The sequence below is a fragment of the Balaenoptera musculus genome, chromosome 13 (genome assembly GCF_009873245.2).
Source record: "Balaenoptera musculus isolate JJ_BM4_2016_0621 chromosome 13, mBalMus1.pri.v3, whole genome shotgun sequence".
NCBI classification, from domain to species: Eukaryota; Metazoa; Chordata; class Mammalia; order Artiodactyla; family Balaenopteridae; genus Balaenoptera; species Balaenoptera musculus.
In genome coordinates this window covers 2,864,670-2,936,758 of record NC_045797.1, presented here as the reverse complement: position 1 = coordinate 2,936,758, position 72,089 = coordinate 2,864,670, and the positions used below count along the sequence as shown (strand labels likewise).

At 45.5% G+C, this 72,089-nt stretch overlaps 2 long non-coding RNA genes across 5 annotated transcripts; both read right to left on the bottom strand.

The window, feature by feature from the left end:
* Positions 1-23,399: 23,399 nt before the first annotated feature.
* On the bottom strand, positions 23,400-55,322 carry LOC118905674. Of its 4 annotated transcripts, none has more exons than XR_005022313.1 (6): positions 55,146-55,322; positions 52,991-53,170; positions 50,073-50,183; positions 48,896-49,035; positions 48,234-48,406; positions 23,400-25,168 (listed from the first exon to the last, which is right to left on the bottom strand). It is a non-coding gene; the product is annotated as an uncharacterized LOC118905674 (long non-coding RNA). The 4 variants fall into 4 exon arrangements; XR_005022315.1 differs by lacking the exon at positions 23,400-25,168 and adding an exon at positions 41,369-41,559; XR_005022314.1 differs by lacking the exon at positions 23,400-25,168 and adding an exon at positions 47,423-47,745.
* A 6,245-nt stretch (positions 55,323-61,567) lies between these two features.
* On the bottom strand, positions 61,568-65,850 carry LOC118905688. Its single transcript, XR_005022321.1, has 3 exons — positions 65,804-65,850; positions 63,567-65,470; positions 61,568-62,042 (listed from the first exon to the last, which is right to left on the bottom strand). It is a non-coding gene; the product is annotated as an uncharacterized LOC118905688 (long non-coding RNA).
* Between the last annotated feature and the right edge of the window lie 6,239 nt (positions 65,851-72,089).

Below are 72,089 nucleotides of genomic sequence, written 5' to 3'. Positions count from 1 at the left end.
CGAAAGTGTGGATTTAGAAGAGAGAGAAGAAGAAGTGATAAAGACAGATTTAGACATTTTGGATTTGAGGGAGCATGAGACATTCAAATGGAGACCTTAATAAATAAAGGAATCTGAAGATGCATCTGAATTTTACCAGAAAGCTCTACACTGAAAGGAGCAGATCTGGAATATAAGTGAAACAAAAACCACAGGAAGGGATGAGATTTCCTAGGACAGGAGTCTAGTGAAATAATTGTGATGGCCCAAAAGATATCATGAGGAAATCCCACATTTCAGAGACTAAGAGACTCAGAAGAGGCAGCCTGAAATGTAGGAGAAAACCTGAGAGGTGTATCCTTCAAATACGATCACCTGGCATCTTGATCTGCATCAGAAGGGCGTATAACTTGGGTGGTCTTAACCAGAATGATAACAGAGGTGTTATCGCTGATGTCACCTTTCTCTCTCCCTCTCTCCCGTTCTTCCTTGCAGCCAAATGACATGTACGTAGATGGTTGGTCAAGTTTTGGATACAGTTGGTGGCCACAGAGCCACAGAAACAAATTGCTCCATGGATGACAAATCTACAAAGCTTACCTTAGTCCTATCAAATGAATAAATCCATCTCAGGCTAGACTGTTCATACTTACAGATTTGCAAATTCATATACTCATTTCTGTACTCAGATAATTCAGTTCAACTTTTATTGAATAATCTGAATACTAATATACATTACTCAGGTGATAGGTAAAGAGTGGGAATTTGGCTTCTATGAATAATTGCTTCAGCTATTTATTTTTGTATACAAACACAACCATGTCACACATATAGTCATGAAAACAACAAGACACAGAAGTAAAAATACCTGCCTACAACCAACACCCTGGGCCCTGCTGCCATCCATTCATTTTGCTTGAGTTTTTAATATAGTCTGATCACTGTAGTAAGTCAATCATGTACTTTTCCACCTTGATCATTTAACTACCAAAATCAATTATTGAGCCCACTATGTTCTGAGGATGTTCATTTCAACTACTGCCAAATCTTCTTGATCAGCTGATTTCCTAAAACCACACCTGACATCATTCAGGCCAGATGTGTGATCCCCAAATTTTCATATAGACTAGAGACTGTGATTGAAAACCACACCTAAGGCAGCTCTAAGACAGATACAAGTCCAGTCATGATAATTTCTCTTCAAAATCAAAGGACATGGACTAGAAACTAGAAATTTCGTCACAGCCGTCATTGTCTTGACCATCAGAGTTTACATGATTTATTGTTTCTAACTACTTCCCAGGCTTTGCATAAAGTCCTCCACTGCTCCATTTTATTAAACTCCACAATGCGAAAAAAAGACATCTGGAATCTGTCTATAAAACACCCAAAGAGTGTTTTTTTTTCAATATTCAATACCATATGGATATCATACAGGCACTACTGACAGTCCCACTGAACAATGCATTTGTTTATTCAAATGTTTCCTTGGACTACATCGTGTCAATCAAATACGATGCACAGAGTCAAATAAAAATCCTGAAATAATAACGTGAAAAATGCCAAAATAGATAGCATACTTTTTTCTTTTATGCTTAAAGACAACTGAACTTTCTGAGATCTTTCAGAGCTTTAGCACATCTTGGTTCTTCCCAATCTTGGATAAATCAGAGGGATAACCTCAAAGTCCAGTTGCATCTCCTTCATTCTCGGAGTCATGATCTTGACTCTGCTTCCACAGCCCTCACCAGGGAACCTCGATCCCCAGAGGGAACCTATGAGAAGGTGCCATCAACCCCAGAACGTAGTCCTGTTTCTGGAGCAAGTGCTGTGTCAGATGACACACGGATACTATTTCACATGAGCCGTCAAGCACAAAAATGAATGAGGTGGGTATCACCATTGCCATTTTACAGTTTAGGGAACTGAGGCTGGGACAGGTGAAAGCACAGACCCAGGCCCCCTGAGATTTCCCCTTCCAGAGCCCAGGGGCTGCCCCCCAGTGCCTGCCTGTCCCCCCCAGAGAGGCGTCCAGCGAGAGCAGCTCCTGACCATCTTCTCCCAGGAAAATCTGACGCGCTTCGCTTTCCATTTGTACCTATTCACACTTTCACTAAAAAGACGCTTTTAAACAACTATGACCTCCATCATTAATCTCATTTTTTACTTTCATCGAGTAAAGTTTTAAACGACCACCAACAAGGAGAAGAAAAAAGACTTCCTATTTTGAATAAACATTCCTTCTGACTCTAATACAGTGAAGCCAAATAACCAGAGTGGCCATTTCTTCCTGAATGAATCAATATATTTGATTTCCTGTTGCATCCGTGTCAGCCCACGAGTCTCTCTTGGTTCTACGCAGAGAAGGATTTCTTTTCCTTTCATTATGATGAACAAGCCCTGACACCTACACATTATTTTTGGGTAAAAACTTAATTTTAAGGACAAAGAAGCTTTTTTTCAGAGATATATATATATATATATATTTTTTTTTTTTTTTTTTTTTTTTTTTTGGCTGCGTTGGGTCTTAGTTGCAGCATGTGGGATCTTCATTGTGGCATGTGGGATTTTTCTTTTTTCTTTTTTGCATTTGTCATGTCTCTTTAGGATGCTTTTTTTTTTTTACATCTTTATTGGAGTATAATTGCTTTACAATGTTATTTTAGCTGTACAACAAAGTGAATCAGCTATATGCACACATATGTCCCCATATCAGCTCCCTCTTGCGTCTCCCTCCCACCCTCCCTATCCCACCCCTCTAGGTGGTCACAAAGCACCGAGCTGATCTCCCTGTGCTATGCAGCTGCTTCCCACTAGCCATCCATTTAACATTTGATAGTGTCTATATGTCAATGCTGCTCTCTCACTTCGTCCCAGCATGTGGGATCTTCGTTGCAGCATGCAGGATTTTTCGTTCTCTGCCTAGATGCGGCGCGCGGGCTTCTCTCTAGTTGAGGCGCGCGGGCTCAGTAGTTGTGGCACGTGGGCTTAGTTGCCCCATGGCATGTGGGATCTTATTTCCCCAGCCAGGAACCAAACCCATGTCCCCGTGCATTGGAAGATGGATTCTTTACCACTGGACCACTGGGGAAGTCCCAGGTATATTTTTTTTACCTGAAGTATAGTTGATTTACAATATTGGGCCAATCTCTGCTGTACAGCAAAGTGACTCGGTTATACACACATATACATTTCTTTGTTTTAATATTCTTTTCCCAATCCAGCAGTCTGGGGTGATCTGGCAGGCGTCTCTGCTCCTTGCAGATATTAGGGGACTTCGGTTCCTTCCCCATCCCCTGGGACATTGCCATCACCTGCGCATTCAGAGCGGGTTGTAAGCTATTCTGTGTTTTAGTATTAACCAAAGAGAAAGGCTATGTGTTAGGACACCGACCTAGAAATGTCTCCTGTCACTTCTGCTCACATTTCATTGTCAAGAACTTAAACACAGGCCTGAGGCTTGAAATACAGCCCTGCGCCAAGAGACCACACAAGCGCCTACAACTAGATTATCACCATGAAAGAATGGGAAAATAGATTTAGTGGGCGGCCAACCACCGGGGAACACCCACAATTCTTGGGTATAAGAATGTGAAACAGAAGTCCACCCTACACAAAAGCAAAAAGAAATCAAGGAAAGAAGACCTCATGAATTCAAATAAACAATAAACAACATGCTATTTTACCCAAGTGTAAGATTGTGAGCCTGACTTTTCCACCTATGTACCGCAAATCTTTGTTTCACTAAGAACAACTTTTCAAGAACGAAAGATCACGCCATTCTAAACATATGGAAATGGAATTCATCTCAGAAGAAGAATATTGGATAATAAAAATATTGCTGCATGACACAGAGGGTCGAGGATGTACCCAAGATGCCTCCAAATCTGCAAATGACGCTGAGTTGGAAATCCAAACAAAATCTAAGGCTCTCCAAGCCCAAACATACGGGCCTTAGACACACATATGGTTTCCATCTCCAGCTGAAGGAGCTGGATCTAAATGGAGTTTCAAAGCACATATGCAGTTTCATAAATAGAATTAGGTAGATCAGGATACCTTCCAACCCAATGTCCTTTGCACAACTAAAGTTTGCTGTTCTAAAATCTAGTCTTTGTTAAAGTTTCCTGGCTGGTCTTGGATCCTCATAAAATTTGTTTTTCACATGTGCTGGGGAAGCTATAAAGGCTTGCTCTGTGAGCAGGATAATGAGAATGCCAGAATTTTCATTTGGGGATAACGTATATAAACTAAGCCATCCATAATTTGAACATATGAAAAATACCTCAATAACACAAATTTGGGGGATTGACCTTTCAATAAAATGTGTATTCCATCAAAAGAGGTTGACCAATGAAACACTGATCAAAGGCAAAACTAAGACACGTGTCTGGTCAAGAAAAATTTATAGAATCTAGAATTGTAGTTCTTTCAGATTCCTCTGTCAAAAGGCAGTACTCAGCCTCCCCTAAGGACCATAAACATGAAAATCTAAAAGAAAAATCTAAAATTGTGACTCTAGACTGAGTAAAGGAGTTATGAGAATGTACCCTTGGGACCTAATTGTCCCTATTAGTTCTAAATTCAGCAAGCTGCTGGTCAACTCTCAGTTTTATCAAGGTAATGGAGACATACATAGAAAAAAGTCCTTGCTGAGGGATTTTGTACATGGAAATTTTATATCCTGTCTATTTTATTTCATAAATGTGCTGTATTAACAGATTACGTTCCAGTAAGCCTCTGTTTGATTTGGGGACGGTTTTAATGGTTTGATTCTCAACTACTTTTGGGCTGAGATTGGCTGATTTTATAGGCCCAGTGTCATGATATGATTCCTCTAATTGCTATGGGTCTAGCAAGAAAAAAAAAAAAAAAAGCCTAGAATGATGCTTATCCTTCCCATTGGTAAATTGACAAACGCTTTATAATTTTAATAGATTTCTACCCGACCAGCACTATCTAAATATAATAGTTACTGAAATCCTTAATGAAAATATTCCACTGAGGTCTCTCAAATTAACCATATCTGTTGTACAAAAACCGGATTTCGCAGAGAATTTCCAACCTTGCTCCTTTGCTTTGTGATACGGAGGCTTGACAGTAATTTTCTGGATTAATTCATCTACTTTGTTAGGAGAAGGCTGGAAGCCAGCCAGTGTGAAGGTCTCACAGTTAAGTTATTGAAGCTGTGTCTTCATAGGAAATGAAGGAAGTGCAATTACTGGGTGAATTCAGAACTCTCTTAAAGTAGTCTACAAAAGCATGGCGGAAGAGTGGACAAATGCACGTTTTTCTCTTCTGGAACACCGTCTCTTAGGACTTACCGGACCCAGCTGTTGGAAGCATCTTCTCTGTGGTTGCTGAGAATGAGGTTCGCAGAGGTGAAGGGCTCGCCCCAGCCTACGACATCTTTGCACTCCCACTCCAGGGCTCCTTCCTCACCGCAGAGCACGCTGCCAATCTCCTCCCAATATACATCTGGAGGAAAACACGCTGTGCGACTCCTGAGACCACACAGCCAATGCCAGAATAACTTTAGTTTCTAGTCAACCATTTCAAAAGCTGATACGAAGTCACACAGCGGCAAATATGGCCATCGCAAGATATGACAGAGGAAGGGGAAATTCTCAAGGGTCACAGACTCACGCACAGGCTGCTGGCCTTCAGAGTCAAGCTACTGGGGATCTTCCCGGGAAGGAAAAACGGGAACGACTTTATTTGCTCTCTCCTTTCTCAATAAGACAAGTAAATGTCTTATCTCCAGCCCACCCCCCCTGGAAAACTGGTGTCCTAGCCCCAAGGTCCCGTGAGCGTTCTTCTGCTAAAGACGAGGTCACCAAACCCATGGACAGAGCCCGAAGCCCCTGGTCGAGGGGTCAAGGCAAGCCTTTCCCTCTCTGAGAAGTGTCAGCTCTGGACGGTCCTCTCCTTCTTTGAAGATGAAATTCCAAAAGTCAGCTTAGAAAGGTGGCATTTAGCTAGACAGAACCCCCGGCTCTATGTCCGGCAGTTAGAAAGTGGTTTCCTTGTTAATGAAGTACATCCTCTTCTATCCCGCCGTTCCTTTGGTGCCTCAGTCTCTACCCAAGGGGTTTTCTAGAAGCAGCACAGGTGGTACACGTGAGTAGGATGCCCAGGTGTTTTTCACCGGCAGTTTAGATTCATCACTGGAGTGAAGGCCCTTCAGATGCAGCCAGTGCTTCTCTGTGGCTAGAAAGTCTCTGTCCACAGGAATAGCATCAGAGAATACAGGATAGAGAATCAAATGTGGGTCACCCTGGGGAGTCCCACGCCAGGTATGTAGGCTGAGCCGTCCCAGACCTTGGTGTTCTTGGTGCCAGGGGGTGAGGTGTGCTGAGAAGACGGTGTTGCACATGCTTTTTCTCCGTAGCCAGCAGGAGCTTCTAAAGAACAATCTCCACTACCAACCGGCATGTCCATTCTTAACTCATAGTCACCGTTTAATCAATAAATATTCACTTAGCGCTTTATCAGGCACTGTATTAGGCACTCTTTAAGCTCCCAAGAGCAAATACGTGAATTCTCTGCTACCCTGACATCCTTGGGGCTGCCTTGCCTTCTCCTGCCCCTGCAACCAGCAGTCCTGCTTTGCCAACATTCAGAGCAGATCGCAGACCTGACCAGAATGGACACAGGGTGAGCAGGGGGTCTCCTTGTTGCTGCAGTATGTGTTTAATTGGCTTGTTTGGCGATTCCTGCTGGAAGCAGAGCCTGGACTCTTGGCTGCTGAGAAAGGTGGGTGGTAGCACATGGATTCAGCATCAGACTCTCCTTTCCACTAACCTCTGGGACACCTGTGTCAGGTGGACAGAACTGTTCCAGAGCAGCGTATCAATTAGGCAAGCAGAGTCTCGGCGGGAGACTGGGGTTTGGAAACCATCCTTCCAAACTCTTCTCTCCAATTCTGTCTGTTTGTGTTTCTATTCGGTACTGTCACCCGATCACCTAGTCTCTTTGAAATGATGACCACTTAAGAAAAAAAAAAACAAAACAGAAATACATAAAGGATACAGAAAAGCTTTTCTTTCTTCTAATTCCTGACTATCAAACTTTTGGAATCTATTTGACACCCAGGAGCATCTCAGTGGCAGAGCTGAGCAAAATCTCTATAAATTCCATATTATTTGTGTTTGTTGGGACATACTATGTTCTGCTACTGTAACAAATAAAGGCCAAAGTAGCAGGGGCTATTCTGTCTGTTGGTGTTTCTATTCTATTCAGTACCTGTCACCTAACAGGAGTTTGTATCTCGTGTCTGCAAAGTCCGATGCAGATCAGCAGGGTCCTCACCCACCTGGTGTCCCCGGGATCCAGGCTCCTCCCATCGTTCGATGCTATGATGTCAAGACATGGCTCCCAGGGAAGAGAGAGCACGGAAAGTTCTTAAGTGCCTCCGACCAAAAATGTCCCGTCTCTTCGCACACAGCCCACTGGGCAGTGCCAGTCACATGGCCGCCAACTACTTTCAGGGCTGCTTGAGTCTTGCCCTGTGCTCAGGAAGGAGGGAAAACCAGATGTGGAAAGCACTGAGCATCTCTCCAGCTTCCACCTACGGTGGACGTGTGCACCAGACGTGTACAGTGTGGAGAGGTGTTTTCATTACAACCATCTTCAAAATTGTTAGCAATAGCCACAGCTGAAGATGTGTGTCCCACTGCTTTGGGGACAGTGAACTCACCAAGACCCCGAGGCCCGCGGTGGGGGTGGGAGGCAGGGCTTTCTCATCACCAGCCTCCCGGGGCATCACACCCTCTCTCTCACCTGAAGGTACAGATTCACTTCTCTGTAGCCATCCAGAGAGATGCGGGCCGGGGGCTGGGAGGGGGGAAGGACCCAGCCTGCACATTCACGTGCTGCTCCGCCCCAGACACCGCGTCTGGGAGATAGGACAGCTGACACAAATGATGCTGCCACCCGGGCTGGCAAAGGAGAATGGGGGGGAGGGCAGGGAACAGCTGCAGCCAGGGGCACTCAGCACACAGCGGGTCCAGAGGCCGCTATCCTCCGTGACTGACGGGAGGTCACCGGACAGGGGTCAGCCCCCTACCCCCGTGACTACCGCTGCCCGGCACCCAGAGTGTGGCCCAGGGATTCCAACTCATCTATTATTTAGTTGGCAGGAATTTTTTAACACTTATACCTTTATGCTGTTTTCTTCTTTTACCAGTCTTAACAAGTACTATTGCATTTTACTCTTCATAACGCCTTGTAGAAAGTAGCCATGGAAGATATTGTTCTTGGTGTTTCAAATGAAGGAAAGCTGCCAACCACACTTCTATAAGGGAATCACCCGACGTGTGTACGGAGATTGGGGCTGCACCTGAGACCCGGCCCAGGGGCAGCCGTACAGATGGGCCTGGGGAGCTGCAATGCACCCCCGGGGGGAAGAGATCTGCAGGGGTTTCCCAGGGCGCCCCCTCCACTCTACCTGCCTCCTGCCTCAAGCCTGCTGACCTCAGGGTGGAGGCCAAGCTCCCACAGGAAGAGCTAACCCCACCCAAGACAGACCCCTGGCCGACACATCACCTTCCTGCCCCTCTGTGGACCCAGAAATTCCTTGAAATTCGAATTAGATCTGTCTTACTTTGGTAATTTGATGACTTGTTCATTAAAGATGGAAAATAGATGCAATTCCTTCTTCTGTTCTTTTTCTACGGTCCAAGTGGTAGATGCTACAAATGGCCAAAAAGTATGGGAGTCTGCCTCTTCCAGAATAAGGGGACATTTGCACTGAAATAGGAAGTGTATTGTTTAGAACTAAAGAGAAAAGGGGGACCAAGAAAGCCAGGACTGGAAAAATAAGTCAAGATTTTACTGTTTTCAAACACAAGCCTCTCCATCAAGGAATACAGTGTGCTGTCCAGGTAACGGGCTCGATGGATGGGTGGCTCTCGGACTGATGCAGGATTGTATGAACACTGCAGAGGGAAGTGCTCTGGTGTCCAGGACATCTGGCTGTTCTTTCCACGTGGGCATAAACAAGCAGCGTGCACCAAGCCGCGGGCTTGCCTCTGCTGTGATTTCAGCGCTGAAGAGCCAGGGGACAGATCGTGATAAAATGAACAGGGCAGGGGACCCATGTTGGGGTTAACCTGCCAGGGCAGAGGCTGCCATAAATCAGCATCCCGGCCGCACATGGCAGCAGAAGGAGAACGTGCGAGGCGCCTTTCAGTCAGCCAGGTTAAGCGGCACGACCGCATCTAGGCAGTGTTTTCTCTTCTAGAACCTAGAAAGGTCTTTAGAGACAGATGGACTTCCGGTTTTCAAAAACTGTAAAACAGGGAGACAAGATGCAATATGCACAGAAAATTGATGTCAGTTGTGTTTATGCCTTTTTTCTTGCCAAAAAAACAGTCAGTTCAGTCTTATGGGATGAAGGCTATGCCCTGTTTTCTTTAAAGTCTAATAATACTTTGGGTAACAAAATAGAAAAATCTGAATCTTCCTTGTTTTTTTTTTTTTAGAGAGAATTGATCAGAGCTTATTTATGAACAGACATTCATATCATGATGTTAAGAAAGCAGAATTGTTTGTTGGGTGCCCACTATGTGCCAGGAGTTTACTACGTTAGCATTTAATTTTTTTTGCTAAACTCCCCCTGAGGTAGGTTTAATTGGGACCGTTTTGCAGATGAGGAAACTGAGGCTCGGAAAAATGAAATAATTTTTCTAAAATCACACAACTCATAAGCGTTAGATCTGGAATCCAAAAGTTGGAAGGACAAAGCCGAGCTCAGCATCTCCGAGAGCTGGGGCTTCTTTTAGTCCTCCTATGGCCCATGTCAGTATTGGGAAGAATCTTATGCAGGGTAAAGGTAACAGCATAAAAAACCTTCTAACTCTTCTTGAGGGTTGATTCGGTGCCAGCTGCCTTATTTGCACGGAGGGTCCAGACTAAATCCTTGGTGCACCGGGGACCTCACCGTCCACACTCAGATCGTGTCAGTGGAGGTCTTCCTCATGCATCCCCCCAACATCCTGCCGCCCGTCCACATTCATACCCATTGTAGAGATGAGGAAAGTCGAGCTCACAGAGTCCATAACTCATGCAGTGTCTCACACAAATCAGCAAATAAGTGCCGGAGCCAGGGGAGGTGCCCCAAATTCTCTTAAATTCCAAAGCCCGTGTCCTTCTACTATGTCTCATGATTCCATCCATAAAGAGAGGAAAGACCCTGCAGGCTTCCAAACCCCTTTATTTACTTATTTAAAAGTGGAGCTGCCACAGGGGTGCCGGCCAAGGTCAGAGGCAGGTGGCTTCCACTCCTGGGAATGGGTCGTCCAGGCAGGCATGCTCTGCAAACGAGGAAGTGATGCAGCGCTTCCAGGGGCTCAAAAGGAATTCACAGCATTTCATTTCGAAAACTACACAAGGACTCGGGGAGAGAAGATTCGGATTAAAAAGGATTGGACTTTTTACGTGAGATGGGAGCAAGTGACCAGCATTCCTGAATAATGAATCCACAGGAGGCAGGCGTCAGTTTGAAATGTAAATGGTGGAAGAAGATGCAACGCTGTCTCATCCAGGAGCAGGTGATGTGACCGCAAAGATGATTCTGCCTCACCTGCCCCCAGAAAAGGCTCAGACACAGGGGCGGAGTGAGGCCACCAGACAAAGGACCCAGAACCCTATTCCTGCCTCTGACCTGCGATTCACGTTCATGGCCTTCTCCCCAAGAGATTCTAAAAAATGAGGAGGCACCAGCGAGGCACGAGGGAACAAAGCATCCAAGGAAACATTACTTACCTGACGGGGCTGCAGGGGACACACTTGGGAAGACCTTTATTTTCCTTCTGTTTTCCTGCTTCTTGGGGGAAAAAAAAAAATGTATCTTTCATATCTCCTCTCTCCTTTCTTCCCAAATTTTCTGGAGCTCTTCCTGCAGGTGGATCTGCGTGACTCAAAGACAGGCAAGAGCCACGTGCAAAGGAGCAAAAACAACGGACAACACTGGTGGGGAGACAGGTAAGGGGACCCCCCCTTTACCTTATCACACCAGAAATGCCGCAGCCGAAAACACAAATAAATACAGTCTGCGGGAGACAGGATGCTTCTCCTCCAACTAAACACTGATCAAAAATGTCTGTTCATAAAAAAATAATTAAAAAATAAAATAAAATAAAAAAATTTTAAATGTCTGTTCTAGAAAATATGATAGCTTGGCATTCACATCACAGCATCTTAGATCTGGAACACGAACCTGTGCCTGGTGCAGCCTGGTATACAGTAGGTGCCAAATGTGTGTGCTTCTTTTTTTTTTTTCTCTCTTTCCTTATCTAATACACTTTTCCACATGGGCAAGATGTCCCTTCAGTCCTCTCTGGAAAGTGGAAGCAATCCCGGAGTCCACCTCCAAGGGTCGAAGGCATGCCCGTGCCTGGCGCTCCTGTGAGACCTGTAGCCTTGTCTGTCTTACTCCAGATTGAAGAAGCAGCATGTGCAACTCCATGAGAAAGCTTGATTTGTTCAGGGAGATCACAGATGCTCCTGGGTGGCAAGAACACTGGGTTCAAGGTCAGCGTGGCAGGAGAGGTAGCTGGGAGGCGGCCAGGGGCACCTGTTGTGTGTTTCAGGGGGTCGGGCTCTTCTGGGGCCCAGGGGTCCCAGGGCTGCGTTGAGATGGAGCCAGATGGGGGAGGGCTGAGGAGGTCCGGATCTAGTCCATCAGGGTGGGAACAGAGGGAGAAAATGGAAACGTGAAGGACCCCGATGAGTGCAGTGTCCTGTGTGACACTACGAACGCCACCCTCAGGGCCGGGGGAGAGCAGGGGGGGAGGGCAGCTGGCCTAGGGGCTGAGTCCACCCAGCAGGGTTTTAGCCGCCCTGGGGCTTCTCCGCCCAGAGATGTCACTGTTATTTTCCGCCGCTTTTCCCAGAAACTGAGACCTGCGGCCCGGCCTCTCTCTCCCCTTCCTCTGCCCCGTCCCTTTCTCTCTGCTCCTCCCCGCCTCTCCTCTGCTCTCCACCCCTCCTCTCTCCTTCTCTTTCTCATTCTCACCTTCTCTCCTCCGTAGCAAAATCAGAAACGATTTCCTGCCCCCAGAAACCTGTGCCCTCCTTAGAGGCCCCTCCGAGGTCTTCCCGCCCACCTCACGCTCCTGCGTTTTGCTGGTAGTCGTGACGGCCAAGGTCAGCGCCCAGAGCGGAAGGGAGCCGGGGCGGCCGGGAGGATGAGGGATGTTTTGCTTCATCCCCAGTGATGCCCCTGCCTTGCTACCCCTCCTCAGCCCCACCCACGCCAGACCCATTGCTTCGGGTGTCGTCCTGCTGGAAAGCAACTGTTTACTTGCAGAATCCTGGCTTCTTTCCGAATAGACTCTCATAAAAATGCACAAAAGTAAAAAAAAAAAAAAAAAAATGCACAAAAGTAATCCACGATGGAAATAAAAATAGAACAAACATGGAAGCCTATTCTCTTAGGTGGAAGAAACTGCAATGTGACCTACATTTTCCCAAACTTAAAAACCTAGGTCTTGATGCCTTAAGATTCAGGGAGACAGTATCACACAACTCTTAAGTTCATGGATGCTTTCTTTCCAAAAACGTATTATCGATGGCATGCATTCCTATAGGAAGGTGTTCTAGTTCCTAATCTCAAAAGTTTGTTGGCTAGACTCTGAAACTCCATAATTTAAGGACCCACTATGTCACTGTAAAATATACATATGGAAATTGTATCTATCAGCTAGGAAATATTATTTCTGAGAAACTGAAGGTTAATTTTTTACATTCTTTGGAATGTTTTCCAAAGGAAAAAAAAAAATAATCCTAAAGACAGAACTCTGAGCTTTTAACTGCTGCAGTGAAGGCATGGAGAGGAATTGTATTGTGTGGGGTGTGTGTGTGTGTGTGTGTGTGTGTGTTTTCATCTCTCAAAGAGCTGAGGATTTACACACAGAATATTGCAACCAGCTGTTCTTCACCACCATCTAGCAGGGAGTGAGAAGCCGGTGGCTTAAACTTGAGTGAGAAGGATTTAAGTTCAATAGGAAGAAAGGCGGCCCAACAATGACAATCGTTAGGACATTGGTGGAGGTCGCCAAAGCGGGCAGATTGTCCTTCCCGGGAGGGTGTCACCATTCCTGCAGATCGTCGGCTCTCTGGGGGGGGCTGACGCTTGCCATTCTCTCCCAGGAGTCCACTTAAGAGGAAAGCAAGGAGACAATTCCTCCAGTCCCTGCATCCCACATCTTCCCAGGAGGAAGACGCCCTCAAGGGAGGGCCCTCAAGGGCCCACGGTCAGCTCAGCCTCTTGCCAGTTGTGAAATCTTGGGAGTCACTTAATTGCCCTCTGTCTCAATTTTTCAGCCTCACAATAAACATGATAATAGCGTACATCCTGACTAGGCTTACGGTGAAGGGAAAAATAGGTGTAAAATGCCCGTGAGCGTGGGCCTCCTGTAGGTGTTGGTCCTTATCGGATGCTGTGTGAAACACCCAGATTGGAGGTCACAATCCCTGACCCCAGGGGATTAAAAACCTTCAGAGGAGCTCATAATAAGGTGTCCAGGTCTTTAGGTCTAAATTGCAGGTTTTTTCCACATATGAGAAAAGCATTAACTGGTCCAAATAGGCAATTCCAAGGCTAAAGCAGCACACGCCCATCTTGAATGACCAAGGCTCTAAGAATGACCACAGTGTCCTAGAGCCGTGGTCCCAGGTAGCCGTGGACTCAGTGTCTACCCGCCCCACTGAGGGCCAAGACCCCCGCGTGCCCTTCACTCTAACCGCATCAGTGACGTCCCCCCACCGGCCCCCTGGGTCGAGTACCTGGGGACCCTCTCTTCAGAGAGGCCCTGCAGAGCCTCGAGGGGCTGGGGCAGAGTGAGCCCCGTGGCTTCCCTGGCAAACTCTGATGCGACCCCCCCCCCCAACCCACAGCAGAGACCAGCCCTCCAGAGACCACCACCAACTTCCCTTCGAACGCTTTCTGCATTTCTTCCCAACGGCCCCTTTGATCACCGGCTGAAAGCCACACAGGGGATGAAAAACATGTCTGGCTGTCTCGTCTTCTGTGACTTTCCTTTGAGCTTGACGTCATAACATCGGGCTCGGATAATGCACCTGAGGTTGCCAGAAATGGGAGAAGGTGGCGAGAGGTGGTTCCATCGGAATATTTTTCAAGATCTGACCTCAGAGCTAAGATTGCATCTGGAGGAGAGCTCACTGAAGGCAGACGCGGGAGGGAGAAGAACCCAGCCGCGGCCCCCTTGAGGACGGATCCAAGGAGGAAGCTGTCTCAGGTCCCCTGTCAACTACAAACTGGCACTTGCCATCTGCCTCTGCAAGGATTGAATCATGAGCCGCTGCAGCTGTTGACCTTCGACACCCCTGAAAGGAGTTCAGGGTGGAGATCAGGAATGAGGTGCCCCGTGCTCTGGGGAAAACTGGCAGAACAGGTCTTCAGATAGTTAGATATTTTCAGGAGAAGATTTTATGAGCCCAATTCTTGTATCTCCTCGTAACTAGAAAAGCACTAAAATCCTTCACGGTGACGTCTGCTCCTCGTGGCTAGCGGTAACCTTCACGAGACTAGCAGCAACCTTCTACAAAAAATATGTGCTTGATTGCATGCACTCCCCCTTCACCAAAATCACACATACCCTGACCTTCCCCCCTACCTCTCTGGAGCAGTTCCTCATAGTTATCTGAAAGGCTGTCCCCCGGGCTATAGACCTCATTTTGCCCCAAATAAAACTTAACTCACAGGTCTCACGCTGTGCATCTTTTTTAAGTCGGCACCTCTGTTGACCATCACTGTCACAATCAGTGGTGTCTTCCAGCCACGTGAGGCCCAGGACCCTGAGATGACAAAGAACCTTCTCCCATTGGAGGAGGCATGGGACACAGCCCCAGTGCAGTGGGGAGCGAAGGCCTTCCCACTACCTCTTAATCCACAGACACAGGCCAGCCGTTGTGTCTGGGATCCAAGTACAACTGGCCAGAGCTGGAGGCCGTGCGAAGTGACCTTTCTTCACCAGTAGCTCATCTTACTCTTGTCATTAAGAACTTAAGGTATAATGTACTTTTGCCTGAAATACACGTCAGGAAAAATAAAAATGTTTGTGGTCTGCATATTTTATGAGTTACATATATCATACACCTAGAGACAGCATTTTTCAGAATCTACAAATATTCTCAAGCCTCCATCCCTCTTTTACTATCACCCCATTCATGAAGGACTCGTTGGCTGCTTTTGTGGAGGAGAAGGGAAATTTGGCGAAAAGTAGCATGAAAAACAGAATCTGAAAAATTCCATGTTTTGAACACATTTCTGTGCGCTAAGAGCTAGTGAGGAAGGAGGATTGACAGAAGGATTTTAGAGAGGAATGGCCTCTCACTCAATAAATAGTAAAGAAGAAACCAATTAGAGATAAATAAGCACCAGAGCCCAACTCCAGAGCAGGGACATGAAAGACAGATCCACGGCTGGTTCCTAGCTTCTGGGGAAGTGGAACAGACAGAGGGGCCCCATCATTTGGGTGGGGTTTTAGGAGCATCCCAAGGAGTGTGACAGCACAGGGACAGAAGGGTCACAAAATGCTCTCTAGATGGGGTTTCCTTCTTCATCAACTACTTGTAAAATAGTGAAAAGGGAACATCTTCCTTGAGGAAGTGTATAGAAGGGAGAAAGGTCTATGTCTCTTTGACTCCTTACCCCAAACTAGGGCACACACTGCCTGCACCTGGCCTTGGTGTGGTGACATCTCTGGGTTGGCCCCCGTCCAGAGCTCCCCCGGGGCTGGTGGTGGATTCCCATGCCCCATGCTGCTGGGGTCAGCACCACTGGAAGACCAGCTACTGCTCCAAAGTGAAAGAGCGAGTGTGCGTTCCTGGGGTTCAACAACCTGAGCTAAGTTTTTGTTCCTGAAATTACTAGATGGAGAGTATCTTGCTGTGGCTCAAGGGCTGCATGACGCTCGTCATTATTTAGAAGAAAGAGGCCCAGGTGCACGGAGAATGCTCCTTGACGGTGAGAAGAGGGCTCACCTGATTTACAAAGAGCCCGTGAATTTAGCACTAGCCGCCCTCCACCTCGCACTTCTTCACTGAGCTTCTCCCAAACCCCTATTCCTTTGCCCAAGTGCCCAGCAAGAGTGGAAAAGAAAATCATTGCAAATCAAGAAAGCTGGAAGAGGCAACAGGCCATCATATAACGAGTTGTGTTCTCAGAATCCAAAGATCAGGGTTCAAAAAGCCCTGCCCAAAGTGCTCGGTAGATGCTGCTTGCAAAGGACAGAAGGGGCACGTGCTGAGGTCACACTGCGGACGCCGGAGGTCACTGGCTTCCACTCCTACAGGGTCTGCAGCAGCGTGTGCAGGAGACGGCAGATGCTCCTCTCTTCTTTGCGGCCACACTCAGGAACGCGTGGAGCTGAGAGGGAGGCAGGGCTGGGGAGCAAACGGGAGCCGTCTGGGCAGTGGCTGCCAGCCTGGGGCAAAGGGCGGGGGCCCCTCTTCACGCCCTTCCCACCCCGTCTGTTTCTCGCTTTATTCTTCATCTCAGTCTGAGTCATCACCGTCAACCTCATCTTGGAAATTCCCCCACCTCCCCTACTCTGTCTCTGTCTCTCTGTCTCTCTCTCCCTCTCTTCTTGTTTCTCTGTGTGTCTCTCTCTCTCTTTTCTCATCCCTGCCCGTTTTACTTCCCAAATGCGTTTCCAATCCCTCTCTTCCCTGCCCCCTCCCTGGCACAGGTCGGCTTCATGAGCACGTGTGCAGTGGCCTCAGCACCCCTTCCTGCTCTTGCAGCGGGCGGTTTACATCTTCCACGCTTCCCTCTCCTAATCCAGATCCCAAAATGCCTCCCAAGTGTCCCTTCCAAAACACAGATCTCAGAGGGTCTTCCCGATGCTGAAGAACCATCCGGGACCCCAAAGCCCCGGGGGGCTCCCTTTCCCCTAGTAACACCAATTACCACCGTCAGCATCCACCATCACCCAGGGCCCCGCTCAGCTCTGCGCAAAATTCCCCAGTGAAACCCTGCAACATACTGGGAGGAAGCACTGCCATCTTGGGTTTACGAGCGAGGAAGTCGAGACTGGAAGGGGCCCCTCATCTGTAGGCAGCTAGGAAGCAGCCCAACCAGGAGGCTGGGCAAGATGCGCTCTGTCCCAACGACACTGCCCTCTCCATTTCCACTCAGTGCCACTTAGGAGGTTTAAGTCCTCCCCACCTTCCTAGGGTCAACTGCAAAATGTCCCTCACTCCCTCTGAGGAGTCCCCACCACTAGAGCATGTGTCACCCGGTGGCCTTGGTGTGTCTGTCCTCCCCACAAGACTGATTCCTTAAAGACAAAGGTCAATTTTGCGTCCCCAAGGCCGAGCACAGAACCGGCACGCAGGGAGGTTTCAATGAACCAAGTGGTGGTCAGATAAGTGCTTGCGCGGACGGACGACCACCCTGATCTTGAGTGGTCACACGCCTCTGCCTCGTCCATAACAAAACTCGAAGTGTTTGCTTGGCCACGTTAGACACTTTGGAAGTGAGTTCATACGGGTTAGAGAATATTATCAGAACAAGATTAAATTTCCATCCTCTAAGGTTGGAAGCACCCTCACGGTAAAAGCGTTTTTGCGCTTTTGCATTGTTTTTGCCGTTCTTGTTTACTAGGGCCTGTCGCTGTGCTTGAATGTTAAGCAGATGGGTTTGGGCTCCATTCATAATTTCCCTGATTTGGGAAAAGTCATCATCACAGACGGGGACAGCGGCACCTCCGCGCTGCCAGTGCCCACAGCAGCCTGGTTTTGGCACACGTGGATGCAATTTGACTTCGCTGGTGATCTCTCTGCAAGCTGCCTCTGCTGTGGGTCCTGACGACAACGGGGCGAAGGACAAAGCCTGGGCTCACCCTCCTGGGGGGGACATTGAGATTCCTGGGCATGGTACCAACTCAGCCATATGTCAGCACAGAAAGTAACTGCTTTTTCCATATATGATCATAACTAATGTTGCAAAGCCTGTTTTGCCTGGATCCTTTTACAGGACCTGTGCAAAATATGCTGTGAGCTTTCACTCCAGATTTCTTTCTTAGGATGAATGGCTCTGCGCACACGGGAACAAGCTCTTACTCTCTTCATCGGGGGTGATAATTATTCCACAGGCTAATTCCCCAGGCGTTGAGTTCTACAGGGTGACAGTCTGGCTTGTGCACCGGAGCTGATGGCAACGGGAATCCTAATGGCCAAATACATCCTAATGTTCTCCTTACAATTCTTTCATTTTTTTTCTTTTTTTTTTTTTTCCTGTCTTTACCTTTTAGAAAATGTTAATGTATTCCTGATGAATTCAGTGTGAAAAAAAAATATGTTTATCAGCTTGGGTTTAAAATTTTTATTCATAATAAGAATATGGTCTCATTGCCAACACTTTCCAAAGTCAGTCCCGGAAGCTGGGCCAGCTCTTCGGGGCATCACAAACAAGATGACCACACAGGAGGGTGGCAGGTAAGGAGTTCAGACGCCCAGATGATAGGCTAGCATCTGTGCATCGGGTCCTGGTGCTTGGTTCTTGCCAGGCGTGGGGTTCGAGAAAGCGTGCGCTGAGAGCAGATAACCCTGCAAGTTGTCATTTGGTGACTACATAAGTTGTGCCTTTCGCCAGGGCCAAAAGGATGATAAGTTTGTCACTGCTAACAGGTGCTCGTTCTTTAGAGCAAACCGTGCTTTCTCCTGCGAAATCAAGCTACTGAATTTCTTGCCTGCATGTCCCCATCCATAAGATGGGACTGAGGGAAGGTGGGCTCTGGGGGCCCTGCCCCACGCAGCCTCCTATCCTGAGGGCTCGGATTTCCAGCAAGCCCTCTCCCCACTCCCTTTCCTCAGAAGCCCACTGGTACCCACGCGCGTGCAGCACTGCACTGGACGCGGGGAGCCCACCTGGGCGGCTGACCTGCCCCCAGAGACAACGGCGCACACTGCGGGCCGCGTCCAGCACCCCAGCTGGGTTCTTTAGTTTGTGTGAAAAGAATTCCAGCGTGACACAGCTCTACTCAGTACAAAGAAGTGCTGAAGCACTAGGGGGGAAAAAAGAATGCCTCTGAAAGCAAAGCAGCGGAGAGAAAGGCAGGGGTGGACCAGCCTCCTTCCCCCCAGGGCTCGGCCTGCTCCTCTCCTCGAGTCCCAGCCACCGGGCGCGTGCAACGCCCCCCCGGGCGTCTGGAGCAAACAGTGCCGGCCGCTCTGTGGTCAGATGGGGACAGCCAGTCCTCCCGTTGTTTGATTTCTAAACTTGCATCCAACTCCCTGAGGCCTCTGAGAGCTCAGGGTTTGCAAATCAACACAACATTTAATTAACTGCACGTTAAAGTTTCCATCTTTCAAAAGGGAATTAGGGACAGTGCACTTTCTGAAGCATTCATTAATGAAAAAATAAATACGAAGGCTTCCCAAGTCCGGGGTGGTCTTCCCCATGCTAGGTGGTGGCCCACCCTAATCCTCGGGGTCGGGCCGGGTCCTTCCCAGGAGCGGCTCGGGTCCTCTTCCAGGCCAACGTCGTTAACCCTCAGAGACCCAGTCTTGGTTTCAGCAAACCCCAAAGCCCTCTGAATTATCCTCAACAGTTTTCAGGAATACTCAGAAATGGTCCCAATTACACTGAATCGTGAATACTTTTTTATTAAAATGAAAGGTATATGCACAGCCCTGTTAAGAGAGGCATGAATAGTATAATTAAATACTGTCTGTGTCGCCTCTGGCATGGGTGTGAGCTACTGTCACCCCCTGGGGATGACAAGCACATGGGCCCCCATCACAGAGGACACAGCACAGTCAGCTTGACTTCAGGGAGCAAACAAGAGGAGACAGAGCAGAAGATACCCAGGGCAACTCACCGCATACAGGCTGGCACCTGCCCACGACACCAAAGTTCCCTGCTGCTCCAGGCTGAGGCCACACACACACACACACACACCCTGACCGCGGGTCAGAACACCACGAGTGGAAAGAGCGTCTTTCAGGCGTCGGGAGAGGAAGGTCCTGTTTCCACCATGAACGCGCTCTGCTTCTCTGCTCGCCCTTCCCATCCGAGGAAGAGTGGTCCCTCCCCACACGCCTGCCCACGACGGCGGCAGCCCTTTCCACTAGCGCCCCTGTGGCGTCACTACCATAGGAACTGTTCTGCCGTGTCCTGATACTTAACTGTATATAGAGCTCCTCTCAATAGTCTCAAGTCTTGGAGAAAAGGAGTGGATCTTCTTCAGTTTTACACGCTGCGTTGTGCATATTTACTTGGTCGTGCCCATGTGTCGTTTCCATTATGTGACAGACTCTGTTCTACCTTCAGAGTATCGCCCTGTCCTCCTGGAAGAGGCAAACAAATAATGAAACAGGGAAGGGAGCTGATTACAAACTATAATTTGTGTTAGCAGGGAACATAACAAGAGCCTAAGATATGAATTGATAGAGAGGAAGAGACCAACTTCAAACTGGATCTCCAAGGACAGCTCCTGAGGAGGGGGCGTTCCGGGGTTGGGGGAAGAGGCACAGAAGGAAGAAGGGCTGTAGCAAGCGGGGAGGAAGGCAATTCCGGTGGAGGTCTCCTACACGCAGGAGACACAACCAACGCCTCTCCAAGAGTTGATAAAGTAGATCTAATCAATTCAAATCTAATAGATTCTACTAAATTCTAGCCAAAATATTCTTGTGTATAAACAAAAGCATCCAGTAGGTGGATTCCTCACTTTCCAGGAGGATGGTCCTCCCAGGCTTACCTGAGACAGGGGACCACACCCCAGGCTCTGCGCTCCCACTCTCCTCCTGTACATCTGCTTTCCGATCTCTGCTCAGTGCCCAGCATGACAACCAAAACACCAGAGAATTCTAGGTTCTCACCCACAATTCCTTGACGTTCTTCCTTTCTGTCCAGGTTTTGGGTTTTCTCACCAGCATGGCATCACGGTGAAGCCAGCCTCTCAATTTCTTACATTTGCTTCCTTGAGGTCCTCCGTGGGATCATCCCAAAGCACAAGAATGCAGAGCGAGGCGGACGCAGCCATTAGACCCACAGCTCGTGCTGTGGGTCACTTGAACGTGTGTCCATCTTGTGTCCCCCTGGCTCTCATGGTCACCAGGCCAGTGTCCCTGCCCTTCTCTCTCTGTTCTAGGGCCGAGGGGCTGGGACTCAGCCAGGCACATCCATCCTCCCACTCCCTTTAGAATCTGATCCAAAGGGGATCTTATGTGGAGCCTGAGAGGTAGGAAATGTGTAAGGAGGTGGGTTTTCTTACCTGGACCCTGACTGCGACCCTCCCCAGGAGATAAGTGCTCCTCGGTTATTTGATGATTCCTGCCATGTGCCCAGGAACCTGTGATGTGTGCCTTGAGGTGGAGGAGGGGGAGGTGGGGGGGGCGGGGGGGAGGGGTCTAAACATCTGTATCTGTGTCCCCTGATGCAGATGTGTGGCCACCCCTAGGAACCCCCTTCCTCCTTCCTTCCTCCCCTCTGCCCTTCACCATTTTTTGGACTCAGCCCTGCATTCCACCATCAGGGCTACACATGTGATGATAAACCCTATCATTCCTCCCAAAATCCCAGTCTAGTGGGGACGCCAGGTGGACACAAGGTGGACACACCTGAGAACAGTCATCGCAACTGTGGTCATAATCGGGGTGGACGAGGGATCACAGCCGGTGACCCCCTTACCCAGCCCAGGTTTATTTTTTTGCTCCGAAATATTTTATTAATAAACGTTTCATATAAAAAACAGAAGATAGATATGTGTCACACTGTATAATGCACTGAAGGCATGTGGATGGTTGTAGTTTTTCATTTCTCTACAAAATGAACCAGCCATGATAGAGTTAAGAGTCAGTGTAAATATATTCATATTTTGGGGACTACTTCAACATACAAAGAGCCGTGTTCATTTTTTTTTGTTGTTTTTATACAGCAGGTTCTTATTAGTTACCTATTTTATACATATTAGTGTATATATGTCAATCCCAATCTCCCAAAGGATCGTGTTAATTTTTAACCATGAAGAAAGCGTATAGTAAAATAGACTTTCAAAATTGCAGATAAAAATCTGTACCTCAAGGATACGTTTCAGGCCTTTCTGTGTGCACAGCATGATGTAGAGAGAGAAGAACTGCCTAGAGAGGACCCATCGCATCAGGTGTTAGAGGTCTGGCCCGTTTCAGCTTGCAAGACCTCTCTCTTCCTCTTTTCTCAAGGGGAAAGGCTTCTCAGAGGAGCAAAAGCCAGGATCAACTTTTGAGTTGGTCAAAAGTTAAGAGTGACACTTAGCAAACAGCAAGAATTAAGGGGTACTAGCTACATCAGTAAGCACATTATTGAAAATATAGTCCTTTATGCTGGTTCCCATGGAGGTCCGTGGGTTGGAGAAAGGGCTTCTGATGACCATGCCAAGATCCTGGAAGGCCCTCACCTCTACCCAGCGAGTCCAGTCCAGTTGGTGTGTGTTATGGCCCCAGAATCCATTCGTTTGTTTTACTTCTCTAATGAGGTATACGATAGGTGTGCGATCATTCTCATAGCGTTTATGTGAGAGTCAAGGAGCTACTCTGCTCCACTGAACCATTATCAGAGATCAGCCAGGCCAATGGGTATGGAGGCTGTAGGTCATTCAGCCCCAGGAATAGCACAGTCAAACCCCAACTGGTTGGCCAAATGGTTTCTGCTGCAAATTTCTGATGAACAATATTTCTTTCGCCTGGGCCAAGATTTAATTTGTGCTGCAAGGGGACACTTTCAATTGTCAACAACAAAAGGCGATCTTTCCTATATTCCTTGAGAATAAGCTTCAAAGGTTTCAGCTCCTTTTTAAAAAGCTTTTCAGCTTTATTTTGACGTGGAAGAAAAGTTTTGCATGCATCCTCGCATCCTGTGTTGTGACAGCTGCATTTAATGAGTGCAAAATGATCAGAAAAACATCCTCTGCCATGGGGGTTGCCAACTGGTGACAGGGAAGAGGGGTGCTGTCATCAGAGCAGGAGAGTCATGCACGCATCTGCAGAGGTGGGATTCCTGCCCCGCTGGTCTGTACCCGGCAGCTCCATGCACGGCCCCCGAAGCCAAGTAAGACCTGCAGACCTACATCCCACGGACCCCTCCTTCCAACAGCAGGATGAAGACTCCACCGTGTCACCCCAGGCCATTGTTGCTGGAGGTTAATCCATGTTTCCTTCTAAATTTTCTGTCTTATTGAAAGAAGGTCTTTCTAGCTAATCTAACACATTTATAATGAACAAACTCATGAGAGGGAAAAAAAGAAAAAGAAAAAAGAGCAGACTTTAAACAATTCATGTGTAAAGGCCCCAGTCGGAAAATGAAGGTCTTCTTTTACATATAGGTAGTCATGGTAGATTAAATTATTGTTTAGCAAACATTCACTCCACACCCCAAACACATACAACACTGACTTCCATGGGACGAATTTGCTTTCTTATCCCAAGGATGTTGAGCTTGACGACGGGACTTCCCTTAGCCAATAAAACGTGGGCAGACACGCCACGTGCCAATTTGGAGTCCAGGCCTAAGGTGTGCGTGTTCACACTCACTCCTCTGAGAGCACCCACCTCCACCTTGGAAAGATCACGGGCCAGATAGCTCTAAGCCCTCCAACGATCCTTGCAGAATGAGAGGCAGATGAAACAGACCTGAGCTCCACCTGCAGCCTGACGCAGGGTTGTCCCAACTGGCCCGCACACCTGTGGAATGTACCTGGAGGAGAGCTACCCAACAGAACCCAGCCCGGTTCAGCTGAGCCACAGCTGACCCAAAGCCCTGGAGTGCAAGCAAAAGTAGGGGTTGATTTAAGTCACTGGGATTTGGAGCTGTTTGTTACTTAGCATCATTGTGCTGTTTCATAGCTTTTGAGAGAGGCCACCAACAATGTATGCCTAATTATGCAACAGAAAGAAACGTTCCAGCTGTAGTAGAAGCCCCTAGCTCCATGGACATGGTGTGGTGTATGGGAAAGCAGATAGAGCAAATACTCCAATCATTCAATCCTATTTATGTCAGCAAGATGAACAACAGCTCCAAGCTAACTGCATCTTTCATCTTTTAGTTCCACGTTGGAGTCATGAAGTCACACTTAATAGGTAATATTTCCAAAGCAGCTCCTGGTCCCAACATGCTTGGTTTATTTGTTTTTACCTACCCACACCTTACAGGGGAAACCACAAGTACCCACCTGCGTCTATCTCTTTCTCTGGAGTCTGTTTCATTTCCATGGGCTCCATTTCAATTTCCTGTCGTTCCTCCATCACAGAAAGACAGCAAAAGTAAACCGTCACACTGAACCGTTATGACAATTTACTCTTGAGGAGAGAATCCTGTGGGTGCCTAAAAGCTCACTCTAAGTTTTATTTGCCTAATTTATGCTTCTACTGACAAATAATTAGGGCAGCAACTAATTTCAAAATGCAAATGTGTAATGAGTCTCACTTGTTTTGTTTTGTTTCCAATATCCTTTGGCCCCAGTTCTACTTGTGTTAGAGTCTTAATGGATTTAGTTTAGCAAAGGAATGAAATTATTTTTTCTAATGCTTTGTTTACTTGACGGAATCGGACTTTTTATCAAATATTGACTACAAATGTTTGTTCAAGATCACATGCCATAGAAGTTAATAGGAATGAAAACCTGTAGTACAGAACCATCATTTTTTACGTGTCTGGGGGGTAATCTACTTGAACGGTGACTTAACGGCAGACAGAAGATGTTTATAGGGATGTGTCTGCCTGTATGAACCAACAGTGATCTTCTAGTCAGAGGGAAGATTCCTTTTTATCTCTGAAAATACCACAGAGATCTTCTTCAAGAAGAGAAAACTTTCCAGCTGTAACAAGTAACATTAGCTCTTATTTCTTTTACATCCTCCAGTGCTGGGAAGACTGGGAAGATAGTTAGAGGTCCAACGAATGCTCCTTTCAACTGTTCATTCATTCACCACCTAACACCACGTGAATACTCTGTGCTGGATCCCACAGGACCTGCTCTCGGGGTTCACAGTGTGCTGGGAAAGTCAGACAGGAGAACCTCTGCATATTTTCGTCATCACACTACCTGGCGTCATTTTATATGCGTGTTTATTATCTTTCTTCTCCACTAGAATGTGAGCACCACGAGGGCAGGGACTGTGTTTTCTCACCATCCAAGCAGAGCCAATGGCAGGAGAGGCCCTCAGTGAATATCTGTGGCCACTGAAAGGAGAAATGTGGTATTTTAGAGACGTGAAGAGGAGAAAATGAGAGGTCAAAGGAGAGATGCCCTTCTCAGCAGAGGATGGGATGGAAGGTGGATTGGTCAGAAAGGTACCAAAGAGGAGGCTGCCCAAAGAGCAGAGTCAGGGATTTCCCTGGTGGTCCAGTGGTTAAGAATCCACCTTTCAATGCAGGGGACGCGGGTTAGATCCCTGGTCGGGGAACTAAGATCCCACATGCCGCGGAGCAACTAAGCCCGCGTGCCATAAACTACAGAACCCAGGCGCCACAACTAGAGAGAAGCCCGCACACGGCAACGGAGAGCCCGAATGCCGCAACTAAGACCTGATGCAGCCAAATAAATGAATGAATCTATCAATTAATCAATAAATAAACAAACAAAGAGCAGAGCAGATGTAAAGCCACAGAGAAGGAGGTGATCTGGATGGCTTTGGGAACACCAGGGAAGTTTCCCTGGAGCAAGAGATCCCTTGGGGAATGGCAGGTGCTGGGACTAGACAGGTAGGGAGACCCAAAGCAGGAGTCACCTTATACCCCGATGGGGAGCCTTCATCTTTCTCCGTAATCGGTGCATCTTTCTCCGTAATCCATACACCAATCAGAGTATGACTGATGGAAACAGGTAAATGCCAAATTACTCACTAGTGTGTACACTGAAGGAAAACATTTGTCCACTTTTGGCAGACACTTGAAGCCCTCCTTTATAACAAATATGTAATATTTTTCCACTGATAGGCGACTTGGCTTAAGGGTAAGGCCATGGCCTTATCCACCAACTCAAAAGAGTACTCAAGCAACACACGTCAGATGTAGCTAGATTTTTCTTCCATTCTCTACATATTTAAAGGAAAATCAGCATTTTGGTCTGAATTATCTGAAGAATCCCACAATCCTTCCTTTGCTTTTTGTAGACACTCAAGGGAGATAAGAAATAAGTATCTTTTCTCTCTCTCTCTCTCTTCTTTTTTTTTTTTTTTTTTTGCAGGATCTTTAGTTGCGGCATGCAAACGCTTAGTTGCGGCCTGTGGGATCTAGTTCCCTGACCAGAGATCGAACCCGGGCCCCCTGCAGTGGGAGCACAGAGTCTTAACCACTGGACCACCAGGGAAGTCCCAAGAAATAAGTATCCTTAAGACTAAACATGACTCATATAAAAAGTCTACTTTAAAATAGCAAAGTTATTTGCCCCTTTTTTCACCCATGTGAGAAAATATTTCACACACCGAGAACTAGTGAGAGACCATCAAACAGGCAAGTTTTTTGGATTGCTTTCTTTTGTTTCACGGACTTTTCTGTTTTATTAGGAAAAAACCACTCAGTGGAGCAAGTAGGCAGAGACCATCACTTGTCTTCTTCCTGCCGCAAGCCGAGGTCATCAGTAAGTGGGAGCAGGCCACCTCTGATTAATTATGAATTCCTCTCATGGCCACGGACTTCAGCCCAAGGATGACAAGGATTTTTGAACTTCAAAAAAAAAAAAAAAGAGGAGGCATCACAATAAATATTTCACCGTCTCGTCAGCCCGGTTTGCTAAGCCTGAGGGTCTCGCCCAGCCTCTGGAGGCTGCCACGAGAAGCCTCCCCAGATGCTCCCTTCCAGCAGGGAGGTGGCCCAGCGTCTGTATTTGGGCAGCCCTGCTGTCAGGGAAGAGGTGAAGGAGGGGTCACTCACACCTGCTGAGGGAGCGGCCTGGACATCCCTCGCCACCCCTGCCAGCCCTGTCAGGATACTTAACCAATTCCTGAATTGGGTGAGTTGACCAGTGATGGACCAAGCCTTCATCTGCTAGGTTTATACTCTGTTCCAGACAGCGATGGTCAGGGAATGTGCGGATGGAGAGTTCCAGAGCAGCAGGAAGCTGACCACCCTCACTTCCCCATGCAGACAGAAATCCTCAAAGAATGGTGTTGATTGAACAGATATTGGGCAAGAGCATGACAAGGGCCTCAGGGGTCCTTCATGTGGCCCCGCCGTGCCCCTCCTTCTGAGCAACGTGGCCCCATGGTCATCAGTAACGAGGGAGCCCGTACGCTTGTGTTACTAGCTGTTGGTGTAACTTTTTAAATTCATGTTACTCTTATAATTCTTCATATACTGGCATGTTCTTCCCCCTCTGGATCACACCTATATATTTTAGTTTGTCCTTCCACTAGTCTTAAACCCCATCTCTTCCTTTAAGGAGATCACAGTGGCTATGATCACACCATCTGTTGCCAGAAAAGAGCTTGAACCTAAAGTGAAATAAGACAGAACCTCTCACCCTTACGAGAGATTATCCTGCCACAAATAACCCTTGGAAGTCAGACCAGCCAAGCTAAGACTCTTGCAACAGCTATTTCAGAAGAATTCCTGTTTGGGTTTTTTAAAACCACAAAGCCAAGATGTCAGAGGTAGATTTGATACTCCTATAGCTTGGCTGCATAAAATACGCAGGGTAAGCTGCTGACAGAGAATGTCCTGCTCGCAGCTCCTCCAAGGTCTGAGAAGGCCACGACCAGGGTCTGAAAGCACAAGCCCTGAGTTCACGCAGGAGATTAGAATGGGTTCAATGTGACTCCGCAGAGGATTCAGGCAATTCCGATTTGCTTAGCAATATCAGAAAAGACAAAAACTGGGGCCTGCCGTGCATTTTTCATTTTTAAGAAGTGAGGAGTTTCCAGTGCTGTAGGTAATGATAAATCATTTATTACAAAATGACCAAGGCTTCATGGTAGCTTGTATCTACTAACAATCAAGTTTTACTAAAAATAGAATTAAAACATGAATGAAAGATAAATCATTTTGTAAGATCCTGGATTTCTGTGTGCGTTTCTCATAAGAAATTCTATGTCAGCCCCATAACTTTGAATTATTAAATCCAGAATTTTATAATACTGGTACAAAGATGGAACCATTTTACCCATAAAATAATAGTTTTAGGCAGACACTTTTATTACTTTAACGTTAATAAGGAGGAAATCTTTTGATCTGAAAAAAAAAACTCTCAAGATAAAAAGATAAGTAAGATTCCATTGCCAATTACCTAATTAGAAAATGTCCAAACTGAAGTTTTGATTTATTTTTTTTTTCAGCTAGCTTTCATGGGCCTCCAACAGAAAGCTTTATGTAAATTTTCCCTTTTGATTTGTCATTTTCATTAACATCACTGTGATATATAACTAATAACAGTTAAGTGTAATTATGGTAGTATTTAGAAAAATAACTGTGGTAAGACAGCATTTCGTGATTGATTCTGTGTTGTTCCCCTTGTGTTTTATCTTCATCTCTGCCGGTTCATGGCTTCTCCAAAAAAGAACAGAGCTTGGGTATCACAAATTTCAGAAAGGACAAGACATTGCTCATGCTTCACATCCTTACAGTTTTGTTCCACATTGTTTCTCCTTCATTTATGATCTAATTCTTTAGGCATTTATCTCTGAACGGAATTGATTACATCTATAATAAAGCATTGATAAAATGGCCTTAGGTTTCAAAGTATGGTTGACTCTAAAAATAAAACTCCTATTCTGGGCTTCCCTGGTGGCACGGTGGTTGGGAATCTGCCTGCCAATGCAGGGGACACGGGTTCGAGCCCTGGTCTAGGAGGATCCCACATGCCGCGGAGTAACTAGGCCCGTGAGCCACAACTACTGAGCCTGCGCAACTGGAGTCTGTGCTCCGCAACAAGAGAGGCCGCGATAGTGAGAGGCCCGCGCACCGCGATGAAGAGTGGCCCCCACTTGCCTCAACTGGAGAAAGCCCTCGCACAGAAACAAAGCCCCAACACAGCCAAAAATAAATAAATAAATAAATAAATTTTTTTTTTAAAAAACTCCTATTCTACCAATTGCCTGCTAAGTGTAGGTATCATTCTGTTTTGTTTATTGGGTTGTTTTTTTTGGGGGGGGGTTGTTGTTGTTGTTGTTTTTGTTTTGTTTTTGCACCAGTAACCAGAAATATGCTTAAGATGTACATCCAAGTTGTATTTTCTAAGACTCAGAAAATACGCAGGATCAGGGGGTGGTATTGGCAACCAGGGGAACGTGGAGTTCCAGCTACTATTGTTTTAGTATCGTCTCACTGCTGAGTCACCAGACAGAGCCATTTCACAGAAAAGAATAAGAATGAATTTTGGGGGGACACATAGGAGGTTACTTAGGGATTTGAAAAGAGATTGAAAAAGGGAAGAGTCCAAAGAAAACTTGGAGAGAAGTTTTACAATAGAGGGCTGCGTGATTATAAAAGAATGGAGTCGTGTTCTCCTAAACAAAGCACAGAATGGTGCACGCTTGAAGAATCAAATGTGCTATAAAATTAAGAAATCACAACATATAACATATGGACAAAAATCCCAACCCACACTTTTACTGAAAACTGAGGTTATTGTCAGAGAGCTGAAAGTTGGGAAGAAATATTTAACAGGACCCAGGAACCAAACAAAGAAGGACAGAAATATATCACATTAACAAAATGAAGGACAAAAATTATATGATTTTCTCAGCTGACACAGAAGAAGCATGTGAAAAGAGTTAACGTCCTTTCACGATTTAAAAAACAAAAAATCAACAAACTAGGAATATAAGGAAACTACCTCAACATAATAAAGACCACATATGAAAAGCCCACGGCAAACATCATACTCAATGGTTAAAGACTGAAAGTGTTTTCTCTAATATCAGGAACAAAAGAAGGATGCCTGGTTTCACCACTTGTATTCAACATAGTACTAAGAAAAAGAAGTTAAAAGCATAGAAATTAGAAAGGAAGAAGCAAAATTATCTCTGTTCAAAGATAACATGATCTTATATGTAGAAAACCCTAAAGACTCCACACACGTCCCCCCCCAAAAAAGCTGTTAGAACTAATAAATGAGTTCCCCAAAGTGGCAGGATACAAAATCAACATACAGAAATGATTTGTGTTTTTATACACTAACAATGAACAATCCAAAAAGGGAATTAAGAAGACAAAATCCATTTGCAATAGCATCCCAAAGAATAGAATACTTAGGAATAAACCTGACCAAGAAGGTAAAGACTTGTACACTGAATGCCACAAAACATTACTGAAAGAAATGAAAGAAGACACAAATAAATAGAAAGACATCCCATGCTCATGAATTGGAAGACAATACTGGTAAGAGATCAATACTATCCAAAGTGATCTACAGATCCAACCAAATTCCTACCAATCCCAAAGGCATTATTTACAGAAATAGAAAAAAAAATCATCCTAAAATTCATATGGAATCTCAACAGACCCAAAACAGCCAAAGATATTTTGAAAAAGTACAAAGTTGGAGGACTCATACTTCCTGATTTAAAAACATATCACAAAGGTACAGTAATCAAAACAAAACAGTGTGACACTGGCATAAAGACAGACATATAGACCAATGGAATAGAGTATAGAGCCAAGAAATAAACTCTCTTGTATATGGTCAAATGAGCTTCAACAAGGGTGCCAAGACCAGTCAATGGAGAAAGGACAGTTTCTGCCACAAATGGTGAAGAGAAAGTTGGATATCCACATGCAAAAGAATGCAGTTGGACCCTAATTTTACAACATACACAAAAATTAACTCAAGATAGATTAAAGACCTCCATGTAAGACCCAAAACTATAAAACTCCTAGAAGAGAACATAGGGAGAAAGCTTCATGACGTTGGACTTGGCAATGCTTTCTTGGATAAGACACCAAAAACACAGATAACAAATGCAAAAATAAACAAATGGAACTACATCAAACTATAAAACTTCTGTACTTCAAAGGAAGCATTCAACGGAGTGAAAAGGCAAACTATGGAGTGGGAAAAAATGTTTGTAAATCACATATCTGATAAGGGGTTAATATCCAGAATCCATAAAGAACTCCTATAATTCAAGGGAAAAAAAAAAACAGCCCCTTAGGATGGCTACTATTGAAAAAAAAGAAAGAAAAAGCAAGTGTTGGTGAGGATGTGGAGAAATTGGAACACTTATGCACTGTTGGCGCAAACACTATGGAAAACAGTAGGTAAGTTCCTCAAAAAGTTAAAAACCAGCAATCCCATTTGTAGGTATCTATTCAAAAGAATCTAAAGCAGTGTCTCAAAGAAGTATATGCAAACCCATGTTCATAGCAGCATTATTCACAATAGCCAAGAGGTGGAAGAAACCCAAATGTCCATCAAAATATGAATGGATAAAGAAAATATGGTGTGTACATACAATGATATATTATCCAACCCTAAAAAGGAAGTAAATTCTATAACATACTATACAACATAAATGAACCTTGAAGACATTACACTAAGTGAAATATGCCAGTCACAAAAAGACAAATGTTGTATGATTGCACTTATGTGAGGTATCTAGAATATCCAAACTCGTAGAGACAGAAAGTAGAATGACGGCTACCAGACGTTTGGGGGAGGGAGAAAAGTGGAGTTGTCATTTAATGGTTATAAAGTTTCAGATTTCTAAGTTCTGAAGCTCTTTTTCACGACAATGTGAATATACTTAATGCTGCTGATTAATGCTGTATGATAAAAAATGGTTAAGATGGTAAATTTTTGGTTATGTTTTTTACCACGATAAAAAAATCGTTAAACAGCAAGGCCCTACTGTATAGCACAAAGAACTGTATTCAGTATCCTATGATAAACCATAATGGAAGAGAATATTAAAGAAAAGAATGTGTATATATATATGTGTGTGTGTGTGTGTGTGTGTGTGTGTATAACTGAATCACTTTGCTGCACAGCAGTAATTAACACAACATTGTAAATCAACTATACTTCCATTTTTAAATAATTAATTAATTAAAGGAATCATACAATTTTAAAAATTGTTTAATTTGTAATTTCTTTTACAAAGCAGGGATGGTTGCACTGGGAAAAAAAAGCCCAGAACGAGTGAAAGTTCATTTGTGGGATGAGGCGCTCCAAGGGCAGCAGTGAGGCCTGCACGCCAGGGAGGGGCGTCAAGGAAACCTCAAGAGGAGAAACAGCTAAGGTCACTTGCGGCAGCAACTTCCATTCTGTGATTCCCAGGAGCCCAGTGGGCAGCTGGGGTGGCAGATGATCTGTGGAAGGAAGACCTGTCTTCAGGAGGGGCAAGGAATTCGTAGTGCCCCTGGGGCCCCTAAAGTTAGACTGGAAAAGCCTTTTCCACCTCTGGTCTATGGGTCACCAAAGGGACCCCATGGGTTGTGAGGAGAAAATATTAGAACTTCTACATCTCCGAAAAATTCTCATTATTTTGAATTTTCACCTTTATGTATATTTTATAATGTATATCGTCTAGTAGCAATAGTAGCGGTGCACAATAAATAAGAAATAATAGATTAGCAAGCATATATTGGGAATTTATGCTCAAAATATTTTAGTGGTCACGGTGAGCAATCTAAAAAAGCCTGGCGATACGTCCTCTAATAAACTCCTGTATTTGTAAGTAGGACCAAGAACCCCATGCCTTTGGGGATACCCATTGCCTTCGGTAGCAAACCAGCAGGATGGCAGGAGGGGAGAAATAAGATGGAGAGGGAGCTGGGTAGGTAGGGCCAGGGTTACTGGGTGGAATAAACTGCAAAGGAAGAGAAGAAGCAGACAAGAGCTAGAAGGACAGGGAAAGGAAGGCAAGAATTTCCAAAGGGCTGAGTGGTGATTGTAGAGTTTGTTGCCAAATGGCAACTTTGATCAGACTTATCTATGGTTTCCCTTGGCCTCCACATGCCACGCTCTTCCCTTCAGAAGGCAAAGCAGACTATGAATAAAAAGGGTCTATCCTCCGGGAGACAGAGTTTATGTCCGTACTTGGTTTATTAATTCCCTGAATCTGTCTTAAAGGGGACCTGGGGCGTGGTAGCACCCTCAGCTGGATATTAGGCTCTCTAGGGACCTTAAACTCACAGGCACGCATGCATGCATACACACACACACACGTACACACATGCACACGTACACACATGCACACGTACACACACGCACACGTACACACACGCACACGTATATGTGGCCACACACATGTATCCACATGCACGCATGAAGTCCGTGTTTCCAAACACCGTGGATTTATATGTTTCAAGTCTTAATTGTTGAAATGTTCAATGTAATGTCTCTAGCTAGTAAAAATAAATAAGTAAAATTTTTCACGGTATGTCACAGGCTGTATGATTCTATTTACATGAAATACCCAGAATAGGGATCCACACAGATAGAAATCAGATGAGTGGTTCAGGGGCTGGGGGAGGGGAAATGGGAGTAAGGCACAGGCATGGTAAGTTCTTCTGGGGACATGAAAAAGTTTCGAGGGCTTCCCTGGTGGCGCAGTGGTTGAGAGCCTGCCTGCTAATGCAGGGGACACGTGTTGGAACCCTGGTCTGGGAAGATCCCACATGCCGCGGAGCAACTAGGCCCGTGAGCCACAATTACTGAGCCTGCGCGTCTGGAGCCTGTGCTCCGCAACAAGAGAGGCCGCGATAATGAGAGGCCCGCGCACCGCCATGAAGAGTGGCCCCCGCTCGCCGCAACTGGAGAAAGCCCTCGCACAGAAATGAAGACCCAACACAGCCAAAAATAAATAAATAAATAAAATTTTTTTAAAAAACAAAAAGAAAACAAAACAAATAACTCAATTTAAAAAACAAAAACAAAAAAAAAACCAGGAGTGGTTGCACATCATTGTGAACCGACTGAACGCCGCTGATGTGCACACTTTAACGTGGTTCATTTTAGGTTATATGATTTCACCTCAATTAGAAAACACTGTGCACCAGGAAAGCCCCTTTCCGAGGTCTGCGTGTGGGTGTGCACGGGAGGGAAGAGGGCTAGGGTCTCGGGCGTTTTGACCGAGGGCCATGCCCTGCCCCGGTTCGCGGGCCGGCCGGAATTACACCCATAAAGCTGGTCTCCCAGACCGATGCTCCTCCCATAAAATGACGATGGAGCCACAGTGACGGTGTGGAACCCTCCGCTGCCTCTAAGTAATTTGCGCTGGTTGAAATGGACGTCAAAGAGGAAGCAACCAAAGGGGAAAGGAGAGCACCTGCGAGTACATGCTTGAGAGCGGTGGCCCTGGGCAATGCGCCAGGAGCCAGGACTCAGGGGGTGGTGGCAGGTGCTTCTCCCCGCCAGCCCCTCCCCCAGGTTCCGCCTGTCTCCTAACCCCCCCCCCGCACACGGTGCCCGGTGAGGCCAGGGGCCAGGTCTGCAGCCAGAGCCTTGCAATCCCGTCGGAAGCAACATGGGAGGTGGTGGGGATGAGACCTGGCCAAGGCACCCGTCGTCCACGGCTCAGCCTTCTCTCTGAGCACCCCACAGGACTCCCTTACCCAAACCCCGTGTAGCTGTGCGCCCTGAGACAGGTTGTGCCGAGGTCCAGGGCTGAGCAGAGCAGACCAGCCCTCGGGGCTCCCTTAGCTTCTGGTCTGAGGCCTCGTCCCTCGGCCCGACTCCATCACCTGAGAGCTGTCAGAGGAACAGAATCCCAGCCTCCGCCCCAGACCCCCTGAACCCGAATCTTCTCTTTACGTGACGCCAGGCAATTAGAATGCACATTCAAGTTTGGGAAGTGCTGGTTTAGATGCTCGTTTCCATGAATGAGAGTCAGACCAGGGGCTCCAAAGACACGCGAGGTGGGCTCCCTGCCCTTGACTTTCATGAGAGCTGGCGCTGGAGAAAATAACTCTTCAGCTGTGAGATCGCAAAGGGATCTTAGGGCTCATCTAATTCAACTCCCTCACTTAGCAATGATGACATGGAAACCCAGAGAGGTCACGCGATGGCTCAGGGAAGAAGCCAGAACTGGAAACAAGCATTCTGCCCACAAGTTCACTGTACCCATCACAGGGCTGAAGAAAGCCAGGTAGCAGTGTCTGTAAGAGAAAAGGTGACAGAAACAAGACTGCTGGGACAGGGGGCCACAGCACTGCAGACTCAGGGGTCCCTCAAAAATGTCGGGGGCGGCAGATCATTTCCGCAGCCCCTTCCAAGTCTGCTCCTTGACACCGTCAAAGTTGATCCAGATAAAGAAATACTGACCCCCTTTGGCTTCTCAGCAAGAATGTGCTTTCATTCTAAGAGTGATATTCTGGTCCACGAGACCTACCGGCACAGGGAGATGGCTCAGGTGTCATTCTGTCTCATTTCTCCAGCCGGGCTCCAAAAGTGAATCCAGGAGTCTAAGACACCCCCATAAGGTTTACCCCAAGGTCCTCAAAACCTTTGGCGAGAGCATCTTAAAGGAAGCAGGACACCCTCTGTGAGGATGTGTGTGGATTACAGCGCACTGCATACAGACAGGCTGCCCCAGTCCGCTGACCCACCCAAAGCTCCTCCCTAAATCCAAGCTCCGAGCAAAGATTGTCAAGGATGCTGACAGCCTCTTACTCCTCCTTTCTACTAATCTGAAGTACTGGACCACTGTAAAATTCAAACTGAAATCAACTTGAGAGAGTCCCCGCAAGAGTCAGCACATTTTGTCTAAAACCAGATAAATTAACAGTGAACACAGGCAGCTACTGGACCCGTAGTATCTGAGCACAGTTTGCTGAGCGGGGGGGCAGGAGGCTGGCAGGCCTGAGCCGGAGGTGTGTGATGGGCCTGCTGCCGCCTTTTCTTCTCCCCGCCACCCCCCGCCACCGCCCCAGTAATAAGTATTCAATTTGAGAGAGCTGATGGAAAGAGACAGGAGTGAAAAGTGGGCTTGACACATTTATGAGAAGGATTTGTCCTGGGCTTCTTAAGTATAGTGCCTGGAGTTTTTTCAATCATACGAAAAGTAGGAGGGAATGAACACCTGTTTCATGTTTCCCAAGCACGCTCAGATGGTTAGACGGATAACGCACCATCAGGAACAAAAAAAAAAAATCATGGGAAAAAATGGCTTGTCAAGTAAACAAAAATTGTATACTGTTTGCAATCTACAAATAGAGAAAGAGAGACAGACACCAAATCTCCAGAGGATAGAAGTACTGTTTCTAGTTGAATTCACATTGAAGGCTCCAGAATACAGTTTCTGACATTGGAACAGAGAGTGTTTTTATGATGGATTTTTTTAACCCTTTTCCTAAAAGATGAGATTTGGGGATCACAACTTGCTCTGTGCTTTCCGATAGTGGTAACAAGTAGAAATAGTATTTGCCGGGTCCATGAGCTGGTGTTTCCTCAGAGGCAGATGGAGTTGAGGATTTGTTACTTGATCTAATGACGATGGCTTTCCAATAGCCAGACATGCACGGCATCATTGATCAGTCTGCCCTCTCCTTGTTTGCACTGAAACACTGCTCAATTTACACCAATTAAAGAATGCTTGGTTTGGGTATTGAAGAATCATTAAGGGATGCAAATCCCCAAGGGCTTCTAAAAATGACATCTGACTAGAATGGTGATTAAAGCATGAAGGCGGCATTAGTATTTGAACAGTTTGACTGATATACAAAATCATTACAACTCCTTTCCAGGAAGAGTGACATTGGGTCAATGTATGTACTTGCCTGGTCACCCTAAACAAATCTGACAAGTCTAATTTTAAGTAATTGCTCAGAGTTTAGTGACCACCTCTGTCCCCACAAGGGCAGCTGTCTGGATCACATCTTGTAATTGAGATGTGTCTTTAAACTCTATGTGTCAACCCAACATGCAAATGTGCTCTCAAAAAAGGTTAGGGGTTAGTGATGCTCTGGTGAATCATTTTCCAGTCAAATTTCCACATGAAAACTCTACCGCAGCCAGTAGTCAACTCCTCAGCTGATGCTACCCCGTCACATGTAGGAAAGACTGGATGTTCCAGCCACATCGGACTCTCCAGTTTTAGGGACCATCTCAAAGTGTGTTCTCTGCACCAGCAGTGTCAGTATCGCCTGGAAACTTTCTACACATGCAGAGCCTTGCCCCCTGCCTCCCCCGAGACCTGCTGAATCAGAGACACTAGGGCGGAGGGTCCTACCATTAAAGCTTTAATAAGTCCTCCCCGATCTAAAGCCCACTCCGGTTTGGGAACCACTGATTCAGACCCACTGAGCCTCCGTATCTGCGATGAAGTGGACGTCCCGTGGGTTAGTGATTTGCCTGAGGCTGTGCAGCCCAAATGGCTGTGGAGGGCAAATATGCAACTAAGCATATTACGTTCAAACCATGTAATCCTTGACTTTCGCTGTTCAGTTAAAGTTTTGAAAATACTTTGCTGCCCTGTCTTTCCGTGCAGCTCTCTGCTTGTCCCTGAGAGCGTGTGCACGGTGTCCTGGAGGGATGCCTGTTTCTCCTGTTCCTCCTCCTGGACCCGGAGATAGAGACCCCCAGCCCGGCAGCCGGGTGCGACCACTGGGCTAGCCGTTGTGGAAGCGTTGTCAAGCTGGAGATCTCATCGCCAAGGCGAGAGCCCTGAGAGGTCCCTTCTTTCGTCCACGGGGCTCGTGGGTACCCATGTGGACAACAGCCCTCCATCACCAGGGGTCCCTGAACCACCGTGAGGGACCCCCACTGGCTGTGTCGTGAGAACCACAGATGACGTGAAGCCACAGGCACTTGGGGAACGTTTGTTACCACTTTATAACCCAACATCTCTCGGGACCCTTTGGGACTTCCGGACGGTCCCCTTGCACCATTAAAAGGGAGTGATGCGGAGGACAGAGAAGCATCTTCTCTATTTGGAATATAATTGAATATAATAGGATTTCCGGGAAGGCATAAGGACAGGAACCGAATTTGAGTTACTAACCAAACAACAGTTTTCTGATTTAATTTTTTTTTTTTACACGTATCTTTTGCCACTTTATCCCAGTCTGACAACGCTTGAGCTATAAGGAGCCGGTTAAGCACGAGCAAGGAAATCGAATCAAAACTGAAAACTAAGGGCCGGCTCATTTGCAGGCTCCAGGAGCTTGAGTTCCCGGTGCCTGAGCAGGCAGCTCAGCCAGACGGTGACAGTGTGAGAAAAAAGGTTTGTTCCAGCTCGCCCGGCTCCCAGCAGATGGACAGAGCTGGTTCACACCACTTGCTCCCATGCTCTTTGCTTCCTGGACACCCAGGCGCCCAGGTGAGACCGTGCACCCAGCACCCCACGCTCCCCTCCCCTCCCCTCCCCTCCCTCTCAGTCCCTCTCCCCGCAGGGATGCTCAGCCTTTCAGCCTTTCATGCTGCGCCCTGTGCGGGGCAGGGTTAAAATGTGCCTCTGAATGGAGAGGAGTAGACAGGAAGGATTAATAGCAGCGGCAGAAGAGTGATACAGCCCGAGCAGAACAAAACGAGGGCGACCCAGACGAAACAAAGCCCCACAATAGATCAGCTCTGAAAAGTCATCGGGCAGCTTTGAAACCCAGGCCTCTGCGGTCCCGGGCAGTTTCGCAGCCACGGGCTTTCAAGACACATGAATGGAAACGGAACAGTAACTCTTTCTACCAACCCTTTTCAGGGGTCTTGTCGGCCGAGAAGGATTTACCATTCAATTCCCATACTTTTATGTGGGAAATTAGGAATTGGCTCCTGAAAAAGAAATTGCCTTTTTAAACTCTCATAAATTGTGGCGATTTTATAGATGCACCCAAATTTCTTCTTTCTTCTCTTCTTCCCACTTAGAGTTCATTTTTTTTTTTTAAACTACTCATTAAACACACACACACATACATTTCCATCTTCCCTCTTCTCTGGAATATTTTCTGCAGAAAATCTGCAACCAAAGAGGTATCTCATCTTTCCGCTCCATGTACTGTTTGGTTTTGGTCCTTAACTATTTTTTCATTTTATCACAGTTCATCAGAGACCCAACTACTTTTTTGAATAAAGAGACCTATCCTTTCCAGATATTAATCACTGCATATTTGGAAAGGTGGCAGGTGTTGGGCAAAGCTGGTGCAAAGGTCAGAAGCAAAATAGGATTTTCCTTCTCGGAAGCCAGCAGTGTTTGGCCATGTTCATCTCATTCACCTTCCCTATCTGTTTCCACAGGACAGAAAGGAAGACTTGAAAACTGAGAATTCCCAGCCTGGGACTCAGTTCAGCCCAGCTTGGGCTCTGAGCCGGCACATCTGACATGGCTCTCCAGGCCTCTCCCAGGGCGCACACAGGGAAACCTTGCCCCAGGAAATCCAGCCGTGTTTGACCCCTGCTTCCCCCTTCCCTCCCCTGCCCCCAGGAGAGCCCGGCTCCAAGGCCAATGCCCGGGAGCAGCTGTGGTGACCGCTGGCCATTCTCCAGGGTGGTCAAGCGCACCCCTCGGAGATGACTTCAGGGTGAGAGATGGAACGGGGGAGGGGAGAAAGGAGGATTCCCCCCCTCAGCCCGTCTGCAAGGCCAGGCTGGGGCACATAACCATTTCCTGATGTGTAGAAGCTAAAACCTGGACTTCCTTTCTCATTAGATTGTTCAGATATGCAAACACTAACCCAACAAAAGGAGTCTCGCAATATACTTCACTTGGTCTGTTTCAGATCCTGATATCACTCCTCTAAAAAAAAAAGAGAAATCAAAAATAAATAAATAAAATAAAGAGAGAAATCAAACAATTTCCTATTTCTGAGGACAGTGTTAAAAACCTTAGAAATTTGCAGTATATGTGTATCAAATCCACACACTGTAAACCTAAACTTATACAATGTGATGTCCTTTTATCTCCATGAATCGGGGGAGAAAAGAAAACCTTCGAAAGAAAATCCCAACAATAACTGCACGGACATCAGAAAGTCTGGGAACTATGCTGTTTCCTTCCTGAAATAACTCACTTGTTCAGAGTTATTGCAGAAGGAGTCAGGATACTGCTCTTCAAGAGGTAAAATCACACTTAAAAAATTGATATTCACGGGAAAGGATGGTCCTTAAACACGGACTTCACTTGCTTGAGAATAATAGGTAGGCGGCTTTTCTAGGCTGGGTAGGTTTTATACATTACCATTTCCATTTCCTCCTTTGCTGCCTCTGCACCAGAGGTAGAAATTCCAAAGTCCAGGCCCCTTAGACGCTTTCGAAAGCCCCACTGCAACTACTCCAACCCCTTTCACCAGCCCCGTCCACAACCGCAAACCACGAACGTGGACCAGAGGACGGCACCACCGAACTCTCACCAGCCTTTCCCCGCCTGCTTGCAACTAGACGGCAATGGTCTAAGAAACCTTCTGGCAGCTTAATTCTTCAAACTACTGGCTTGGACTTATTTTTTTAATGAATTCAAATACTGTGTGATTAGAGAAATTCTTCAATGCTTTTTTTAAATAAATTTTCGCAATCACCACTGCCAGGACCAAGATAGCCTGCGGCAGCTGTGGGGAGCCTTACCTCTTCAGGGTCCTTTCTCCAGAAAGCAGTAGAGGTGACCTTATACAGGAATCAGGTGACTTGTCTGTGTCCCTCCGCACACAGACACTCCTTGTGAACTCAACAGCTTCTAGGGCACAGAGAGTGAAACCCAGATCCGGTCCCACTGGTACTGCCCACCTCCTAGTGCATTCTCCCCTCCTCCACCCCTGTCTTCAGTCCCTCAGATTCTTCCTTGTCCTAGGGCCTTAGCACATGCTCCCCTCTGCTTGCACGCCTGCCTTCGTGTCTCCTTTAGGGCTCAGCACGTAGGCTTCCCTGAGCACGCTGGCTAAAGTAGCTTTCTCTCGCCCATTTGTCTCTCCCCAGCCCCGAAGCTACATCCGTCACAGCAACAGAGCCCAGTCTGTAGGTGGAATGTCTTAATTTAATGCCCGTCTACTTGTTTTGGTCCATCTCCCCTACTAGAAGGTAGGGACACAGTTCCAGGAAGATAGAGACATGGTCCTCCTGTTTACCATCACCGGTAACGTGCCCATGGCTGGTACACGGCTGGTGTTCAATAAATACTTATAGAAGGAAGGAAAGAAGGAAAACAATGAAGGAAGACAAGATATTGACTTGAAATCAATGCTCTACTTCCCCACCCAGAAATGTCTTGTATTACTCAGGGTAAAAAACCTCAGCTCTTAGATTAAACAGACCCCAAAATACAGTGGCTCACAAGATCGAATTGCTTTCTCTTTCACATAACTCTGTGGAGTGGACCGTCCAGGCTGGCAGGGTGCTCCGTTTCACACGGTGATGAAGAGATCCGGATTATTTCCCTATCGTCGTCCCACTGTCCTGCGGGGTACCGCGCATCTGCTCGGTTTAATGGGGGGGGGGGGTCGCCAGCACATCCGGGTTCCGGCCCACGGGGAGAAAGAGAGAAAGACTAGGAAGAGCGATGCCCGGTGAAGACAGGAAACAGGAGCTGTTCCCATCAGTTCTGCTCACGTTTTATGGGCAAAAATGTAATCTTAGGTCCAGACAGGGAAGCTGGGAAGTAAAGCCTCTAGATGAGTGACTTCACATCCAGGGAGAAAAGAAGACAGCTTTGGAGAACACTGGCCGTCTGCCGCGGGTTCCCAGACTCCTCTCTGAGTAGAAAACATCCTGGGGCCTGTCCAGGGAGCAGAGCCTGTGTGCAGACTGTCTTTGATTAGAGGAAGAAGACCCCCTACCCAGGATCCCCGGCCACACGGCGGAGGTGTGGGGAGCTCGAGGGGCAGCAGGACCTCAGGGGTGGCAGTCACTGCAGGGGACGTCAACATGCCCAACCCTCCCCTTCCTCGTCGGCTCTGAAGCTCAGAAAATGTCCAGATGCATTTTTGTTTTCACACCTAAATTTTCCCATTCAGCTCTCCGCTCACCATGCAAGAACATGCAAGCAGCAGGTGACCAGGGCTCGCACTGCCCTAATTCGAAGGAAGGGAAATGGACAGACAGACTGCTTCCATGTCCCCAAGACAATCCTAGTTTAGCAGCTTCCTTCCGTGGGATCTTGAGCAAATTACTTATACCCTTAAGACTCATTTTGCTCACCTCTAAAATGGGAGCTAAAATACCTTGTCCCATGGTTATTATTAGAATTAATTTAGCTCATGCAGGTAAAGACCTTAGTTTTTTAAGAAACACCTGGCGTACAGATATCAATTCATTTTCTTCTAGTTGGTGGCTTTTCTCTTGCTAAATCCCAGCCTAATAAACCATTTCTCTTCCTCAACCTATTCAAATTCCCCCAGATGACACCCTACAGCCTCAAGTCTTCTCTGAAAGAGTCCAGTAGCTTTGTCTTCCTCTCTCTTCCCAACTCCTGTCCCATCCTTATTTATTGAATGCCTTGTGCTATCCACTGATTGTTTCCTACGTTTGCGTCCAGTGTCACTGGATAGACTGCAAGTTCCCTGAAAGCAGCAGATACCGTGTTGATTTTGGTAGCTCGTAACATCTGACACAGTGGGACTGTACAGTATTCACTCAACAAACATGCCATTGAGTTATGGAAATGTGAACAGATTAATGCGAGGTCTGCATGACCTAGAAAAATAAATTCTTTCAGCAGGTTCATGCCAAACGTCAGTTGATTTAGGATTTCTCTTTTTAAAGAGTAAAATATTCTGCTTATGTGGACTGAATGACTACCTCACTATCCCTGTGTAGAAGCCGAAAGTGTTGCCTAAAATTATATTGGACCTTGGGACTTCTGGGAACTCAGGATACTGCCTTCTGGGTGGTGTTTATTCTGTGCCACAAACACCTGAATGACTGAAGTTGAAATCAATCCAGATTCTGTGTCTGGGGTTTCAGCACTTTGTGGCCTGGCACGTGTGACTGAGAAAAATCCGGGGAATGCTTGGCCTTTCGTTCCTCTGAGAATTATGCCATTTTCCAAGAAAAGCCAAATAGCTCACTCCTGTCTCACCGCCTCTTCTTCCAGCCTGGTTTCCTGAGGATATTTTTTAGCCAGACTGGTGTGTGCTTTTTAATAAGCTGCTGGAAACTAAGAGTTTTAAACTTAAACTTATACCGAACGAGTGCATCACCAAATGAAGAATATTATCCTGATTTCATCTATCATGGACGAAAAACACATACGCAGGAATGGTGGCCACTCGGTAGCTTTTGCAGACAAATTCCCCAGAGTATAACCCAGATCCGCATGAAATCTCTCAGCACTCTTTCTGAGGGAAGCTTACTAATAAGTACCATCAGGTAACAAAGCTGTTATGTTGGGTTTTTTTCTTTCTGCATCGCTTTTATCATCAGGAGATAGGGGAACTTCATATTTCAAGGGCTTTTTGCACAGGAAATCCTAGTGTGGCTTTCACACACACTGATGTCTCTTGGGGGGAAGTACAGAGTAACCCTGAAAACCTTGGGCAGAGCAGCAAAGCTCACCCGGATGGCATCCATCAGGGGCTTCCAGAAGGAGAGCGATGAGTGTATAAGCCACCCACTGAGATGAATGTGCTCCAAGCCATCTGAATCCTTGGACCTTGTTTCCAAGAAGAGGCGAAGCCATGAACTGCAGAGCTCGGAGCCCAGATTCACTCCCCGAAATACAAGCAATAAGCTTAAATGCAGACAAGGAAAATACTTGGTTTGGCTTAAGTGGACAGTTCAGGCCAGTGTGAACCGGGCAGGCAAAAGAGCCCGAGAATCTATAAAAGTTCTTTAGAAAAGACAGACACTGGTCAGCAGAGGTGGCCTGGCAATGTATAAATGTGCCCTGCCTCCCAAGCTAAAGACAAAGCCCCCCAGTATATCCCAGTTGTCCCTGGAACTTATATACGACAGTGAGACATATTTTTTAACTTCTGTATTTTATGTTCTCTATGGTTTTTTCATGGAGATGCATTTTTTTCATAATCAGGACAATAAAAAATTAAAACTACAACCTTTAAAAAAAAGATAAAACCCTACCCCTTCCTCAAAATGATGAAACCAGCAAAGGCTCCCAAGAGCTGTTGAACTGGGCCTTCATCACAGAGGAACAAAAATGAGTGGGGGGCCGGGAACGGACCAGCGGTCCCCTGAGCACAGAGCAAGGGTAGCATTGGCAGAGCAGAAAGCAGCGCTGGGGAGAAGGGTCTCCGCGGCCACATTAAGGTGCTGGACCCTTTCGGGCAGGCTGTGGGGAGCTTGCTGAACTGGCCTGCAGATGGGCAGGTCCTTGTGGCCCCCGGAATCCGGGAGGCACTGAGGGCTGGCCAAGCAGGATGGCAGGGTCAGAGGGCACGCAGAGGAGGTGTGCTTTTTTTTATCACGTGTAGTGATGCACGTGTGGTGAGCATGCATACATCACGTGCCTTATCAGCGAGCAACTGAGTCATAGGGAGCGATGCAGCCTGAAGCCCCAGGACGTTTAGTCCGAAAGTGCAGGTGACAAGGCACCATCGCTGATGCACTAAGCGTGGAAAAGACGGCAGGTCCCGCGGCACTGCCTTCTGACCACGGTGGCAGTCAGGGTCCGGTGGCGACAGGAGGCGCCTTCAAGTGGGTGACTGGGAAGAAGGTAACGGGTGGTCTGTTTATGGAAGGGTTCTTAAGATTAGGAAAACCAAACCCAGGAAGAGAAGTTCTCATCCCGGGCTTGAAGCAGCTGTGGGAAGGACTGACTCCTAACCAACAAAAAAGCAATTGTGTCATCCTTGGGCCGGCAGAGGGGACGGGGCCATCAGCACCCTGAGTCCACCGTCCTTCTCCCCCGTTTAGGGTCCTGACCCAGACAGACCCTGAGGTCAAAGAGGCCACTGATGATGCACCTTTGCCGACCTCCCTCCCCAGGGCTCCCCACACCACAGGGAGGTAAGGAGCGGGGTCTGGAGGGGCACACGGAAGATGTCCAGCCCACAGACTGTTGACTTTCCTATCGTCTTCCTTTCCCACCAGACCGTAAGCTCCCGGAGGACCAGGATGCAAACAGTCTGTTCCCTGCTGTGTCCCAAGTACCCACAAGTAGCCACACACAGTCGGCACTCAGAATATTTGTCGAATGACTGCATAGGAGCACAGAAGAAAACCGCTTACCCAGGATTTAACAGCAAGGGGGTAACAAGACAAGCAGCATTTTATGAAAGATAAAAATAGTCCTTAACGGGGTGTTTCCCTACGGTAAACCCGTTCTTATTTTGGCCATTCTGCCCAAAGCAAAATACAACTGACATATATAAGAAGGAAAATAGAGAAGAGTAGAAGAGTTGCTGAAAAGATTATATTTATGCTTTGCTTGGAGTGAAGAAAAGTTTGGGGAAAAGGTACTGAAGAATTTTAAATGGGCTTTAAAAAAATACGAGAAATACATCTTTCTCCTAACTTTCAGACCTGTGGTCTAGGAAGGAGGGGACAGTTGCCAGGATTATTAAAGAAACTCTGTGTTAAACGGTGGAAAGATGTCAGGTTGTGGGTTTCTCTGCTATGGGAAGTTTTGGAGACCAGCGTTGTCTGGATTTGATGACAGGTAATGACATTAACTAATTACAAAACTAACCACATTTGGAGCGGTGGAAGCTGAGATCGTGATAAGCATAATCAAATCCCTGACTTCAGGCCTTCGGGTATCAGAGGATAAGTTTTCTCCCTTTGCAAAGCTTGACCAGATGCCTTTCGGAGCCTTTTGTCTGAATATTTTGGAAGCTACAGACACCAACGAGAGTGGGAACCGGCGTTCTGAACTGCAGCTCCCAGTGGTCGGATTGGCACCAAGCAAGGGCACCACGGGGATGCTGTGTGGGTCCCGACTGACCGAAGATGAGCCTTGCCCACCTCCCATTATCCAGAGCTCCATCAAGGTAAGTGCTCGGCCCTCCACCCCCTTTCTCTTCCCCTAAAAGTCTGAAGACCTGTACCTCCCAACCCCCATCACTGGTTGGGTCATCTTGGACAAATTCCAATCCATTGGAGACTTCCTTTCTTCTTCTACAAAGCAGAGATCAAAATATTGGTCCCTTTTGCCTCAGCAAATTGATGTGAGAATCCAGTGAAATAGCGTTTACTCTGTGTGTTATAGAGTGCTATAAATATAAGAAGTATTGCAGGATGAAGCCAAATTACAGGCCAAGTACCTATGATACAAACACTACAATTATCAGGAAAGTAAGAATCCTTAAAATAAAGAAGCTGGACACCTTCTTTCTAGTGGTTAGTGACCTCCGTCACTTTCCCGCTTCCCTCTTCCCCTCCCTGGTCCCCTGGGAGGAAAGAGAAGAGGCGTCAACCTCCTTCAAATCATCTCCAGCCCTTTAAGGAGCCAGCAGAGCTGTGAGCCGGGCCGTGGAAAATGCCCTGGTCACTCTTCCCATCCAGTAACATTCCTGAAGCCCCAACATAAAACTTGAAAAGAAATGAAATCTTAAAGGGAAACACTATATATAAAATAGATAACTAATGAGAACCTACTGTAGAGCACAGGGAACTCTACTCAGTGCTCTGTGGTGACCGGAATGGAAAGGAAATCCAGAAGGGAGGGGATATTTGCATATGTATGGCTGAATCACTTTGCTGTACAGTAGAAACTAACACAACATTGTAAAGCAACTATACTCCAATAAAAATTAATTTTAAAAAAATCCAAAAACTCAAAGATCAAGTATAAGATGATCTTACAGTTCATATAGATAAATATGCCAATTGTATAAGGAAAGGCAAAATGTGGATACCTTGGGGAGAAAAGTATAGTAGGAAAATTTGTTCAGAAGGGAATTACTGCAAATTTTAGCTTTTATTAAATTCCAACTTAAACTTCCATTAATACATCTTTTAAAACACTGAAACAATATTATTTTCCTTAAGTTCAAAATACATTATTTTTCAGAAAAAAGAAAAAAACCCTATCTTTCAGTCACTTGGAAAATTATCTACCTCTGCTTTCTCTCTCTTACCAATTCACTCCTCCTCAATTAAAGCCATCCTTTGAGTTCAACCTCACTCTTTGGAAACCAAGCAATCACTTAAGAAAGAGAAAAACATTAAGAGATCCAGATTTCAATTAACTTTGCCATTGATTTTTGTGTAATTCTGGGGGAGGCATTATTCTTTGGGTAAAGGTGAGGGGGCAAAGAACTCACAGATTAATGAAGGTTCTAACGTGGGCAGTGGGCAAGGGCTGAGATCCCCACTGTCCTGGTCCCCAGGCCCTGATGAAAAGCAGAAATATTAGGAAAATGGCCTGGAAGAGAGGCCTGCTGCTGCCCTGCCCCTGACAGTGGAGGGTCCACCATTCACGCAGAAAAGTCTGGGTGAAGAGCACACCCTTGTTTCCTTTTAATGTAATTTACGTATTTGGTGCTTCACAGAATTCCCTCATTTTTTAACTGGTCAATCAAATATGTATGCAACCTTTTTTTTAAGCTGCGATTGTTTCATAATCATTGAATGCATATCCTTCATAACAAGAGACCACTGGGTTAGCACGTGCCCGCACATACACACGCGTGCACGCACATACACACGCGTGCACGCACTACATAAACACAGCAGAGGCAACCACTGATACGCATATAATTTTTAATGTGCTGTGTCACTGCCTGTGTCCTGGAGGACGTAAGTCTCTGTGAAAATAGATTTAAAACAACGGGCAGTTTAATCAGATGGGTACACGGCACTCACCTCTACCCCCTGGAAACATGATTTCGGCATAATGCCTGGGGGCGGGGGGAGCTCACTGAAGTGCATCTCTTCTGAGCAGTAGAGTGAAAGCAGCTGTCGTGAGAAGCCTTTCCTGGGGGGGCTGTGAGGGGATCTGCTGGTGTGACACCCATGAGGAAGAAGGTGATGTTCACCATTATCAACAGATTAACTGTTAGAACTGAGCAGAAGAAACGGGGTGTAATTATAAATGATGCGCTTAGGAGTTTCACTTTGGAAGGTTTATTCCAGCTACATGGGACCTGTGCTAGGGCCTCTCTTCTCCCGTCCTGCCCCGGTTTGGCCCAGGAGGCCCAGAAGGCACTTAGTAAATAGTTGTCGGGCCACAGAAACTCCCACGTTTGTGAACCTCGGAAGCTGGGCCAGCTGGGCCTTGTTTTCTCACGTATGTGACATGAGACGACCCAGTCACCGAGGGGAAACCTACAGAGGTTGAGCAACCCTAGTGCCACCTTCGGGTCCCCCAGCTCCCGCGGGGGCTCGGAAGGGTCAGCTCCGGGCGGGGTCCGCCTGCCGTGGTCCAGGCGCCCCGTCTCTTCTACACGTCAAATCATTTTGGCCACCGCGTGGGCGAGCCGAGTCTGCACCTTGGCTGTGCTCCTCTCTGACCTTGGGAAAGTTACCTTGAACGGAGCTTAATGTCGTTACCTGTAAACTGAAGGCTGTGATGTCTGCCTTGCGGGGCCGCTCCGTCCGTGAGAGGTGGTGGAGGGGATGTCCGCGCACACTGGCCTTTTAGTCCATGGCAACGGCTCTTCCTCTCGCCGACGATGCTGGGACTTGGATTGGACCAGGAACAGAAGCCAAATCAGTGCTTCCTGCTAAGAGACGAGAAGACGGAACATGCCCACCTCCAGCCCAGAAGATGCTCCAGAAGTGGGTTTGGCTGGTTGGTTGTTTAGAGGAGGAAGGTTGGTGGGAGGACAGGTTAGCTGAGAATGCTCCCCAGGCTGGCGTGGCTGACTGGCGCTGACCTTTAGGCATCACCGACGGGCCTCCGTTCTGTATAAAACTGGGGGTATTTTCATGTCGTGATGTGGGGTGGCATTTCACCTCTACAGATCTCACACAGTAGCACCCCTAGCATACTGGTTAATGCCTTGGGGCTCTTAGGGCTCCTTTGGTACTAACATATGCTTCCATATACTCATCTGTACTCAAGGCTACCAAAAGGGTATTTTCATCAATGCTGTGTTTAGTACAACTAAAAATGATGTGTTTGTCAAAACCTAAAATAGAAACAATCTCTAGCTACTCAGTGATGTGAGAACCAAGGAGACAAGACAGCCGTGTGCTTGAGCAGACTGTACCTGAAGCTCCAGTGCATGGTGTGAGTTTCCCCATGAGACAGAGGGAGATGACACGCCCAGAGAAGGGATGGGTATGGCCTCCAGTCCCAAAAAAATACTCCTCCACAGCTCCAGAGTTGAAGAAACGGGCAGTGCTTTGCCTGGTAAAAGAAAACGGAGAAAAACTGTCTTCAGATATTTGGTGAGAACCTTTGTGTATAAGAGTGCGCCCTACTTTATGTGCATCAGGAAGTAAAACTAGAACCAATCGTGGCATTTACATGAAGGCAGGTTTTGACTCAACTGAAGGAGGAGATTTCAGTTACTGCATTTGAACGTGAGATGCACAGCCCTGAGTGACAGTGAGCTCCATAAGCTGAAGGTGTTCAAGCTTGGGGAACGGGCTTCGTCGGAGGAGGCCCGTCACACCTGGCTTATGGGACTGTGACGAGGACCAGGAGATCACAGCTTCAGACCCCCGCTATGCCTTGGTGACTTGGACACCCTGCTCTGGGCTGCCCCTACCTGAAAGTTCACCTTCCAAGCAACAGACTTCAGAGGCTGCAACCAATGAAGGCTCTTCTTGTCTCCCCATTACTGGCCTCTGCCCTCCCACCCTGGGGCTCCCCTGTGACCCTGAAACCTGAGACCCTCCAGCAAAACTCAGTCTCCAACCATGCTTGACCCGGAGGTAAGGGGGAAAATAAAGGGGTATTAATGTCCCCTGAGGAAAGCCATTGAACAATCAGAGGTTGGAACTGGCAGATACATTCTCTCCCGTTTCTTCCTCCCCTTCATCCACTGGGTCAGTTTCTCCTGAGACCTAATAGTTCATGCTTTGGGAGGATGGTCCCTGCACTATCGCCCTGCAGCTGCTGTAACGAATTACCACAAATTTGGTGGCTTAAACAACAGGAATGTATTCTCTCACAGTTCTGGAGGCCAGCAGTCTGCAATCAGTGTGGCCGGCCCACACGGAGCTGTCAGCAGGGGCTGTGCCCCCTCCAGAGGCTGGAGGGGGGTGGTCCCTTTCTCACCTCCTGCAGCTCCTGGTGATGCCCACGTTCCTTGGCTTGTGGCAGCATCACTCCAGCCTCTGCCTCGTGGTCACACTGCCTTCTCCTCCTCTGTGTGTCAAATCTGCCTCTGTCTCTGCCTCCTTATCATAAAGACAGTTACAACTGGACTTAGGACCTACCCAGATAATCCAAGGTAACCCTCCATCTCAAGATCCTTAATCACATCTTATTCCTGGATTGAACTCTCCACTGAAGAGACAGCACATGAGCTTTTCCACAAGCTCTCCTTTCTGGGGAGCACAAAATAATACACATAAATCATTAAGAACTTTGCACACAGTAATGGTAGTAACAGTAGTAGTAATACAATAATAGTTCCCACAGTTTTCAATGAGATTTTACTTTTTTCCAGAGCATTGCTAAATCGCTTAAAAAGAGGCTTAGACACTGAGGAGATGGAGGTCATCTATTTCAGTAGAATTTTACACTGTGTTGAGAGATTTATTTCCCCCTCTACAAAACATTTCCAGCGTGGGGACAATTTCTCAGTAGAATACCTGCTAAAAGATTAGAATTAGAAAAAGAAGGGTTTTCCCACAGCAAACGGAAGAAAATTCACTTCACGGCAGGAAAGTTAAATAAATTGGTTAATGCTTACAAATTTCTTAGAGAGGAAAAGTGTTATCTGTATCAGTGTTAAGTCCTGCAATGCATATGCTTTTTGTGCTGAAACAAATTGCATTTCTGAAAACAAGAGCGCCCTGGGTCCAGGGAATATCAGAGAAGTAGCACAGCTTCAAGGATGAATTGCAGGGTCATATACACCCATCTCCAAATTCAGTCAGCAGGGTTGTGATTCACTGATGTGGGAGAAAAAGGAGGAAAAGGCATAATTTTCTACTGTACTTCCCAGAGGTCTTTGCGGTGACAACCGTACAATGGAAGATTCTGGAAGGTTTTATTTTGTTTTGTTTTGATGAGGCAACTTCATTGGTACCTTTGTTTCAGGAATCATATGACTCTTAGGTTCAAGGTTACCTGAAGAGCGTTAAGTAGCCAACGACATTGACTCTTTGACTATAAGGGGAATACTGGCAAACGTCCCTGTTAAAAGGACAAGTATCAAAAACAGAACTTTCAAGAACTTCACTTCACCTACCAGGACACAAAAAATTCAATATTTTGGTTAAAGCTGCTTCCTCCAGGCACATTTGATAATCATCATTTCAAAAATTACAAGACACATCATTGAAGGAATATAATCTGATTAAGACTGTATTGGACGGTATGGTCAACATACTGGCATGTTTCATATATGTCGCCTAATTAGACAATTCATATTTGAAAATGTCTCTGATAGGGATTCTCTTGGACTTTAGGTAAAAAATTCTAACTTTCAAATCTTCTAAACCTAGACTATCTCCATCTTTTGGTTGCTGGTATAATCTGCTATCATCATTTCACCATCTCTCTTTCGCTTTCCTATCTTGTTACACACACACACACACACACACATATATACACACACATAAACACACATACACACATAAACACACACACATATACAAACACACACACATATATACACACACATACACACACATACATTCACACACACACATGCACACATATACACATATATACACACACATAAACACACACATACACTCATATATACACACATACACACACCCGCACACAAATACACACATACACAATACACAGACACAGACACACACATACACACATACACACATACACACAAATACACACACATACATACACACGTTTACACACGCATACATACACATACACACATATACACATACACACATTCACACACACACACACACACACACACTATCCAAAACAATGTCTCCGGCAACATTTTGTTGAGTGACAGGATTACTCTCCCTTTCCCATCCCATCTACCCTCTTTCTTCGTATCAAAAACAAGGGCCAGCTCCTTGGGCAGCTCAGGAGAAACCATGAGGAAATCTCTATACTTCTGGACTCCAGCCACAGGGGTCCAAGAACAAAATTATTCTAAGGGTCTTCCAACTCTTCTTTAAGTAGTCATCACTCTCCCTGAAAAATTCAGCTCTTTCTCCAGTTCATAGCAGACTCATAAATATTGTTGAATAGTGAAGGAAGGAGGGAACGGAGGGAGGGAGGGAGGGAGGAGAAGGAACTAAAGAACTGAGTATTTCTGAAACCGTGGAAAGAAACGTGACGTACAGAAGCATATGGTGTCCTGAAAAGCACACTGATTAGAACCAGGAGACCCAGATTCCAGTGCTTCTACTGGCTTATTAAATCTTTGATAGGCTAAGTCTCATTTGCTCACATGCCAAAGAGAAATACCACTTATCCAATATTTTATGGATAATATCTATGCCACAAATACAGCATCTCATGGCTTAGAAAACACTTGGACTCTCTCTACTTGACCCTTCCAACCAACTGGTGCAGAGGGGGCCCATCTTTGGGCCTGGCAGCAGAAGTCCACCTATTGACCATAGATGTTTCTTTTATTAAAGGTGACCGTAGGCCTTTAAGTCACTAATAAAGGTGCACTCCAAGCCATCAACACCTTCTCCTCCAGGTAGCAGACAAAGGAAGAGCCCAGCCGTGGTCCATGACCTGCCACCAAGACAATCATGGCAGAACCTTTTCTCAAACCGTGACTTCTTGGGCCAAATCCTTCTCACTTCCTGCTACCTATACACCTATACTGATCACCCATGACAAAAGCACATCACCAAAGGCCCTCAGCATCTCATCAAAAGAGGACCACAATTAAAATTCCTATAAACACATTTTTCAGCACGGAGTAGATATCTAGCAGATACTCAGTGAATTGGATACACTACATCAAGAGTCAGCAAACTTTTTCTGCAAAGAACCATATAGTAAACCTTTTAGGTTTTGTAGACCATAGAGTCTTTGTCACCACTGCTGCACATCTCGGTCCAAAAGCAGCCGTAGACAGCACATACACAGATGGGTATGGCTATGGCCCCGTAAATCTTAACTTACAAAGAGAGGCAACAGGTCAGATGTAGCCCACGGGCCTTTGACAAACCCCAGGACTTACATCTACTTTGAGAAAAGCCTTGATGTCAAAAACATTGTTTTAACACTTCCTTTTAGAGGTCGGGTCCTGCCAACTCTTAATGTTATATCCAGGCATCTTTGTCCCTCTTTTCCATTGTCCTCTGATAAACACCCACTGGCCGAGGAGACATGGGGCTTTTACCCTTCAAATGCAGTTATTCTGGAAGACAAAGCAGGGGCAGAAATTAAAACCAGACCCCAGGTCTTTGTGCCGTACCCAGCAATATCAAGTGCCCCTCTTCAAATTGTACCCAGTTGGCTGTATACCTAATAAAGAAAATAGAACTATTCTTTCGCTTAATCGTCTTTTAGTAAGGGGATGGGGGGCCAGGTTTACTAAAGGCCCTTATAAAACGCCGGCTGAAAGGGAAAAATGCTCCTTGTCACCACAGAACCTTTTTCATGTGAAGCTACACGATCACTTTTCATTCTGTCTCTCAAGCACCCCATGGCACCCATCCATGTATTAGGCTAATAACTGCATGAATCTAGTTAAAAGGAACCAAGCAATTATTTTAATTAGAAGAGAACAAAAATAACACTCCTGGATTCTGTTTTAAGGGACAAGAAGGAAGTAGTCAGGGTTCAAAAAGATCCCACAAAATATTTTTGTGAAAGGAAAAATAATTAAGGCCAAATTTAGAATGTACTTGCAATAAATGGGCCAAATAAAATGAATGGCACCACTGTGCAGCTAAAACCCATTCATATAGAAGAGCCCCAGAAAGTCCATTTTTATGTGATACCATTTGGAGAGTATAGCCAATTTCACAAAGTGAAAGTAAATGTCTAGTAGGGACTTTAATGATCCTTGTGAATCTCTTACACAATTTCTTATAGAGTTTCTGTGTAAACTCTTCTATTAATAAGAGAAAAGGGGAAGGATCTCAGTCAGTTGCCTTTTAAGTAGGATTATTTTTTTTTTCATTTAAATTCTTAGAGTAAATGGTTCATATTTGTTACTCCGGAAAAATCTATCTTTATAGAAAATCCTTGCTGTTAATCCATTCTACAAAAAGCGAATGCCACGTAAGAGTTTTAACCATTTGAACTGAATTCAGTCGTACAGGAGGAGATGGTATCTGCGGACTTTCCATAGCCTTGGCCTTCCTACCTCCCTACCTCATGGTATTTGGGCCATCTGAGTCCATCTCAGGCTTCCAAAAAGAGATGAAATGGAATGCAAGCTAGTCAATTAGTCAGTGTTGTCCCTTCTGTTTGAAGCTACATATGTTTACTGAGCACCTGTTGGCTACCAGGCTGAGACCTGGACCCTGCCTGCAAAGAGTTCACCATCTAACCACGGAAATTAGAAGCTGACCACGCAGCCCCAGCTGCGAGGAGTCAAGGGTTCTGGCCTGAGCTGATTATCAAAGAATGCATTATCCAGGAGGAAGCCCTGGACAGCCTATGCCTGGGATTTGAAAGAACAGCACATACAAAACCCCACAGCGCACACCAGTAACCGCAGGCAGCTGGAGATGCTGGAGGGGGATGCAGGCCAAGGAGGAAGGAAGAGCCCAGCCAGTGGGGGCACCGTGTATGTGTTCATGAGCCTGCACTTCACCTTGTAAAGCCATCAAGGAGTTGTCAACAAGGGCTAAGGTGGCCAGCTGTCCATTTTGGAGCGAGCACTTGGATGGCTGAGAAGAGGATGAAATGAAGATTAGGTGTTCTAGAAGTGCCACAGTCCGGAGGACCACAGCAAGAAGGCATGGAAAGATGGGTGAGCTATGAGATATACAGTATTGAAGGAGATTTAAAAAAAAAAAAACTCAGTGGAACAGTGACTGAAGGGTCAAAAGGAGGAGATGAAATTGGCTTTGAAGATTCTCACTGGGATCAGGTGTTTTATCTGAATGCTTATCATATGTCCAGAAAGTTCTCATCTTATAGGTTCTCCTTTAAACCCAGGATGGACCTTGATCATGGGTCTTGGGATTGAGACACAGTGACACAGTTCAGTCTTGGGCACACGAGCTTACTGCCGAGAGCCACATGAAAACTCCTAGATCATCTAACTTCTATTTACTTTCCCAGGCAAAACTCACACAAAACCAGTTTCCTGCCAAAAGTCTAATGTAAAATATACAGAAGCTTGGAATGAAAGATAATTGTGATGAATAAATACTTACTGTGACGGTTGATTTTACATGTCAGCTCGACTGGGCTAAGGAATGCCCAGGTAGCTGGTGAAACATTATTTCTGGGCATGTCTGTGAGGGCATTTCTGGAGGAGATCAGCATTTGGATGGGTGGATGGAGTAAAGAAGATCACCCTCACCACCGCGGTGGGCACCATCCAACCCACTGAAGGCCTGGATAGAACAGAAAGGCAGAGGAAGGGTGAATTTTCTCTCTGCTTGAGCTGGGATGCCCATCTTCTCCTGCCCTTGGACATAGGAGCTCCCAGTTCTCAGGCCTTCAGAATCCAACCAGGTGTATAGCACAGGTGTATTCCATTATCTTGTAATAACTTTTAATGGAATATAATCTGTGAAAGTACTGAATCACTGTACTATACACCTGAAACTAATATAATATCATAAGTCAACTCTGCTTCAATTAGAAAAGAATCCAACCAGGACTTACACCATTGCTCATCCTTCAGCCCCCAACCCCACAATTCTCAGGCCTTCAGACTTGGACTAGGTTACACTACCAGCCTTCCTGGTCCCCAGTTTGCAGACAGCAGATCAAGCGACTTCCTGGTCTCTATAATTGTGCTAGCCAATTCCTATAGCAGATCATATATACGTCTATGTATATTCTATTGGTTCTGTTTCTCTGGAGAACCCTGACTAATATACTTAGGACAAACTATGTATATTTTTAATCACTATATTAGATCAGATTCATTTATGTTTTAATTTTTTTTAAGTCTGTAAAGAAGACACTTCTCAACTCCTTTTATGGGCCAGCTAAACCTTGATAACACACCTGGCAAGGACATTACACTAAAGGAAAATTACAGGTAAATTTCATCCATACATATTGTAAAAATTATCAAAACGTGCAATAATACATGAAATAAATAATATATCATAAACAAATTCAGTTTAGTCCAGAAATGCAATGTTGGTTTGACATTCACAAACCTATTGAATAATTCACCACATTAACAGAATAAAGGGGAAAAAGTCATATGATCAGTCTATAAATGAGTACTTAATTTATGACAAAAGTGTCACTTCAGAGCACTGGGGAAAGGAAGTCTTTTTTATTAATGGTGTAAGGTAAGTAGATATGATGGAGGAAAAACAAACTTGATCCCAGCCTCACACCATACACAAAAGTCAACACCATGTGGATTACAGATGTAAATGTGAAAGGTGAAACAATAAAGCTTCCAGAAGATAATATAAAAGAATACTTTCATGGCATCGGGGTAAGCAAAGCTCTCTTAAGTAGGACATAGGAAGCACTAACTATAAAGGAAAGTATTGGTAAATTAGACTACACTAAAATTAAAATCTTTCTCTCGTTCAAAGACACCATAAAGTAAGTGACAAGTCAAGCTCATGGTGGTATATGATATTTGCAATATATATAACCAAAAAAGGATCATATCCAGAATATATATCTCCTACAAATCAGTAAAAGAGATGAACAATACAATAAGAAAACTAGCAGGACACTTGAAAACCCATTCACAAAATACCCAAATAGCCAATGTACATGAAAAGATGCTCAACTCATTAATAATCCAGGAAATCAAATTAAAACCACAATGAGATTCAATTACATACCACCAGAACGACCAAAATCAAAAAGACCAAGAGAACCAGACGTTAACGAGGAGGTAGAGCAGCATAAGTCTCTCCCACTGCTGGTGGGAGTGGAAACTGACACAACCTCTTTGGAAAACTGACATTATTAAAGCCAATCACAGCTGTGCCCTACAACGTGGTAAGTCCCCCTTTGGTCTACACACCCAACAGAAATGCACACACCCACACACGCACCAAAGGCGTGCACAAGATAGCTTACAGCCACCCTCTCTGAAATAGCCTAAAACTGAAACAACTCAAACGTTCATCAGGAGTAGAACGGGTAAACCGTGCTATGGAACTGATACAATGGAAGGAAATACAACAGGGAAAAAATACTATACTTACACCCAACAACATAGATACAGCTCACAAACATAGTGTTGAAAGAGTGAAGCCAGACACAAAAGAACAGCTACCGTATGATTCCATTTATATGATGTTCCCCCCTAAAGAAGAAAAAAAATTCTATGAGGTCAGAAATAAGGATGGTGGTTATCTTTGAGGAGGAAGGAGGGGTCCCATCACAGGAGCAATCAGGGATAGCTGTGTTGTCTTTCTTATTCCGAGGGTGGTTACAGGGGTGTGTTCCCTCCAGGATAACACATTGATCACGTGCTTCCGCTCTCTGCAAGCTTCCACATGTGGAACCTTAATAAAGCTTCAAAAAAGTTTCAAATGTTTATTTCTTAGGTGAAGCAAAGGGAGGGACTAACACAGAAAATAGTATAGAATATCTTTATTAAAATCAATCAGTGGTTTGCTCTTACCTGGGTTCAGTTTGCTCTCTTGATGTCAGCTACTGAGCAGAAAATGGGAAGAACCACATATATGATTAGAGGTCAGCTGGGCTGGGAAGAAGAGAATGTCTTTTCTTGAGGAAAAATGAATAAAACTGGGACCCTCTGCAGTTTAGCGAAGAGGTAAAGAATGTATGAGGAAAAAACGATTAAAGACCCAATGTATAAAATAATGGCAATAATGGAGGACCTTGGGGAGACTCCTATATTTCCAGCCTTCTTATGTAAAGCAGGATTAAAAGGTAACAAATTTAGGCTGGCTGCAAGGAAATACTTTCTTATGAAATGTATAATTAACCTCTAGCCAATGGTTTAGTAAAACCCAACTCCTCCCTCAAAAAAAAAAAAAAAAAAAGATTAGCTATTTATAGCAGCCGAAACAGCATCAGCAGTTACACTGACTAATATTATATTACAAAGACTCCCCTGCTTCCAGGCAAAAACCGATAGCCAGCTGGGGTCAGGAAGGAAATTTTCCCTTTGGTGTAGTATTTCACAGCTCTGTTATCTAATAGTGAACCATCCAGACGCTGCCTGGCGTTTGCACCTCCGTTCCCGGCACCTGGCTCTGGGATCCAGGCTGCTGCACTGAAACAGGCCATTGTTTTCATCCTGGATGGAACACCTGTAGGCCTATATTTAGGCAACACCTTGTATTTCCAAAAGGTAAACACAAGGAATATAATCAAAATTGTTCCTAACACTACTGTTTTTACATCAACAATCTATAAATATATGGAAGAACTCAGTATACGTGTGAAATAAACAGAGCAGATATGCCTACATGGACGTAATTCAAAAGACAGCTCTGTAATTTAGCAGCTTGGATCTCAATTGTTGTATTTTGCGGCATGAAAAACACAGATATTATTCATCAAAGTGATTGTCCTGCGCACTTGTATACCTTATATAATTTATTTTTTCAGGGCTTTTTACTTCAAAGAAATCACTAGCTAATGACATTTCAGACTTTAGAAATTTTTCTGATAGCACACTGCTATTCCCTCAGGGACAGGATTGTGAATAAGTGGATTTTTTTAAAGATCATTAACAGATATTACAAACCAATTCAACTGAGCATTTTCTTTGCAAATTACCTTTAACTTTTAAAGCCATTGGAAAAGGAAAAAGAAAAGAAAAAAAAAAGACAGTGAGTGATTTAATTTACTTAACCTGTCTACAAATTGCAGCTTTGCACTCCATCGGCGACTGCATTTTCAACCAAAAAACATCTCTAACTGTCTCTAATAGAGATATTTTTCTAAATGATCACACTTGATGAGTGATATTTCAAAAGATAGTGATGCTTCATTTTTTTTATCATTGAACAAGTTGCCCTGGAATTGAGAATGCTTATTTTATTGATATGTTTAAAGCAAAACCAGCCCTGCACTGTCTGTATCTGTTGCTTAATTAAAACTCTCAGGTAACTAGAAGGTTTATAATTTTCTGAGCAAATGGATGGTGGAGCTCTGGTGGTAGATTGTGGGGTTTGGGGGGCAGGGAGGGGGCTCTTTTATTTAATGATCAAACCATAGTTTCCTGGCTAAAGAGCTAATATTTGGGTGGAGAAGCACCTTTATTCCCCACGTACATCAGGCCTGATTCCTATTTGCATCAGCACCCCGTTGTGTATGTTTTCCATTCAAAGAGCTCCTGTGGACTTCAAAGGGAGTTGCCTGCGAGGCCTGAACGGGCCCTAAACTGGGAGAAACCATGCCAAGTCCAGCTTGCGCTGGAGCCCCAAAATCATGTCACAAAATTAAAGGGTGTCCCCTACCTACGCCATCCCACAGAGCATGTGGGAAATGTCCCCAGGCTTGCCAAGCACTACACTGGCTTCTCAGGCTACTCTTTATAAATATTTGATGAGTGGCACTCCATTTATAAGGAACTATGTTAATAAGAATATTCTTTGAAATCGGAGTCCAACGTAGGCTTTAAAAGGGGTCATTGTTTGAGGGACTACACATTTCCCTTTTTTCCCTTTTAAAGTGCAAGGTCAACTTACCACAGACCAAACAAAGGCACCTATGTCCTTTTGGATGTCCCATCAGCCAAAAAATGGGTAGGGTTCTATTCTGAAGGATGTTCTGTTTTTGGAAGGAGTCATGACATTATTGAGGGCAAAGGAACATAAGAGCTAATGTCTCTTGAGCATCTCTTGTGTGACAGATATTTTCATTCTCTTCTTTTCATCCTCACCGAAATATTATGCAGTAGACTATACTACCCCCATTCTAAAGATGGAAAAATGGGCCTCACAGAGACCATACAAGTTGTTACTCCAGAGCCGCACGACAGGAAGTGCAGAGCTGGTCTGGAACCTACATCTACCCAACCCCACAGCCCTTGTTTGTTTTTCTACCTCACACTAACTCCCAGGTGTCGGCCAATTTCAAATGTCAAGTTCACATCTTCCAGCAGCTGCCATTCTTCTCAAGAGCTGGAACTCGAAGATTACGGGTTCCTTCAATTCAAGCTCAGGCAGGGAATACTGTATCCCACCTGCTGACGATTAAATTGCAAAAGAAATGTTTTGCCCCAAAGAGTTCCCGGTGGGATCCTGCCAGGAAAGGCGAAACCCAAGGTGGCTGCAGATCTACAGTAGCTGGGCTGAGTGCCACGTGAGCGTCCCAAAACCCTGACGCACCTCAGTGGACCTCAGATAATAGGGGTGATGTTAGTGATCACAGCAGACTTCCTTGGAGACAAGTTCAAGGAGGATGAGGAGGACCGGCAAGGGCTCCAGGAGGACAGAGGACCCAGATGCCAATGTGTAGAGAGGTGGCACGTCCCAAATCATCACAGCCCATATTTTTAAGTGTTGGGATGGGAGGAGAAAGGTGGAATTCCACTGATCTCCTTGGGCGTCTCCCCAACCTCAAGATGTGGGAGCCCTGATTAGGTCTCAGAGGTGGACGCTTGGTGGTCAGAGAGGGAGGTTAGGGGCCGAGTCCCTAGTCTACCTGATGAGCGGACACGGGCCCCCAGTGCCCCACGGAGTAACGAGAACCCCCATGACCATCCCATATCCTTCCTGTTTTCACAAACTCCTACAGCAAGAGCCCCAGAGGCCACAGAAAGGAGCCCAAGCAGCTCCATGAGGCCACCATTTGCCCTGGGCTCACGGAAAGTTCACCAGAGCAGAGACACACGTTCCCGGGACCTCACACAAGGATGTGGCCTTGCCAAGCCTTTTTTCACGTCTCTGAGCTGCCGCCTCACCTGCACAACGGGTGATGGTTTCTGAAAGCGCTCCACATGATCCAGGCTGTGGAGACACTGTCTCATCGACCTTTCCTTGCATTTCAGGCACGTTTCTCAACATCAGACTTTTAATTCTCATCCCTGTAAGCTTGGTCTTTTAACAAAAATAAATCTAAATGGGAGTGATTTTTCATGTAATAGAAGCCAAAACCAAAGTTTAAAAATAGAATAAAATAAAACAGGATGTTTTCCAAGCACAGAACATCAATTTGTTTATTTATTTTGAGCTCACTCAACAAATCTTTACACACGCTGAGTTGAGGCTTCCGCAAGGCGTTATGATGTTGGATTTCTAAGCACACTCTACCTTGCCTTTGCGCTTAGGGTAAAATCAAACTTCTAAACGTGAAGCACGAATGAGGCCAGGTGTGATCTGACACCTGCTGGCCTCTCACACCTCATCCTGACCAGCTCACGGCTCTGCTGTCACCCTGTGGAACAGCTGAGACGCCTCCTCCCTCCTGGGTCTGCCTTTCTTCACCTGCCGGCCCGTCTCCTCACTCTTAATTCGGTTTAAATGTGCTCTCCCCAGAAAGACCTTGCATTGCCTCCAAATCCCAAATGGCCCAGCCCTGATCCTTGCCCATTTCCGTTTCCTTTGGAGCATGATTGCCATGGACCACACTCTCCCTGTTTGCTTGGTCCCTCGTGTACCGTCCATGTCCCCAACCCAGCTGAGACTCCGGAAAGCCAGAGATTATCACAGTCTGTCCCCAACTTTGTCCCCAGGCCCTAGCACAGGCCCTGTCCCAGGAAACAGCGTTGCCTCAAAGCAGCTTTACCTGGTGTAAAATAACATAAAACCCCAGTCAGATAACTTTGTATTATCGGCTGCAGTGGCAGCCCTTGAACTGAAGAAGAAAAGCTCTCATTTCTCCTCCTGCACAAACTCAAGTTCTTCCCACTGCACTTAAGCCCTGCCTTCTCCCTGCCAGGCAGTGGTGCACACTGGATCTGGAAGGACGGCCTGTGTTTACTTCCAGCCAGGGAAATGCCTTACCTGTTCACAGGGTCCTGCTTGCCAAGGAGGCACGACTTCCCCGTCATCTGAGTGCGAGATGGCCTTGAGCTCGGCGCCCTGCAGGGTCCAGGTATGACTCTCAGGGGCTCCCTGGGGCTGCTCTGTCCAAGTCAGCACGGGCACCCATGACAGCCCAGAACTCAGCTCCTGTCGCCTCATGAATTGCCGACCCTGCTGCAGGGTGGAGTGTCTTAATTGTTTTTTTCTTTATCGGATCATTTTCAAATTAGAGAAGTACAATATACTAGTTGTAACAACTGAAACAACATTTCGAGCTGCCAGCCCCTGTACTGCCACTGACCTTGTCTATTTCCGGTGGCCTTCTCTCAGTAACAAGTCTCTAGGTCAAGGCCCCTTTCCCTTTCTCACAGCTGCCTCTCCCCCTACGTCATCAGGCAGAGCTGCCCAAGCCTTCAATGGGTACCACTGACTCAGCCCGTTTGTCTCCAGATGGCCATTCCTTCTGACCCTCACCCTACAGGTCATAAACGTGGTCAACACATTTGTGTATTGCTGTGTCGGTTTCAAACATATTCAGATAGGTTATTTCAACTAATTCTTACAATAGTCCATGAAGTAGAGAGGGGTACATATATTGGCCCCCCCAAATATGTGCATTTTCAAAAACATTAACAGGCAATTTGCAAAGAAGATGTTAAAATGGCCACATGAAAAAATACTCAGTTTCACTATGGGAGTTGGGATTGACATGTACACACTGCTATATTTAAAATAGATAACCAACAAGGACCTACTGTAAAAAAAAAAAATTAGGGACTTCCCTGGTGGCACAGTGGTTAAGAATCCGCCTGCCAGTGCAGGGGACACAGGTTTGATCCCTGGTCCAGGAAGATCCCACATGCTGTGGAGCAACTAAGCCCGTGCGCCACAACTACTGAGCCTGCGCTCTAGAGCCCACGAGCCACAATTACTGAGCCAGTGCACCACAACTACTGAAGCCCGCATGCTCTAGGGCCCGTGTGCTGCAACTACTGAGCCCGCATGCTGCAACTACTGAAGCCCATGCACCTAGAGCCTGTGCTCCACAGCAAGAGAAGCCACCACAATGAGAAGCCCGTGCACCGCAACAAAGAGTAGCCCCTGCTCGCCGCAACTAGAGAAAGCCGACGCGTAGCAACGAAGACCCAATGCAGCCAAAAAATAAAAAATAAAATTGTTAATTAATTTTTAAAATATAAAAGAGTGCAATAGAGTAAAAAAAAAACAAAAAATAAAAATAAATTTTAAAAAAAGAAATGCAAAGTAGAAGAACTTGGATATACTTTTTGCCTATGGATTAGCAAATATAAGAATGACAACACACTGTTCAACAAAGGAGGAGTGTGGCCGGACACTAAGCGATCGCAGGTAGGAGTAGGTATTGGTGGCACTGCTCTAACCGATAACTTGCCAACATACAGTGATTTAGAAAACCATGGAACCATGCAATTCCTCTTGTAGGAATTTATCCCAAGGAAATAAAGCTATGTAGAAAGTTTAAGCTACAGGGATGTTTTAATATGCGACTAAGTTGAAGTCAAGTCATAGAATAAAATGCTCTGAAAAAATTAAAATAATAACACAGAAGAATATATAATATCATGCAAAGATTCTGGATATAAGTTTTAAAAAATCACACATTGTCTGAGTCCCATATATATAATAGATATGCATATAGATATAAATATAACACACACCAAAATGTCAAGAAAGGCTATCTCCAAGTGATGGCATTACGGGTGATTTTTATTTTCTTAAGTTCTGCTCATCTCTATTTTCTAAATTATTTTTAATAACCACATAGAATTTTGTAAAGAGAAAAGCAATAAAATGATAAAATTAAAAACACTGTCTTTTTCTAAATGGAACCAATTCTACATTTGATTCTTTCATCCACTCACGCATTCACTTGACAAATATTTACGGAACTCCTACTATACACAAAGCATCCTCCTAGCGATCAAAATTATTTTTAAAAAAAATTTTTTAAAAGAGAGGTGGAGAATGTATTCTTGGTAAATAGGAGGAAGCCAGTGAGGGTGCTGGTTTCAACCAGGAATGTCACCAGGCACAGCTGGAGGTCGCTAGGCATTATCCTTCCCTAAACTCAAAAAAACGACCTCAGAGGATACCAATGCATCCAGTCATGCTTGGCTGAGATTTAGCTTCAGAACTCAACCTGGACCTGAAAAAGTGGTTTCTGGGAGTGAAAAATGGAGAGAATGCGTGAGTGTGAGACTCCCCCACACCCTGAAAGCTCTTCACTCCTGGGTCTACTGCCAGCTTGAGACAAGTCGGTGGCGTGGCCTGACCACAGGAAAAGTGGTCCCAGGGGGTGCATGACGACAGACACTATTTGGCAGTCCCCAAATGATCCATCTTTTGAATAAGCGATCAATGAAAATGCAACCAAATTCCCCTAAAGCTTCCCCCTGACTCTGCCTCTTGAATAGGCATCCCGCCTCTCACTGTTTCTAGAAAACACTCCCCTTTCCTTGCAAGACAGAGTCCCACACACGCATCAAAGCCAGCTTTCCCAGCACGGAAGCCACCTCAGGAAGCGTAGCACTGGCACAGTCTGTAGTACGTCTTTGCAGCCTCCTAGGGTACCATTTAGCCACCCCATGGGATCACTGCCATATTCCAGGTTAACTCAAGGCATCTGCTTTGAGCTGTCTTTTCCCACAAATCGTGAAGAATTTGTGTTGATTCTTCCCCAGAAGGCCACTTGTGACCAGTGTTCCTCTGGAGGCGTGGCCAGGGTCCGGAGGGGAACCATGGAGAAGCGAACCAGCCCTCCTGGGGACTGAACTCGTGACCTCATTAGCACAGGGCTCTAATCAACAGAGCCACCAGGCACATACCTCATTTAAGGCACTGAGGCAGTAATTTGCTAAATGTTAATTCTTAGATTAACTACAGATGCATAGAGTTCCTAGGGGAAAAAAAAAACGAGAGGGATTTGTTAATTCTTGAAAGGAAATTTGGGTCATCAGTAGATGATACCTTTGGTTCGTTTTAAAATATACTTTCAGCATCGAGAGATGACACCCATCAGGATCCATGGCGCCATATTTTTTTTAATCAACATCCTGACCAGGAGACTTTCAAGGAAAAAGCAAATGGTGTCACTTCCCCACGAGCAAAACTGCACAATGATTCTGTATCAATTCCTCCAAAGTTCACGTTTCAAACTCAGGCACAAAACTCACGTGGCAACATGAAGGAAAGGTGTCCCTACCTGAGGCAGAGGTGGTCCTCCCAGTGTGGGAAAGGCTGGACCCCAGATCTCTCCCCGCTCCCGAGAACCCTAATTCCTGTGGCCAGAAGCCCCTCCTGCAGCCCCGTCTCTGTCACTCGGCAGCCAGCCCTCCCCTCCACCCCTTACCTTATCCGTAGCTGGCCCCTGAGGGACCAGTTTTACAAATAGCAAATATGGTTTGGAACAAAGTTTCGACACCGACTCGGCATCCTGTGTCACATTACACTTCTATGAATATTCCACCGACTGTACAACTCTGAAGAAAAGTTTCCGCTTTCCGGCCATTTCAACTTCAGTTGCTCGCACCCTGACAGCGATCTTTGAAACTGATATGGCCCTGAAAGAAGCCAGAATAACTTTTTTTAAATATTAATAATCATGGGCGAGTTTCCCAGTCTTTGTAATCTTGTGAAAGAGCCCCTGGGGGAAAGCACACTGGGACTTGAATTGAACGCGTGCCCACATGAGCTCTTCCATGGAAAAGCCTGCTTGAAGATGCATGGACGTCGTACAGGAGAATTTCTATGAAGGGAGAGAGGATAGGAAGCCAGCCTTGCATTTTGCACTTATCACCTTTTGCCCCAGGAGCTTGAAGACCATCTTTACCCAGGTTTCTGCCCACTGCAAGGGAAACCCCACAGCGTCCCAGCCTCCAGTGGAGAAAACCAACCTGGCCTCTCGGAAGCCTGCCAGCTTGGAGGAGAGGCGGGGGGGGGGGGGGGGGGGGGCGGGGGGGGGGGGGGGGCGGGAAAGTTAGTATCTTCTTTGAGTTGTCAGTTTCCTCACCTGTAAAATGATGATAATTATAGTTCCTGCAAAATAGTGTCTCCACGTGAAAATGGACACAAAATTCTTTAGTCGATTGCAACATAGTAACTACTCATTGGAACTTAAATATTGTAGCTACTATCTGCCTCCTGTCTCAGTGCTTACATCTCCATTCCAGATATCCTTTCCTTTATAAATCTAAAATAAAAATTAAGTTGTACTACAACTATAGTTGTACATCCATGAAAAAGATACTGATGATCAAACTGGCCACAGCCAAGTTTAACTAGTATCCTCTGATTCAAACAGCTAAGAGGTAGCAGCCTGAAATGAAAATAGCTAGTCCTGATTTCTAAATAATGCCTTTAAAAATATTTCCTTATGAAATACGTTATAAAATGGCATAAGGAACTTTCCAAACCGGCATGATCACAATACATGATCTTAAAATCATAATTCTCTACACCATACCAACATTTTAGTCACCCTAAAGATTCTCAGGAATTTCAATTCCGAACACATTTTTTAAAAATCCACCAATCCAAATAAAATCAGACTAAGTATATTTTTATGAAAATACAATCTGAAACAACCCAATTTTATATTCAAGGAACACTCTTATAAGCATTTAGTAAGTTACAATTTAAAACTTCTACTCAAGTTCAAGTTGACAGTTAGGGACCAAATAAGTAGACACTCAGTTGCTGAATAGTATCTGTCTTACAGTTGTGGGCTCGATTTGCTACTTTAATCTCCAGCAGGGAATATTAGTTCAATAAAATAAATATTTTTAATTTCCTCTATGAATTTCCTCAAACCATGCCAATGCACTTATCTATGGCTCACTTAAAAGATTTGTTAAGTAGCCCCCCACTTACATAAAAGAGGATGTTTGATTTTCTTATGAAAATGGAGGAATGAACACGAGTGCTCATTGTTTTAATGTACTGAGCCCTTAATCACTTCCAGTTCTGATTCATCAGAAAAAAATAGTACTCTTGAGGGATTCTATTTTTTTTTTTTTTTGGTCACTAAATATTGTCTTTCATTTTGAGATATTTATTTCTTGCCAGAAAATGATACTGTGTTTTTTTCCTAATGATGAAGGATGAAAGATGGAGAGAATTCCATTTGGTGATTATTGGGCCACAAAGAAGTAAACTGATTCAGAAAACAAATCCCCAAAAGAAAAATAAAACGTATTATGTGAGGTGGAAGCATGGAATTCTTGGCATATGTTCAATTGGAGCCAGGATTGGTAATTTAATAACATCCTTGTTTTGTTAATATTTGGGGGGTGGGAGGTGGGGGCGGGTAAAGCTCTAGGGCTTTAGCTTTGGGCCAGATTCCTTCTACTCTCCACCATTACCTCAGCCAGCAACGGTGTTTAAAGACACAAATCATAGGCCACGGGCAAGGGTCAAAGATGCCATCTTTCCCACATAAGCCAGAGGCTACGACGGAACGTTGATCTCCTCCGCTCAGTGGACAATGGAATCACCTCCAAAGAAAGCCCACTCTGAACACTGTTCCCAGAGGCCCAAAGCATCACACCCAAATCAGAGCAGATAGGCAAACTCATGAAGTACAACCTTCCAACTGCAATGATTCTGCTGAATCATTCTGATTCACTGGGTAATCGTGCCACTTTCCTTTGGACTGGTCCTTCTAGCTTCCCCTGCTGGTTGCCGAGCAGAGTATGGCAGGAAAAATAGCCTCAGCTTTGGAAATCCAAGCCACACCTGTGCACTTTACTTATTTATTTATTTTTGGCTGCACCCCACGTGGCTTGTGGGATCTTAGTCCCTTGACCAGGGATCAAACTCAGGTCCTCGGCAATTGAAGGGCGGAGTCCTCACCACTGGACCTCCAGGGAATTCCCCACACCTGTGCACTTTAAAAGGACATACCTGAGTGATGTCTGTGTAAAGGACTTAAAAGTCAGTGCTGCAGTAATACAGCCCTTTCCTGGGACCTGGAGGCCATGGAGCACGTCATTTTTTAGCTCTGGTTCTCTTTCAAGTTTCAAGGAGGAAAGTACCACAGGAAGAAAATGAAAAGAAAAAAAAAATGCAAATTGAAGAGGGTAACAGATAGGCTTAATCCAAACTCAGTCCTGAAGACAGTTCTGAGCTGTCACTTTCTTCCATGACCTTTTAATTCCTAGATTAGGCAATGTGTAGGAAAAAAACCCAAAATTACTAAAAATCTTACCAATGTTATGGCTCCCATGATGGTGTGAAGAGAAACATTATATGGGTCACACAAATGTGTGTTTATAATGATAGATGGTGGTACTAGTGAAGGTGGTGAGGGTGGTGGTGGTGATGGAGATGGTGGTGAGGGGGGTGGTGGTGATGGAGATGGTAGTGAGGATGGTGGTGGTGATGGTGATGGTGGTGATGGAGATGGTGGTGAGGGTCGTGGTGGTGATGGAGATGGTAGTGAGGATGATGGTGGTGAGGGTGGTGGTGGTGATTAGTCAAATCCCAGAAAATGAATTAAACACTTGAACTCACATATCAGAGACTTGAAAGGTCTCTACCTATCTTCTCTTAGTCTTAGCTTCCTCACGCATCAATTGTTGATTAATCTGATCACAAAGATGTTCTTTGATAAAGACCTGAAAGGCACTTTCAAAAGAAAGAAAAGAAGTGGAGTTTAAGCAACTGATTAAGAGGTGTATTTCTCTCTGTGGGTGACTTTTTATTCTTCACTTTTATTTTCATTCTAATCATGGTTACTGAAAGCATTCCAAAGTATCATAAGAGTCCAAGGATGCAGAACAGTCAATGCATGGAGACTGTTGTGGAGACACGTGACACTATTTTAGCAAGGCTCGAAAATGTCTGGGGCAGAGAAATGCACACCGGCAGTGCTAATTACAATAAATATAGAGAAATCCCTTCCCTGTGTAGATTTGTGTAATCAAGGATGAGGTCGTCAGAGGCGGTTTATTTATATTTCTCTTCCCCTCCTTCTAGGCTCAGAGTAGGGTTGAATGGCCCCAACTACTTTGAAGTCAGGCATGGTCACATGACTTTTTTGACCAACGAGATGTTAGGAGTGACAGGTGGCTCTTCTGGGCAGAAGCTGCAGAAGCCAGGGCAAGCTTCACCAGGTCCCCTTCCCCCTGCTGTGGCACGTGGGGGACCAGGTACAGAGAAGGGCCCCAGCACCCTGAGTCCCTAAATGTCTACAGCTGGCGGATACCTCTTCCAGCCCACAATGGACAAGAAACGGAATCAAGAAACAGACTTGCAATACACACATATACATACATACATACATATATATATACATATAAATAACTGAATCGCTTTGCTATACACCTGAAACTAACACAACATTGTACTATATTTCAATAAAAAAAATTTTTTTAACTAAAAAAAAAAAAGAAACAGACTTGTTGCTGTAAAGCCACTGAGATTTTGATGGCTTTTTTCTACCACAGCATAACCTTCTCTACCTGAACAGATACAACTGGCAAAGAGCCAAAGGAAGAGAATTTAAAGTCACTGGTGGTCACGTGGGAAAGAAGGAACCTACATCCTTCTGAGACTAAACCAAATCCTCAAGGCTCTGTTATCAAATCACTAACTCTGAGGCATTTAATCATTCCCTAGCAAAGGTCTATTCTAGCAAAAAGTGCCCAGGAAAAAGGTATAACATGACCTGCAAGCAATTGGAAGTCACCGTAATCCACACGGACTGCAAGGTAATTTGGAGTCTCTTTAGCTGAGCTCTGTTTCCAACAATAAAGCACCTTTGCGCCACTGTCCACCAGACAGACCCAGGTTGCGTCTCATCTGCAGAACTGTTCATTTAAAGACTGCACTGCTCAGGATATAAGCCTTCTTAAGGAACTCTACTTTTACGAAAACTAAGTCTCACAAAATTAGTACATTTCCACATTCAAAGTGAGGTGGCACATGTGAAAAGCCATCTGTGCCCACCCTCCCCTCCACCCCACAAACTTCCCCACCACCCAGAGCTGCAGCTCTGCATGAAAAAATCTAACACATGCAAAGCATAGAGGCTCTTTGAAAATCTGGCCCAGTGTGTGCCTTCTATGTGAGTTGCCGTCTTACAGAGTCTTGCCAACAACAGCAAAGAGGAAAGAAAAGGAAAGGTTTTCTTTTCTCTGAACTTGGGAATGAAACATAAAACTCCTCTTTTCTATGAGGCTGAATGGCTCCAATTTTCTACACTCAGGACGACCTCTTTGTCCCCATTACCTTCATAATATCCACGTGGCTTTTTAGTGGGCATTTCTTTCCTCCCAAGTGAATCATATGGCAGCAGTGGCCCCAAGAGGGCCACTGTTGAGGGGCCTGGAGTCCTCAGCAGCCCTCGGGGTCATTGTAAAGATGAAGTGAAATGGATGATATGAATATACTTTGAAACACTAGAAGTGCTACATTCACGGCATTATTTCTCCCATCACATCTAGCGTGTCTGCTGTGTCTAACTTACAGGCTTTAAGTTTTCTGCAACCTTTAAGTACAGAGGGAATTAGCATACACTGGAAATGCTCCGAGTACACAGCTCACACAAAAACCCTATGAGTTGGGTGTTACTATCTCCAAGAATGCAGAGAGGCACAGAGAATTCAGTGTTTACCCAAGGTGACACCAACAGTGGCAAGGGGAGAGCCCCGGTCAGAACCCTGACTGTCTGTCTGTTGACTCAACATGTACACGGTGCGATGTCCCACCTAGGGTGTCTTCCTGGGACCAGCCAAGTCTGTTCCAAAAGGATGGGTGTGGATGCACCATCCATTTAGCCGACAAGAGGCTGTCCTAAACTGCCCATGTGAAGTGGGCTTGGCAGAAGTCTCCACGATGGAACCAAAGCCCACCAGACAACCAAGGACTCAACAAGGCAAGTGAGGAAGAAAGACAGGATCTGCGCCCATAAGAAAGAGGAAAGGACTGAGCAACTGTGGAAAAGAAATTAGGGAGCAAGTCCACCTACAAACTAAATGAAAACTATGAAAACTAGTTGTCTGTCAACACAGATTGGTTTGATATTTCCAATAGCTTGGGAAACATCTATGGGAAGAAGACAACATGCCATATCCCTAAAAGCAAAGAGAACAGGAAAAGATAAGGATGCAGGGATAAAGGGCAGTCAACAGATGCCTATGGGACATTAAGAGGGAAACTTGATGGTGGGGCAGAGAAGAAATCCAGCAATATCACTGGGAAAGAAGGGAACCACGGAGCAAAGCAAAGAACAGCAAATGTGGGCATGGGAGATTGATTTTAAATATTAAAAAGAGGGTAAGGACAAAAGGGAAGAAAATCCAAGGAGCAAAATGAAAAAAAATAAATAAACTTAAAACTGAGGGGTTTGAAATGGCCAAAATTATTTCTGCATAAAAGTATATACACACTGTCTCCTTAGAAAACAAGTTGAAACAGACGTCAGAGGCACTAGAAACATCAAGGGCCAAATCATCTGACTCAGGTTAAGAATGCCGATAAAACCATTAGCTACTTAAAAAAGCATAACTGAAAGAAGAGAAAGGAAAGCCTTTTAATATTCAAAACACATGCAGGTTTCTAAAAAAGATTTTTGGTGTAATCCTCCAGGTTTTTAGCTAGTCTTTTTCTCCACTTACTTTCCTACTTTATGTACCCAAAAATGGACACGTTCATCTCAAATAATTGACAAAAATGTTTGCAATCTCTTTTTTCACTTCTTTGCAAATGGCATCACAAGACAGTCATCATTTGGGGAGGCACGTCCATACTCCTTTACAGCATTCTTTGATTTTGATCTACTTGAACCATCCAATTAATTTTTTTAACTTAGCTCTACTGAATTTGTTTACTGAGTTAACTGGTTCACCAACTTAACTGGAATTTATAGCTGAATTATCACTCATTTCAGTCCACACAGGCCAGCTGTTTAAGGATATAGACACATGATGTGCTTTCCTCAATAGTAATTAATTTGCGGTGCTTCCTCACTGCAGATCAGTGGCAAAATGGTTTTTCTTAAATTCTGGATCTATAACACGAATCTTCAGTATTGCACAGTGAATGTTCATCCATAAATTCCCAAATTTGAAGGCAGAACTTAACAGCCCGGGCCTCTTTATCTAGATAATTTAGTAGCCCATGTCTTTTCTTATGAAGAATCATACCTTTAAAAGGCACACTTCCTGATCTCTTTTAATC